Below are 72,089 nucleotides of genomic sequence, written 5' to 3' on the forward strand. Positions count from 1 at the left end.
ATTACTTTTGTTTTGTTCTTGTTTATTTTCATGCGATAGTTTTTGCGTAGGACTTCATCTATACCGTTCATTGTTTCTTCTAAATCCTTTTTACTCTCGGCTAGAATTACTATATCATCAGCAAATCGTAGCATCTTTATCTTTTCACCTTGTACTGTTACTCCGAATCTAAATTGTTCTTTAACATCATTAACTGCTAGTTCCATGTAAAGATTAAAAAGTAACGGCGATAGGGAACATCCTTGTCGGACTCCCTTTCTTATTAGGGCTTCTTTCTTATGTTCTTCAATTGTTATTGTTGCTGTTTGGTTCCTGTACATGTTAGCAATTGTTCTTCTATCTCTGTATTTGAACCCTAATTTTTTTAAAATGCTGAACATTTTATTCCAGTCTACGTTATCGAAAGCCTTTTCTAGGTCTATAAACGCCAAGTATGTTGGTTTGTTTTTCTTTAATCTTCCTTCTACTATTAATCTGAGGCCTAAAATTGCTTCCCTTGTCCCTATACTTTTCCTGAAACCAAATTGGTCTTCTCCTAATACTTCTTCCACTCTCCTCTCAATTCTTCTGTATAAAATTCTAGTTAAGATTTTTGATGCATGACTAGTTAAACTAATTGTTCTGTATTCTTCACATTTATCTGCCCCTGCTTTCTTTGGTATCATAACTATAACACTTTTTTTGAAGTCTGATGGAAATTCCCCATTTTCATAAATATTACACACCAGTTTGTATAATCTATCAATCGCTTCCTCACCTGCACTGCGCAGTAATTCTACAGGTATTCCGTCTATTCCAGGAGCTTTTCTGCCATTTAAATCTTTTAATGCTCTCTTAAATTCAGATCTCAGTATTGTTTCTCCCATTTCATCCTCCTCAACTTCCTCTTCTTCCTCTATAACACCATTTTCTAATTCATTTCCTCCGTATAACTCTTCAATATATTCCACCCATCTATCGACTTTACCTTTCGTATTATATATTGGTGTACCATCTTTGTTTAACACATTATTAGATTTTAATTTATGTACCCCAAAATTTTCCTTAACTTTCCTGTATGCTCCGTCTATTTTACCAATGTTCATTTCTCTTTCCACTTCTGAACACTTTTCTTTAATCCACTCTTCTTTCGCCAGTTTGCACTTCCTGTTTATAGCATTTCTTAATTGCCGATAGTTCCTTTTACTTTCTTCATCACTAGCATTCTTATATTTTCTACGTTCATCCATCAGCTGCAATATATCGTCTGAAACCCAAGGTTTTCTACCAGTTCTCTTTATTCTGCCTAAGTTTGCTTCTGCTGATTTAAGAATTTCCTTTTTAACATTCTCCCATTCTTCTTCTACATTTTCTACCTTATCTTTTTTACTCAGACCTCTTGCGATGTCCTCCTCAAAAATCTTCTTTACCTCCTCTTCCTCAAGCTTCTCTAAATTCCACCGATTCATCTGACATCTTTTCTTCAGGTTTTTAAACCCCAATCTACATTTCATTATCACCAAATTATGGTCGCTATCAATGTCTGCTCCAGGGTAAGTTTTGCAGTCAACGAGTTGATTTCTAAATCTTTGCTTAACCATGATATAATCTATCTGATACCTTGCAGTATCGCCTGGCTTTTTCCAAGTGTATATTCTTCTATTATGATTTTTAAATTGGGTGTTGGCAATTACTAAATTATACTTCGTGCAAAACTCTATAAGTCGGTCCCCTCTTTCATTCCTTTTCCCCAGCCCGTATTCACCCACTATATTTCCTTCCTTGCCTTCTCCAATGCTTGCATTCCAATCTCCAACTATTATTAAATTTTCATCTCCTTTTACGTGTTTAATTGCTTCATCAATCTCTTCGTATACACACTCTACCTCATCATCATCATGGGCGCTTGTAGGCATATAGACGTTAACAATCGTTGTCGGTTTAGGTTTTGATTTTATCCTTATTACAATGATTCTATCGCTATGCGTTTTGAAATACTCCACTCTCCTCCCTATCTTCTTGTTCATCACGAAACCTACTCCTGCCTGCCCATTATTTGACGCTGAGTTAATTACTCTAAAATCACCTGACCAAAAGTCGCCTTCCTCTTCCCACCGAACCTCACTAATTCCTACTATATCCACATTTGTCCTACCCATTTCCTTTTTTAAATTTTCTAGCCTACCAACCTTTTTTAAGCTTCTAACATTCCACGCTCCGACTCGTAGAATGTTATTTTTTACTTTTCTGGTGACCCCTTTCTTAGTAGTCCCCACCCGGAGATCCGAACGGGGGACTATTTTACCTCCGGAATATTTTACCAAGGAAGGCGCCTCCATTATTGGTATGTGAAAATGCAGAGAGCCACATTTTCTTGGAAAAAAAGCAGCTGTAGTTTTCCATTGCTTTCAGCTGCGCAGTACTCAGAGGACTGAGTGATGTTGATACGGCCGTTTAAGTCGTCCTGACTCACGCCCCTAACAACTACTGAAAGAGCTGCTGCCCTCTTTCAGGAATCATTCCTTAGTCTGGCTCTCAACAGATACCTCTCCGATATGGTTGCACCTTCGGTCCAGCTACTCTGTATCCCTGAGCACTCAAGCCCCCTCACCAACGGCAAGGTTTCATGATTCATAGAGGAGGTTGTTTTTAAAAAAATTAAATTATGAATAGAGATTCAAACTTTCCGTATGATAAAAACATTAATTTTTTTTTAATAATCTGTTCATTTTATTAAAATCAACTTTAATAAAATTATTTTTAAATTTCTAACTTGGTAGAAGGTTTATTCCTCTTTTAGTGATCAGTTTTTTTATAACCTACTGAGAATACGTTGAAGTTTTAGCAAAGAATTTAAAGCAAAATATGAAAAAACTATCCTTCTATGCGCAAAGTCTAATGGGAACTCCACGCTCTTTGCCTTATAAAAATGTACTGGCTAAACAGTTTTTTTTAATTTTTATTTAGGCTTTATTTACTTTTAAAATTCAAGAGATAAGAATGAAAGTAAAACAACTTCAACATAAAAAACATTTCTTGAAATTTTCACTTTTATTTTTACTGTATTCCCTCAACAGTAAAGATAGAAGTGATAGGTTTGACAGGTACCCTCGATAGCATTTAGTAATGTAATCAAGTGATCACTTTGGAATGTTTCAATACACACTGTAAAAGCACGTCAAAGTTATCTTAACTGTTACTGCACAAAGGAATAGCGACTGGCACCAGTTGTTAAAATTGGATTAAGGTAGAAAAATACTTACAATTTTGGAAGGAAGCAGAGAAGCACTGAGCAGCCTACTCTACCATCAATTCCCTCCGTAATATTACACATATAATGTTATGGGAAGGTTACCACAATATCCCCTCCATCACACGTAATAGACGCATTCATTTATTGTTTTTTAGAAAACTTTGATGGATATTTTTTTCGATTACACGGAACCCCTACTGAAATTCAATTACATATCTATTATGCGCAACTCGACACGATAAAACTTATATACATATATCTTATGTATATAATTTTTATTTTTAACGTTAATCAGACGAGGATAGCGAGCGTAGGTTGTTTGATTACAAACGCAAAAACAATTGGATTTCAGTAGGGGTCTAGTGTAACCGATAAGTACCCTTTGATGAACTCTATATACTATTAATTATAACCAAGGTCACTGATGTTAAAATGCAAAATGTGTTCCATTCACTTTTTTCTACTAACTCAAAATTATATTGATTTACACATTTTTTTAATTTGTTAAAGATAGTAACGTCATTTATAATTAATTAAAAATAATTTTATCAACAAAGTTTTTTTTTTCTATAGATTTATTATTTTTCCAACCTATTATTACTATATATTTTTGATGTGAAACTTTTTTTAAAATCGCATCGAAACATACGGGTACCAGAACAGAAATTTGTAGCGTGACGTAAAGATCTACATCGTTCTGCCTTAATAACTACCTAACTGTTAGTTTCAGAGACATAAATGCGATGTCATTTTATAACTTACATGGTCAGCTCACCGATACGACTTTGAGTTTGCGACACCGGCGAGAGTGTTGGCGGGGCAGTTCGGCCAAAACTGGCGCTCTCGCTCATTTTCCATTCATTGTAACTCACGACTTAGATGTAATAGGGTGGTGATTTGTATGTTTGTGTTTAGGGTTTGTCGAGATAGATCGTTTAAAGTAATAAGTTTATTTTGGACAATATCTATATAAAAAAATTAAATTATACATTTAAAAATGTATAAAAATTCAATGTCAGCCTCAGCCCGCGCAAAAGCCAACCGGAAATATAAATTACGTATATCGTTGGAAAGGGTAGGTTATGGGCCACGCACAGGTACCCCAATGTCCGGTGCCGGTCGAGCGAGATTGTTTCGGAAGCGCCACAAAGCTTCGCGGTCAGTGAACGACACCGACGGCGCTAGCACCTCTACTGCTGCTTTTTATGCCTTATGTTTCTTCTCTCATCTCAGACTAATGTAGAACAAAAATTGTCGTCGAATATTAGTCGAAACCAATACAGTATATCATGTACCATTTAATGTGTGTTTTACGTTAAACTTAGTACGCAGTCAATGTTCAATGTTCGTTTTTATTTCAATCCAATACACTAAAAGTATTTCGCAAATAAAGGAACCAAAATTTCTTATTGGAAACTTTCAGTTTTGCCATTTAACTCTAGAGTTAAGATGGTCGGTCTGTAGTTCGCAGGAACTTCATTCAAAGTCTGTAACGTTTCAACGGCCGTGCGCTCCGACACAGACCCACCCAGTTTTTTTAAAGCTATGAATAATCAAATGTGTTTTTGTGCAAGGTTAAAAACTAATTATTTTCCACATAATATGCACTTTATAATGATAAAATTTATTTTCAATTTTATTATAGAAAGAAAATAGTTATCCGTTATATAATTACCTATTATAATTTGTGTTGGATGGCATCGACTTCAAATATAGTTATTTGTTGTAAATACCTTTACCTTAGTTAATATATAAAAAAATGTAATTATTTGTAACTTTTTAGTACTATTATTTTTTAAGTAGGTTTTTATTTATTTATTTTAATTATTTTATTATTTGTTTAATTATTAGTGGTATAATTAAATCACGTAGTCTATTCAACTATCATGTAACTAGGCTGAAAGGTAAATTACGTTGATGAAAATTATGTTTGGTAACCTGATGTCTTGGCGGGTTCCTGTGTTAACGGATTTTCTTGGTTAGTTATTTCTATGCTTTGTGGAAGTTATTGATTGCAAATTTTATTAAAATTAAAAGAAATAAATAAAGTAAAAGAATTGATAACATAGTAAGTATACTTTTATATTTTCAAAAAGAATTTGTTCATAATCTTAATAATTGTAATTTTTTGTTGACCATTATCTGTTTACTTGTGGGAGTTTGAAAATATTGGTAGGTTAAATTTTCGAAAAGTTTCACAGATTCACCTGGAAGAAACCTTTTTTTTATTAATAATTTCATTGTTCAGTAAAGAGAGATTTATCTTAAATGTTATAGAGACGAGATGTAAATGAACAAAAAGAAATCACAATTTCATCTTTCTATAACCATTGTAGCATAGAAATAAAAAGTGACGCCAACGTCGATTTAAATTTAAGTAATGTTATGTATCCAAACAATTTTATTTTGTTAGCATTATTAAGTTATATTATTGATTGATTATTTTTATTGATTGTATAACATATTGAGGCAACACAAATTTGTAGAATTAAATTAATAATGTACTTAAAGTAGTCATTAATCTCTTATGTTTAAATTCACCCAATGTAAAATTTTTCCTCAACTGAAAAAAAACAAACAGTGTAACAGAAACAATAACCTTTTGTTATTTTCAAAAATCAGTGCTTCACTTCTGGGCTTTTCCCTGATGCTTTGAAATATACACAAGTGCCAATTTATTAGAAGGGTCTTCTTACTGATCCAGGCCTCTATTGGCTTGTCAGCCTAGTTCCTGGTTGTACAGTGTGATCCAAGGTCTAATAACCAGTAGGTTATTAGTCATTTCCCTTGACAAAAACCAAATTGATTTGGTTTATACTTAAAAGTATTAGACTGTGTTGTAAAATCTCAACTATTGGTGCTTTTGTAACAAAACTTTATGGAGTATGTGACCTTAGCAAGGCATTTGATGTAGTTTATTTTAGCCTTATTTTAATGAAGTTCTGTTGTATCAATAGTAATTCATTGAAAGTCTCCCTGTCACTTCTAACCAACAGAAGGTTGGATGTCTGTGGGGATGGAACTCTAATGTTAAAAATACTGTTCTAAAGCAGTTACTATTGCGTCTGTTTCACCATCATGTTACTGAAAATAAATTTTCATGTGTTCAACCATTACAGTTATAAGGAGATCAAGCCCATGAATTCGCAAAGCCAATACAATCGAAATACAAAGAAATTTAAATATTAAAACAGTCATATTAATTGTAATCAGAAATAACTTCCAGGAAAGGATTACGGTCTCCTTATTTTCAAATGTGTTAAACTCCCTCTTACAAAAAGTAATACTTGTCATTTTGTAACTCACAATATATGAACAGCAATACAGCAGTGTAATCACAAGAAATGAAGTTGCTACTAAACAACTTCCTCACTGGCTGTAACTAAACAACTATCGTGATATTTGATTACCTAAATAGGATGTACTTATTTAGATAAGATTGTATTTATCAGTCAACAGCTCCATCATTCTGACTGAATATAACTATCGCTTAACTAATAAAGATAAACTATAGTTTTAATAATAATAAAAACAAAATCCTGTGATGGGCATCTTCTGGAAAAGTACCCATAATGTTTGGATTGAGACTAGTGCAAAATTACCGAGTGAGACTAGACATCTAGATTTCTTTCTTAATCCCATTCTAACCTGGAAGTCTCTTGTGAAATATCTATGTATTAGTCACACCATGTCTATATATCAGATTCTATTTTTTATTGAGAGTGTTGTGTTTGATCATGCCTAATCCCTTAAAGTACTGCTTATATTTCAACCTATTCCAGTGGCATATAATTTATGGAGCACATATTTCAGACATTCTTCCCTTGTTAATACAAAAAAGTGATAGAATTATGCTAAAAAAAATTCTATATAAAGAATAATTGTAGATTTCTATTTGGATATCTTAAATATTGGCCATTGTTTGTTCTTTATGTGAAGGTGAATTCAGTTATATTTTCAGTAATGTAAAACACATATGCTTGATACAACGTACAGGGTTGGTCTTGATTTGTCAAAATTTCAGTTGGAAATCGCTAAAATTAGTTGGTTTTCTGTTAGTATGGCTTTACTTAAACTATGTGAGATTTTCAAGAACAACCTGGTTGTGCTTTTAAAAACAAATTGAGGACTACAATCATTCTCTCCAGTATTTTTCTCCCGAGATTTACTATACTCCATTTCTGAAACAAATTGGATTTCAAGAGGATGAAGTTGTGTTGACCAAGTTTGGGCCACAACATACATTGAGGTTGGATTTCATATAAGACTAAAGCAATCTCCACTGACCTTTCTTATTCATATAATGTATTTGTAGGAAGAGCCTGTTGATCAAGCTGGTGCTTGATCGACCAGCTCAGCTATACCTAGTAGCGTCACATAAATTTTCAGATTAAGTAACATGTTGAGATATACAGTTATTTGTTTTTATTTTTTAATTGTAGCAGTTGCACAATTTATGTAATAGACCCTAGGGCTCAGTTCTCTCCCCATTGCTTTTTAATTTGTTTATTCATATAACTTATCGCTGATGCTGTCAAGGAAGTTTATTTAAGCTAATGATATTTTTCTGGCCTATCAAAACACTATGTACTCTTGAAGTAATAGAAAAAATACTTTCTCATGATACAGATTCTCCAAGATCTTCCAAGTTCAATGGAAGATCTGTTTAAACTGCTACAATTCATTTTAGTTATATTATAAAACCCTATTTTTGCAACCAAATGTTTGGTTGCTGCTAGGCTAGACAGATTGCTTTTTTCAAAAAATCAGTGAGAAGACTGTAGCTAAGGTATGTGCAATAAATAACAAATTGCATTTTGGGGCTGTGAAACTAATAATGAATAATACTATTATTCTTAATACTTGTCCTAATAATGGGCATTAAAACAATAACTTTGTGAGCTTTCGTGAGGATTAAGTGATTGATTTTGATTCCCAAGATCCTTGAAGGGTTAAAAGATCGCCAAGTTGAACTTAATTCTTCTTGATAAGTATTAACGTAATACGTGTTTGTTTTATTTATTTGGATAATCATCTTTGTGTCAGATAAGGAATAATTATGTTAGAACATATGCGGTTGATAGTCTTATATCAAACAATTATATATATATATATATAAAACTGTTTAAACACTTAATGTCTTCCCCGCTTTTAAATTTCACAAACATTTTTGTAGTGCGCACTGCTTCATCAGTGAACAATTTTCTAATTTTGTAAATGAGCGTTTATTTTTTATGTATGTGATCTGCATAATTAGATTTTGTTTTCCATATTTATATGCATAAAAGTACTTGTTCTTGAAATTGCTTTTTAAATGAACTGTTAGTCATGCCTATGCAAAATTTATCTTACTTAACAGAACCGCATTTTATTTTATGTATACCTGCCTTGTTATGAATGTTATTTGTTTCAGCTTTAAAATTATTTATCACTGTATTTAATTTTTTATTTCATGGTATGGGCTTGTACTGTACTGTGTCATTTTGTATTGTTTCAATATAGTGATTTTTTCATTTGGGTTTTTTGTTTAAATGTGATTTTTTTGTTAATCATGGGTTTTTTTTTCCTTATAGCCATTATATTGTTTAAATATTTTAAAATTCTGTGAATTGTAACCCTGTAAGTTGAAATTTTTTGGTGTTGTAGATGTATGGATTTATTATTTATGGTTGTTATGGGTTTTCTATAGATTCTTTAGTTTATTTTTATTCTTTTTTATACTTAAATCTAGAAAAAGTATGATGTTTTCTGTTTCTAGTGTATATGTAACATTTTTATGCAATCCATTTAATTTTTTTGAATTATATTGTATTCATAACCGATTTGTTTATTGTGTATTACTAAAACATAAACCGTGTATTGTTTAAATAATTTTACTAATGTTTTATATTGTTAATTACTTTATCATCCATGTTTTGAATAAATACTTCAACCATTATGCTACTTAATGGTGAACCTGGACGGAGACTTTTCTTTTGTGTAGTAATTATTAAAAGAATCATAATTTTGATTTAAATTGTAAAAGAAAAATTGTTTGTTTAATAAGTAATTCATGCATTTTATTTTTTTAGTTTCTTTAACTAAAATGCCATCTTTTATTATAGATTTTTTAGTTTAGTTTTCTTTTAATGGTACGGTTAGAAATTTTGTATCAAGATGCATTTATGTAATTGACTAAAGGTCTTATAGGAAAAGTATCTTTATAAGTCTGAAAATGCTGCAGAAAATGGATTGTTATTTATATATTCTTTATTTTCTTGGTTTAATTCTTTACACCTATTTAGCATCATCCTAAGTTCATTGAATTTATTTGCAGGGTCATATTTAACTTTGTTATAATTATGACTATTTCGAAATGTATCAATTTTATTATTGCATTCAAATTTTTTTTGTGGTGACTGGAACATTTATTTGTCTGTATAATAATGGAATTAGTTTCTACATGTTTGTTTTGAATTATTGAATTTTATGTTAAGTTTATTATTATCATCATCATTATCTTTTTGTTTTCTATTATTAATATTAATTTTTAAATTTTGTTTGCTTTGTTATTATGAAATAAATTCTTTTCATTTGGAAAAATATATAAATTATCTATATTTGTTCAATTTTTATATATATATATTCGTATAATAATTATGATTTAATCCTAATTTTAAAATATAATTATCATTTTTATTTAATGATATATTGATTAAATGCAAATAAGATTTGCCAAAATCATGTTTTATACATTGATATGGTTTGCTTTACAAAAATCGTTTGTTATCTATAGATAGACTTAACAGTTCAAAATGTTAATGTCCATAATATTTCAATATTTGTAAATGAATATTTTCTCCAATCACTTTAAAACTGCCGCCAAGCCAGGTAAGTTGTGTAGACAAGTGCAGTTACCGCTTCCAGATTTTATTTTATTAGTCTATTTAAATTACTTATAATTAATTTTAGCATGTTTATTTTTATTATTTCTATAATACAGTTTACTTAGTTACAGTTAATTCAGTTTGTGAATTTTTAAAAGGAAAAAATCGGATGTGGATACCACATGACTTCTTTGTATGCTCATTAAATTACATATACACATTTTTTTTAAATGAAAAATTCATAAAAGTTTATTTCGTTGAAACTTCTGATACTTTTTCATAATTTTTTTTTTACTTTTAAGGCTGCAAAGGACCACTTTAGTCAGAATAATTCAAGTCTTTTTTGCCGATCTTTTGGTCTTTAAGTTCTTAGCTTTTACTTACTACCAATATTTAGTCGTTCTTAATGATCTTACTTTAAAGTTGGAATTCGAATCTTCAATAACAAATTTTAATTTTTCGGATTTATTAAGTAAATCTTCGTATTTAATTCTTGCATGTCTTCTTTAATTTCTTTGATCCATAATGGCGGATTTTTTAAAGACCAAAATCGATCAATAATTCTCTTAGTAATGCTATCCTGCGGTAATCTTAACAAGTGTGCACTGAAATAAATTCGCTTCTTTTTCATAGTATCGATTAAGGATTCCAAGTTTTCGTACAGACATTTATTAGGTAAAATCTGTATTGATTTTCCTGTTTATATTTTTTGTTTATGCAGGTTCTAAAAATCCTGCGTTCAACTATAAGCAAAGGTTCAGTCCTATTTTTCTGATTTAATCTAAATCAGAAAAATAGGACTGAGTCTCGCTCGCTTAAGTAATTACTGGTTTAACCACAATTTTGTAATGTCTAATTTTAGTGTTAATCGAGAGCGATTTTTTGTTGTAAGTATTTTTGTTTACTTGTAGCACTTTAAATAATTTATTAAGTCTTTCAGTCCAATTTTGTTTTTCGTTACAATTACAAGTAATGATCTCTCCAAATTATTAAAATTTTTCTACAAGTTTTACTTTGTCTCCATTAATATTCACAGAATTAATAACTAAAGGGTCTATAGCCATCATTTTAGTCTTTTCGTGAGACATTTTAAGTCCAATTTTATTCGCTAGTTCTTCTATACTTGTTATTTGTATTCTGGCTTCTGCGATACTATTTGTTAATAAAGCTAAGTCGTCGGCAAATCCTAGGCAATTTAAATTTAAATTATCTCTTTTCTATCCTATGTGAATATTTTTTGGATTAATTTTAAACCATTCGCACATCAGATATTCTAGTGTACAATTAAATAATAAAGGCGAAAGTCCGTCGCCTAGTCTCAGTCCGGATTTTATGTAAAAAGGTTCGGAAAATTCGCCACGAAACTTCACTTTAGATTTTGTATTTCTCAATGTTAAACCGATCATATTTACCAATTTAGGATTCAATCCGAGTTTTCTTAGAATTTTTAACATCGAAGGCCTATGTTTGCAATCGTATGCTTTTTTGAAATCAATAAAAGAAATAATCATCTGTTTTTGCTTTCTATTATAAATATCTATAAGTAATTTTAAAGTAATAATTTGATCTGGACAACTGCGCCAAGGCCGAAAACCACCTTGGTAATCGCCTAGCTCGCTTTTTACTTGGTCCTTAATTCTATTGTATATAATTCTAGATAAAATTTTATACATATAATCCAATAACGAAATTCCACGATAATTGTCCGGATTTGTCTTGTCTCCTTTTTTGTCAAAAGGATGTATAATAGCTGTCGTCCAATGTTCTGGAAGTTTTTCGGATTCCCAAATTTTAATCAGAGAATTACGCAAAGATTTCTTAACTGATTCTCCTGCATTTTTCCAAATTTCTGCAACTGTTTGTGCTCTTCTCCGCTTGCTTTATTATTTTTTTTTTAAGTTAAATTTTTTCATTTATATATATATATATATATATTTGTTTCTTTATACAATTATTATTTATCATAGGTTAATAATTATTAATAAATCAATATATTTAAATGAAAAAAAAAGGAGATGAAGTCAGATTCGAACCGACGTGTTTTTGCCTTGTAAGATCCAAATATTTCATTAATTAAAATTTTATTTGGCTATAACTCTGGAACCAATGAAAATAAATATCACCTATGATATATCGTTGAAACGCTCTCAATGAGGGCTTATTACTGCAGTTAAGAAAAAGTCCAAAATCCAACTTTTTTAGACACTTTTGGTTCAGTCGATTGCAGTCAAAAGGAAAGGTGCGTAACTAGATGTTACAACAATCCTAAATCCAAATTTCAACATCCTTCAGCTAATAGTTTTGAAGTTATGCAAGATACATACGTACAGACTTCACACCAAAACTAGTCAAAATAGATTCAGGGATGGTCAAAATTTGTTTTTTTATGCATCATCTAAGTAGATGTGCCACTATTGCTACTGTGTAGTATTATTTGTAAATTTTAAAACAAACTAATTTGTATCAAAATAAGTTGAAGAGGTCTATCTCTAAAAAGGATGCATACATGAAAATCATGTTTTTAAAAAACATGGTGTTAAGATTTGTAATGCTTTTAATTCATAATTACTGAATATTTGTTTTCTAGGCCCAAATGAGAACTTTGAAATTTACACATTTTTTAAATCATATATTGAAATTTACTTATTTTGATATAAAAAACTGCTGAAGAAAATTTATTTTCATAAACCTTTTTTAGAGAAATGAACTTCTACCATGTTTTTATACACAGATGTTGTTTCTACATAGATGGCTACTTATATAGCACTCAACAATATTCGTTAACACAAAAAATAAGTACAGTATATATTATTATTAAGAAATATTTATGTTTATTCAGTATAAAATCAAATCATCAAAATATATATACATATACATTAAAAAAAAATTATCCTTGGTTGATAGACTGAAAAATGAAACAAATTTTCCTATAAAAAAAAGCAAAAACAGTAATTTAGCCTCTAACAATATAATCAATATTAAAATTATCTATACAATAATTTCATAATTTTCTACCACAGCTTCAACCACAGGACATTCACGTGAACCTTGAAACACTTGTTCAAACCAACTAATAGCTTGTGGTTCTAAAACCTTAACTTCTTATAATACTTGCAACTTATAAACTTCTTATATTAGTCTCTTTTGATGCATTAATTTGAACTCTATCTTTCTCAGGTAACTGTTTGGGAATATCCATGACGATATATTTTTTCCTGAAGAATGTGAAATGCATAAATGTTCCACTATAAGTTATCACTGCGGCCAGTCCACCTGTGGGTGGAAAAGTCAACCTTGTGTATGACTGTACTTTAAAGACATAGTTCTTCGCTGAAGGTTTTTTTTTATTATGTTCTTAAATCTTTTTGACCATTTCTGTAATATTGGTGCACAATTTTTGACAACAAAGCACTTAGGGTTTTTCATGCAGCAGCAAGCAGTTTTACGTACTTGTCTAAGTTGTGAATTTTCTCTTCCTTTTTTTCTTTGAATCACAAAAACCAAAATTGCAGTCACATCGGCAAAAAGAGTGCCTTCTAACAAACATATATGGGATTACTGTCACATTGAACTTCATTGACAACCAACTACAAAAGGATGTGACCAAAAAAATTTTATTTTGTCCCCCTGCTCCATAAGAAAAGAGATGAATTTCTTTAAAAGAATCGCTGAATCTATCATTTACTGTGTTAAATAAAAATGGTAACACATGGTGTCAGAGTTTTTCTTTGTTTCAGTTTCCAAAAAGTAGTATAAGTTACTGCTATCATCATTATGGCAATGTAAATTAAATAAGTACACCCACATCAGCCGTTTATCAAATTGTGACATCTCATTAGTTTTAGGTAAAGGTAATTTTTGGGCACAGTCAAACTCTAGCACAAATATCTGACTGTTATTCTCTTTACACTCTCCTATCAGGTCTTCCTTTTTTTTTGTAGGCATAATACTTTCTTAAATGTATTTCATATTGGACTTTACAAGTATCATTTGGGTTACTTAACAATTTAACTCTTGATTAGTTTTTTCTTTATAAAATTCTTTAAACATTTGGTACAACTTTTTAGGATACATATAGAATTTTCAAGATATCTCTCTCTTACTTGATTTATTTCTTGAGTAACGAGACTCTGTATTAGGAATAAGTGTTAAGTGCTCTTTAGCTAGATCCCAAACATTATTATCTATTGAACAAGATCTATTTTGACGGGTTCTGTGTTTCTCTCCAAATGATTCATTATTTAGGATTTCTGCTGGATAATTTGTAACCTTTTCTCTGAAACTTGATAGAGACTATGTAAAACATTTTGACAGATAATTGCTTCTGAACCACTCATTTTTACACTGTACTTCCAAATATTTTCCCTTTTGCGTTTAGCACCTACATGATAAGTGAAAGAAGATTTACAGCGCATTAATCCAGCTAGTAGAACATCTTGCTGTTCTTTACAACCCTCACAGAAAAACTGATTGTACAGGATCTATTAGTTTTCAACATTTATTCTTTTACAGCATATTTCTTTACAACTGTCCAAAAGTACCTTAAATGGTGTGCCAGAATTTTTCTTATCAGAATAAGAAGTTCCTCACCTTAATATCTTTGTGTCGTCTTCGTGTTTTTTCGTAGACTAATTTTTACAGTTTTTTTTTTTTCACTAATACCTACAATATCATTTTCATCTGATTCACCACTCATTTTTGAAAGAAACAATATCAAAATAAAAGCACAGTGAACTCCAACAATAAATATAAGTATAACCTCATAACCTACTACCTATAAGTAAACAGCATGTGGCACTGCTTACTTGATTTCATCATCCTAAAGTGAAATAAAAAGAAAATGGAATGAAACTTTACAGACAAACAAAAATTACGGTGAGAATTTAAGTTGGTGTTCAGAATTTAAACTTATTTTTTTACGCATCAACTACATCTTGTAGTACTCTAGCATCTTGTAAGTGAATAAAAAAAAAAACATTAATTTTTTCAAATAAATTAATTCACAATAAAATATTTGATGAATGGGTAAATTATGATTGAAGAAAAAGATTGCAAATCATGGTGCAAGTAGTGGCAGTTATTCTAATTAGAACATGGAATTTAAACAATTTATCTGATAACAAGTTTAAATGAAGTTACTAGCTTGCAAATTCTGTCATTGATTATGGTTTATGCAGTTTGTTCTTATCTGTAGTTTATTTGTCATTTTTAATTTGTTACTGTATATGTTTTGTTTAGATATTTTATATTTATAAAAAATGTGATGTCTTTTTAAAATAATGTTCGATCAATAACACATCAACATAAAATTTGGAACTGAAAAGGGACTAGGTGTTCTACATAGTATTCTATATGCTTAATCTGAATATGTTTAAGGGTTTTTTTGTTTCTAATAAGATATTTATATTATATCATCGAATTGATTAATTATCATATTACAAAAAATAAAAAAATAGATATACTATAATATATATATTATATATAATAACATATTTATTTTAATATTATAACTTCTCCCTATAATATAATATTTTATTATATGTTAAAGTTTAATTAATAGATATGCTAATTAAAAAATTTGTTATATAACTATTACTTATTCTAGGTTATTTAAAGAAGGATATATTAAGATAAAATCTTTATTTATATGCAAACTGGTTTTTGTAAAAATAATCAAAATAAATTATTTAATTAAATGCATCAGTAATATAATTATAATTTAAAAAAAAATTAATTTAAATAAAATAATTATTTGATAATGGGTTGATTTAAATATAACATCAATCAAATTAAATAATATTTGATTTATAATAAAAAAATTTTTGTAATTTAATCAACCTTAGAAAAATAATTATATAATAATATTTCTATTTAAAAATATATAATTATTAAAAAAAAATCTCATGGTCTAAATTTTATTTATAAAAATAATTACAAATGTTTTTTTTGTTTAATTATCTATTTCTTAAGAATAAATTTATTGTTATATACTCTAACTATTTTCTTACTTATTTTAATTAGTTGAGCTTATTAGTTCCTTTTTATAGTTATTGTTTAATTTCCGGTTGTGGGTTTTTACTATATTGAACCGTTTTGTTTTTTTTTTGCATTAAATTGGCATTTAAAGTTAGGGGTAGCTTCATTTGTCACTTAGGGAGGAAGACCTTTTTAAAATAATTATTATTTAAGTTTAGGAATTTTCTAAAGTTAATTTTTTAATTGAAGTTATATTTTTTAGAATTAAAAAATGTTGTCCCTGCATTTGCGGTTATACATCAGGTTCAAGTTAATTTTTTTTAGAAATTAGTTTTATTATATTTTTTATATTTTGTATTATAAGTTGTAACAAAGTAGATGTACTGGAAAGTGTATCTAGATCCGGATTTTGGTTTTTATTTATTTACAATAAGTATTTTTAACTGTTCAATTCAGTTAGGTCTGATAGTTTTTTTTTTTAGAAAAAAATTTTGTGTCTTTTTTTTAAATTTAGTTAATTGTACTGTAAATGATAAGTAAATTTTAATTTAGAATAATAATTTTTTTAGTACCTTTTGTATCAGGGTTAAATAACTTTTTTAATTTATTTATTTTTCCTGAATAATGAAGATTTACTTTAAACTGTATTTTATTGTTGAACAATTACTTATAAGTTTTGGTTCGTTTTGAAATGAAATTCGTTTTTTTATCTAGTTATCTGGTAATTTGGTTAATCAAGAATTTCTTTTTGCTTATTTATTTATATTTTTCATTTTGAAATGTTAAATTAAGTTCATAAGTTACAACCCCTTAAATTTATTTGTTCCATCATTCGTGGAACAAACAATACAATTAAGTTAGTATGTCTACTTACATCTGATTTATATTGCAATGCATGTTGTAAACCTATATTTGATACATTGCAGTGAAATAGTGTCATTTAATGTCAAATCAGACATGTCAGTGAGTCAAGTAATAAGTAATTCAACATGATGAAATTTTCTTCAGTATGAGTTCAGTTCTTGGTATAACTTGCTGTGTTCTTTATTTGTGGTAGTGGTTTTATCATAGAGACATATTATAAATATTGTTTCATAAGTGATGCCATAAATTTAGGGAAAGATTTTTATGACAGAACAACTTTGGTATTATTTTATTGAAGATCAACCTGTTAAGTTTTGTGTGTGTTTTACAATATATTTTATTGCACTCCTTGGTGAAACAATTTTAATTAAGTATTTTTAAAAACTTAATTATTTTTATAATTAAGTGTTTCTGTAATATTTCAGTTTACTTTCATTCATTAAAACATTTTGAATTTTACAATGAATAAAAATCGGGCTTATAAAAATTCTCCAAATACTTTTTGTTAGTTTGCGGAGAATTCACGAAAAGTCAATGAAAACCAATATCGAATCTGCTGAAAACTGCTTACAAACATTATTTTAACTGTCCATTGGAAGACCAAGATAAATCCTGGGCTCCATCAAGTGCTATGTTAAACTAACCCTACGGTTAAAAGGAAAAAAGTATTTGCCTTTTGGTATACCTATGATTTAGCGAGATCCTACTAACTATTATGATGATTGCTGTTTCAATTCAAACAATAAAAACAGTATTGCATACCCAAATGTTCGTTCAGCTATGAGACCAGTACTTCGTGGTGTTGATTTATCGATTCAGATTGTTTCAACTTCGTGGAAAGAAATGTCTGATTTCCCACAAGCCTCAACCGATGAATCCTCACCTTCAATAGATATTAATTACATTTCAGAAGAATTAAATACTGAAAATCCCATCACACAAGCAGAACTTAGCGAATTAATTCGTGACTTGTATTTGTCGAAATGGCATGCAGAACTCCTAGGTTCATGTGTTAAAGAATGGAATTTATTAAACAAGGATACTAAAATTTCAGAAACAATTTATATAGAAATAGGAATTAAATTTTTCTGAAATACTTCAGAAGAGATTGTATAATTTGTTCCTGCCTTGATGTTAGGGACTAATGTCTGAACTGGACATTGAATATGTTATTCATGATTGTCGTTTATGTATATACTAATCAAAAAGAAGTTTAAGACTGTGAGTGTTGTTGCATAATTAGAATAAATTTTCTTCTATAATAGTAGCACATACTGTAAGAATAAAAGAAACATATGAAAGTATGTCAAAAATTTTAAAAGCTATTAAGTGTGATGAATACTCATGGCGAATCACTGTTGACCTGAAAGCGATAGGGCTTCTTCTCAGCCTCCAGAGTGGCTTTACAAAGTATATGTGTTTCTTGTGTTTGTGAGATAGTTGGGCTACAGATAAACACTATGCAGTTAAAGACTAGTCAAAAAGAAATCACTTTACCCTAGTAAAGGAAAATGTTGTCAATATTCCCCTTGTCGAAGCAGGTCGTATTACTTTACCACCTCTACACTTAAAATTAGGCCTGATAAAGAATTTTGTAAAAATATGGACAGCTTTAAATATTTACCTGAGATTTTTTCACAATTAAGTGAAGCCAAGTAAAAAAAGAGAATATTCATCTAGCCACAAATAAGAAAATTAATTCATGAAAATATATTTTACAGTAAATTGAATCCTAAAGAACTAGTAGCATAGAAGTCATTCAAAGATGTTGTTACTGGTTTTTTTAGAAGCAAAAAGGCTGAAAACCATGATTAGCTAATAAATGAACTCTTAATGAACTACAAAAATTTAGGCTGCAGAATGTCATTGAAAATTCATTTTTTACATTCTCATTTGGACTTTTTCCCTTTAAACTTGGGTGACAGCGACAAACAAGAAGAAAGGTTCCACCAAGATATATTGCAGATGGAACAATGTTATCAAGGCAGGTAGGATGAATCTATGTTGAGTTACTACTGCGATGATGAAGAGAGAAGGCTTCACTGAACACAAAAGAAAAATAAGAAAAAAGAAATCAAGATGACTAATTTCTAAAGAATTAAAGATAATTACATTAAGATAAACGTAAATGTCTACAGAATAAAGATATGAATTCTAATTGTAATTATTATTATCTTTGTATTTTATTATTTAAGAAGTTTCTCAATATTTTAAAGGGTCGTAACAAAAACATCTGAAGATGATGAAGAAAAACTGATTTCATTTTAAGGTCAGCATAAAAAATATATTCACCTTTTATTTCAGTTCCAAATTATTACTTTTTTTGTTGACTTGTGTAATTATTGACTTATTAAATCTTATTCTTCTAATTTTGCCTAAATTATTACTATTATCTGGTCATATTTTTTCCCATGAAATCTCAAAAGTTGCTTTGCCTTAGTGCAAAATATCTTAAAGATTCTCTTCTAAAGAAATGATTTATTCATACAGTGAATTTTTATTTAAAAGACAGTTCTGATTTTTAAACCATATTTTATTGTTGTTATTTATATTACCTTTGTTAAAGTAATTGTTATTGCAGCAATTTTTTTTTTTTAGTTATATTTTACAATTGGGTTTGATATATATAGTAAAATTCTATGTATGTGTATATTTTATGGCATGGAATGAAACAGTAAGATTGTTTGCTGTTTAGTTATGTTATTTATTCTCAGTTTTCATAAATAAAAGAAATTTATCACAGTTTTTTGTATTTTAATTTTTGATTTTAGGAACATGAGTGGAGATAATTGTTTTGTTCTATTACAAAAAACAAAAGAACTTACCTTGCTGGAAAAGCTGAAAAAAGGTTCAATACAAAGTGACACTAGCAGACCACCTGCAATTAATAACTCAATGATGTCTTCTAGAATTGGCAATGAAACTCATAATGATGGAACATCACTTTTTAAAGTTCCTCTGTCTCCTGCACAATGGAGTTTTCACAACATCAGCAACCCAGTTTTGTTAAAAAAATGTGACTATTATAGAAAGCATTTGAATTGGGCGCATGAAAAACTTAATGTGGTAAGGCTAATTTTAGAGAGAAAAAACATTTATTGTACTTCAAATAAAAGTATATTTTATTCAGTTTCATCTTATCTCATTTTTAATTAGAGATTTTATTTTTAGTGTTTAAAATATATTTAATATTCAGATATTTAATGTTGAATTCTAGTGAATTTAGGTGCATTGAAGGTGATCCCTGTGTCTGAAAAGATAATAATGTTTGATCAATAATTAAAGATTTATTAAAGCATATTTTTCTAATTTGGAATTATGGGTCCTTTTTTGTTTATAGATGAAGCTAAACTGTAATAATTCTAATTGTGCTTGATGAATTTAAAATTCATCAAGTTGGTTTTAAATATTAAAATCATGTAATGGATTATGATTCTAGACTCAAAAAGGTTTTGTTTAATTTAAACAAAACCTTTTTGTAATGGCTTTTTTATAATGGCTGTTCAGCCATTATATGCAGAAATAGTAAGTTATTATTTTACATAAAAGCTCACTGATTAACCCTTTATATTTAGCTGGTTGTGATGGGGTGGTTGTATCAAATTAATCTCCTAGAAATGAATTGCAATAATCTGTTATTAGAAGTACATTTCCTTATGTTTAGAATATGTCAAAGTAGAGAGATTTATAACTATTATGTTGTGTAACCTCAATGTTTTTCATTCTAAAATGAAAAAAATTACATTATTTAAAAAAAGCTGACAATACAGTTGTAGGATTTTCCCATCATGCAGCTTTTTTCTGATGCACAACTTACACACAACATAATTTAAAATATTTATTATTTTATTCAATACAATTTTTTTTTTTGATAATTTAATTCAATAATTCTAACTAAAGCGCGTGCACATATTTCATTCGCACAGGTGTGACAGCACTAGCAGCCACCTTAAATAAATTTGTATGCTTTAATTACTATTCATTTATGTAATTCTACCGCTTACCTGTGGTGACTACAGCATCTGTACATCAGTGTTACTCTAACACTCCTTGTGGTGAGAGGGTTACTAATGATGAAGTATACCCACTTAGCCATTGATTTATTTAGAGCAGCTTTTGGGGTGGGGGTCCGATTTTGCAAAATCTTTACTGGAAATACTTTGTTTTAATTTTTACCAATTGTGCCTAAGAAAAATAAGACCTTAATTAGGCGAAATTTCGACATGGAGATAAGTGTGGAAGTACCTCTTACCCATTAAAACTGGTTCATATAGTATTCCACCTCTCCATGCCGCTGCTCTGCCCATGGGCTGACCAGAGGGATAGGCCTTGCTGTCAATCATTCTATTGTCTCTTGGTCCCAGGATCGATCAATTTACCTATTTCGTGTGGTTAAACTAATTCCTTACCATGCGAGAAACGTGGAAGTCCGGTTCCTCCTTGGCGATGGTCTCCCAGTCTTCGCCTGTCCATCCCTCCTGCCAGCTGCCTGGCGCTCTTGCCAAAAGAGCACTGGTTATTATGCCGGTGACCACCAATACGGCAGGCTTGGAAACTGTTCGAACACGGAAGCGACTCTCAAGGTAGTGATGCATTGCACCTGCACGAGCCGCTTTCGGTTTCAGCAGGACAGAATACACCACGGACATCAATAATCGCCGTCTGCTGGCCTTCGGTTCGTCGACATTTGCCATGAGCAGGCTGAGAGCGGTTATAGCTGTCACAGCTTTGTCGGCAGCTCCGAAATTGCTCAGCGAAGCTGAGTTTTCGGTCAGCCATCATACCGAGGTATTTTGTGGCCAGCTTGGTCTCTACAATCTTGTCCCCAACCCATTGGGGGGGGGGGGGGGGGATGTTGAAATGTTTCTTTGTTAGAACCATGATCTCTGTTTTGCTGAGGGCTAGACACTCCTGTTAAAGCCCATCAGGACTAGGAAGGGGGGTGGTATAGTGACCAGAAGCCTCATAAGGTGGGTGTCTTCCCCTATGGGGTTGGGATGAGGGCGAGAGACAACCCTTGGTCGTCCAGCCAGGCACTGACTGTGCATGGCCCAGCTGAGCCTCAGTTGGGCGCATTCCATGTTGTGGTTTGTGACAAGTAGTGCAACATGGTCAGCGTACCCAACCAAGGCCGATTCTTCAGGCATCTCCAGCCTCAGGAAACCATCATGGTGTTCCAAAGGTTGGGCCAAAAATTGAACCCTGTGCTCCTGGTGTGATTGCGGTCCTACACCAGCCTGCCACCGTCTCATAGATGAGACCACGATTCCGCAGGTAAGCATTCACCATTCTGAGGAAGTATCAAGCCACATGGAACAACTATTCCAGGGCCTGAATCATATTGATCCACCGTGCAGAATTGAACATGTTTTTCACATCCAACGTAACAAGAAGGACCACAAGGTGCAAAAAATGATTGTGGTCTTCTGCTCGCCGCCCTGCCTCAACAATCTCTTGGACTGCATCTAGGGTCGACCAACCCTACCAGAAACCATACTGGCTGGGTGATAAGTTACCTGCCTGATTCATTGCTGCAACCAGTATTTTCTTTAACAGCTTCTCCAATACCTTCCTAAAGACTATGTTATTTTTTTGTTATTACTCAAAGACTAAAAGTTGAGTCAGAAACCAGATATACAAGCACGTCTAAAATATGCTCTGCATGTTTCCTACTCAGGAAGCTGAAGTTGGCTGTAGATACAGCTTCACTCATCTCAGTTTTGTCTTTGTCCATTCCTTGTTTTCTTTTGATATTTTTCATAGGGAAATAAAGGATTAAATATTCAAATTATAAAAAATGTTATAAATTGTCATTTTAAAATACTCTAATTGTCTTCTATTTACTAGTATGATATTGATGTCAAGTGTAACCTGGATAAATTGAAATTTACTAAGTCTATATGATGACAATATAACATCACATTTTAAAAACTAATATTCTTGTCTTAACAAAAAGGAGCATATGAAATTGGCATTGAATTATATAATCACTTGCCAGCTTTGCAATTTCAGAAACAAATTGTAAAAGCTTTGGACTAGGCTAAGATTAAAAGCTTTCTGTTAATTTTTTATTTTTATTTAGTGGTGAAATTTGTGAATATAATAATAATCATTACTGCACATCATTTATTTTCCTTTTCTATGTTTTTTGTGCCAGTATTTTAGTGTTACAATGAACCAAAAGTTTTATATGTGATCAGCCCTGTCCAATCCAGGCCTGCAGGCGCCATGGTGCCCTTCGTTTCATCTTCTGACACCTGCACCCATTTGCAAATTTTTTATACTAATTCACAAAATAACATTATATTTTACATCTTACAAATGATATAAAAAGTACATTTTAGCCATTATATTTTCCAGTAGTTCAACAGAAGTAATTCTGCTGGCGACCTTTTTAATACGTGTTCATTTCTTTGTCATTGTTGTTGACAAATTCATTTCCTATATTTGTAATGGTATAAGTAGGTATAAAGAGATCCTCCTAGCAGGGGGTCTAGCTTGAAAGAACAAGCTATCTAATTGTTACTCATCTGTTGGTCTGCCCTTCACTCAAGCCCTTAGCGTTCTTTGTAATAAATTTGAAACTGTCATATTTAAAACAGATTTTTTTTTTTTTGAGCAAATGTTGCATTATTCACAAAGACACTGATATTTCAAACAGTTAGTTAAACTAATGAGGGTCATTTCTAGTCAGTTGTTAATAAATTTAAACCTAACAGTTTTAAAAGACTGAATTTTTTGTTAGGCTAGGTGCAAACATATTTCTAATAATTTGAAATCCCAATTACATCAGGATTTGCAAGTATGTGAATATTTTTCACTGAAGTTTGTTAAAAGTACTTACATGTCTGATGTTGCTGAATTATGTGTACCTATTAGAATGGTTTTCTGTGTTTTTACAATAAAGGAAGAGTTTGTCAAACTGTTGCCATTTATTGGACAAACTAGGGGAGAAGACATGTTTAATAGTGCGTTCTATAAACATGTTAAAATAGTAACTTTACATTTTCAAAGCTTGTTGCTACAAAAATGGATGGGGCGCCTTCTATGCCTGGTAGGAATAATGGATTTCTATCTCTTTGTGCTAAGGATGAATCATTTCCAAAATTTATTTATTTTTTTTTGTCTTCAGTCATTTGACTGGTTTGGTGCAACTCTTCAAGATTCCCTATCTAATGCTAGTCGTTTCATTTCAGTATACCCCTCTACATCCTACATCCCTAACAGTTTGTTTTACATATGCCAAACGTTGCCTGCCTGCACAATTTTTTCCTTCTACCTGTTCCTCCAATATTAAAGAGACTACTCCAGGATGCCTTAATATGGGGCCTATAAGTCTGTCTCTTCTTATAACTATGTTTTTTCCAAATGCTTCTTTCTTCATCAATTTGCTGCAACACCTCTTCATTTTTCACTTTATCCACCTATCTGATTTTTAACTTTCTATAGCACCACATTTCAAAAGCTTGTAATCTTTTCTTCTCAGGTACTCCAATCATCCAAGTTTCACCTCCATATAAAGCGATGCTCCAAATGTATACTTTCAAAAATCTTTTCCTGACATTTAAATTAATTTTTGATGTAAACAAATTATATTTCTGACTGAAGGCTCGTTTCACTGTGCTATTTGGCATTTTATATTGCTCTTGCTTCGTCCACCTTTAGTAATTCTACTTCCCAAATAACAAAATTCTTCTACCGCCATAATCTTTTTTCTTCCTATTTTTACATTCAGTGGTCCATCTTCATTATTTCTACTACATTTCATTACTTTCGTTTTGTTCTTGTTTATTTTCATGCAGTAGTTCTTGTGTGGGACTTCATCCATACCATTCCTTGTTTCTTCTAAATCTTTTTTTACTCTCGGCTAGAATTACTATATAATCAGCAAATCATAGCATCTTTATCTTTTCACCTTGTACTGTTACTCCAGATCTAAATTGTTCTTTAACATCTTTTACATGTCATGAATTGTTTTGAAATATTTTGAATATATCCCATACTCAGTAAGATGATGTAATTATTCATGCAGATGTAAGATGGCTTAGTAGGGGTAAAACACTGGGAACGATTCTGTTGTTTGCTAGATGAAATAAGAGACTTTTCGAAATCTTGTCTCAGACCATATTATCGCGAACTTGATAATATATCATGGCTACCAGATTTACATTTCCTGGCAGATATCACCTCAAAATTAAACAAGTTAAATCTCAAATTTCAAGGGGAATATCATAATATTTCAGATATGATAAGTGTTATAAATGTGTTTGTAAAGAAAGTGAAGTTATGGATTACACATTTAAACAGAAATTCCCTTTCACACTTACAAATTTCAAATAAATTCTAGAAACAGTCAGATCTTTCCTCTTATGCCAAGAATCTTGAAACTCTTGTGTTGGAGTTTGACAGTAGATTTAGCCAGTTTTCAGTACTTGAACCAGTGATAATTTTTGTCAATAATCCAATTACTTCCGTTGACGTTAGTGAACTTGGAAATAGGTTGTGTAAAATATTCAGAAAGTATAAAATTGAAGAATTAGAAATGGAAATTTTAAATTTTCAAAAAGATCTTTCTTTAAAATCCTCATATGCAACATGTAGCAATATATGGACTCTGGTGGACAGAGAAAAATATCCTATTCTCCTTAGTGTTGTACTGAAAATGTATTCATGCTTTGGTTCAACATATCTTTGTGAAGTTGCATTTTCATCAATAAATATCATCAAAAACAAGTACAAGTTTGTCATGCCTGACAAACTCCCATCTTGATGCTTTAAGAGCAGCTTGTTCCAGCTACACACCAAATTTTCCTCAATTTGCAGCAAGCGTGCAGTATCAAATTTCACATTAATTATGTGGTGAGTAAATATAATTAATTTCTGTTTCAAATGTTTTTGGTCATTATTATAAATTACAATTATTGATTTTGTTAGTAGCAGCAGTAGTGTGGAGATAGTCAAAATGAATCCTGGCACCCCCACAGCCTTTGTAATCATTCAGATGCACCCCTAGTTGTAAAAAGGTTGGACAGTGCTGGTTTAGACTAATCATAAACTTTAAGTATTATAAATTCAAGCTACTTACATTTGAATTATTTAGGGTTAGAGTAAATATAATTATAAAAATATTCTGAGTCCAGGGTTAGCTTATATTGATGTTATTATTACAGTTTAATGATAACATCAAATTAAATTAATGATGCAATTTATTTCAGATATTGTGTTTATTGATTGAATTTTGTTTATACTTTAAGCAATCATTGATGGATTAGTAATCTTACTTATATAATGTTTTATTCATCTCGTCTTCCTCATTAAAATTTGTAACTAAATGACTAAAGTTGTATAGAAAATATGGCCAAAGAGGTTTTCCTGATCATATCATTCAGTAGGTGCTGCTCTGCATGATCTGCACACAAAAATAATTCAACTAACCTCACACTTTTACTACTGTGAATAATCTCAGCCACTGGTTTTTATACGTCTTACTAACTTAGAATGTTATTTTTCAGGATACATTAGCTGCTTTGTATAGTGATTTGACAGAAAGAGTTTTTACATACCTTTATGATAATGATCACGTAAGTATATAATTTTTTTTAACATTTAGCATTTTATATTTTTATTATGACAGAAGTGCAATCTTATTTATGGATTTTATAATGAAATTTCTGATAGAGTTTGTAGGTTCATTTATTTGAGGGTTAATAAAATTATAAAAACCATTAAATAACTTTCAAACAGTTCAAAATAAAAAAAAATAATTTAGCAACTGCTCCTACCTTCAAAAACAATATTTTCTTTTTTTTTATGAGACTACAATAACTCAAGCTCTTATTGGAGGGAGCAACTCAAAACGTTTTAAATGGAATTAGAAGGGTTGTGACACAACCCTTTGTTGTAAAATGAAATTATTTATTAGAAAACAGTAATAAGCATTTAATAAAGAAAGACAACATTACAGATTATTTATTACAAGAAACACATTAAAAGATTAAAATTGAATTATTGACTTGAATGTTCATGAAATTACAAAAGCATTTTCTAGTTTTGCAAGAGATTTTTATGAACTTATATACATCTTTACTAGACATGCTTCATGCTTTGTGTATCCTGACAATGTACTGGATGGTTGTAAAAATTTAAAACTGCAGTTACCATTTCATTTTGTGGGATTTCATGAGCCTCTTGATAAATTTTATCTTGAAGTTCATTAATATCATGCGGGACTGTTTTAATTACTTGATCTGCAATGTATTCCCCACATATGGAAAATTATCGTGGATCATTATCAGCTTTTCCATCATTAGGTCATAAAATTCAGTCAAAATAATTTCTGATAACTATGATTGACATAAAAATTTTATGGGATTTAAAATGGTTTTAATGCAATTCTTAATGAACTGATAAGCAATTATTATCATGCTCCTGTGGGTTTTCTCTTATAGATTTTTAACTTTTTGGATTTCACTTTTCAAAAAAAATTACTTCATGTCTAGTGAAATTTCATCAGTAGCACTTTCAGGACTTACATATCTCTCTTTTTTTCTGTTTCCTCTGGAACCAATGTAGGGTATTACTTTAGAGGATGAATAAGGATGATATGCATGAATGTAAATGAAGTGTTATCTTGTACAGTCTCAGGTTGACCATTCCTGAGATCTGTGGTATTCAAATACTACCATGTGATGAGTGGTATTGATAGTGTTCAAATTCGTGTAAAAGTAACTGACTTTACTAGGATATGAACCTTAAAACTCTCAACTTCAAAATCAGCTGATTTGCGATGATGAGTTAACCATTAGACCAGCCCGATGGGCTCAGGATTTCTACATCTGTTATCCTTTACTTTATTTTTTATTCTTTTATAGTTCTGCATACAGTTGATCTTTTTGAAGTTCAAGTAGATAAATTATCATTAAATAAATTAGCAAGTGGTCTTGTGAAATCATCATTCCTTTACATACATGAAGTTGTTTGCTTGTATTCAGTAAGCTCCATTTTTAAAAGTTGTTAATAAAATTAAAAAATAATTGCGCCTGATACTTTCCAAATTACAAAAATACTTAGCAGACATTCAAATATGTGGGCATGAAGGCTAAACTGTTGGAAGTAAATCAGATTATTTTTATACCTTATTTTGAAAAGTTCTTCTTAGCAACAATAGTAGTGATGCAAAATCAATAGCAGTAAATATAAAAAAAGTATTACACATAAAAATAATAGAAAGATAATAACTTGTTGGCAACTATGTTGTACGCTTAATATGGGACAAGTGGCTATTTGGTGTTTTAACAATGCACAGTAACTAATTGCTGATACTTGTAAACTGTTGGCCAGTGTGCATGTAGACTAGTTATTGAAATCTTACTTTTTATATAACAGAGACAATGATACAACTATATACAATGGTACAAGATATGATAAAACAAATGCAATTTCCCACCATTCATGATAGGTTTATCATTGTTCAAAACGTTTTTGATTATATGGTTTTTTATTTTTATTTTATTTTTAAAGTGATTGTTTTTAAATAATTAATTAAAAGATATTTGAATAAATAAATAAGTTTATTAAATAATTTCCGTTAGTTATAAACAAATGATTAAATATAAAAGAATTAACATTAATAAAAAAATTGTTTGTGCGTCAATGAGTAATAGTTCACATGGCTGGGTGCTTCCAATACTATTGGAAGAGTTCTTAAATATTCTTTTATGCTTTACAAATAAGTACATACCATGATCAGTTTATTAAAAAAAAAAGAAAAGATGCCATTGTATATAAACAATTTTGATGCTAGATGTACCATTTTAAAATGATATATTGTGAAGGTTACTAAGATAGACTTGAGGATTTTTTTAAGTCACAACATTACAGAATATTTAATTATGTTATAAAAATCCATGTCAAATGGTAATAGTAACGTAGCCACTGAATTTTGGGCAACAAGTTAACCATCATTTGGTTACAACCTATCAGGTTGCAGAATAAGAGACAGGACGCCAAGCTGGTCACATATTGTCTAACTAGCTTGGTGTTTGTGTATATACATATATATGCCAAGTATAAGCTGTATATATATAAATAAAAATAAAGTTAGGTTGTTCATAATATGGGAATTGAAGAGATGAACACATATTTTTTTAATTCATAAAACATGTCAAATTTGAATCATTCAAGATTAAAAATTACAGAAAGAAAAACAATAATGAAACATTTGATCATGATTTCTGGCTATATAAATGAAATTTAAATTATTAAAAATGCATAATTTTTATTTAAATATAGTTTCAGTGTTACTCTTTGGGTTGTAATAACAGCAAAATAATTTATTTCAATGACCAACTAATAATCTGTATCTACGATTTAATTATATTTTTAATTAATTTATTATTTAAAAGAAATTTCTTCTTGAACAAGTAGAAATCTCTATAAAAGTACTCAAAAATTAGGAGAATATTCTCCTAATAATTCCATTCCATTTATTCAAGTCTTGAGTGAATGTAATAAATATATATGTTCACTGTATTACTATGTACATATCTGCCAGGTTTCTAGTTTTCAGCTTTTCCATTTTTTATAGCTAAATCCACTTTTAATCCAAGTTTAATTTAAAATTTCTTTATGGTTTTAATTTTTGGTTATTTTTCCTAAGGTGTCCCTTTGGAATAAATGTAAATTTCAGCTTTCTAGTTATCTTAGAAACAGGAATATCAGTAAACGATTTCACTTTGATGTGCTGACAAGTATGTAGAATATTTAATATATACCATGAATCTTCATGTTCAACATGTAATAAATATTTGTTTTTATTTTATTTCAGAGAATGCCTGATAGTACAATGCTGAACGGTAAGTTTTTAAGATTAATCCTTTTTTTTTAAAGTTGCTAAATTAAATTAGCCATGCCATGTTCAGATTTGAACATCAGTTCAAATCCGATTTCATATACATATTTTCTTTTCTTTTTTTAAATTTAAATATATTGATTTATTAATAATTATTAACCTCTGATTGTAAAAATGTTTGAATTAAAATGAAACGTACTTAAAATTTTATTTCACTAATAACTTATGATTTTTTTTTTTATTATTGAATTATTGTTAAAACATTTTTTTTACAATCAGGTTAATAATTATTAATAAATTAATATATTTAAGTTAAAAAAAAGTTAAAAGAAATATATGTATATAAAGTCAGATTTGAACCGACGTGCCTTCTCCTTGTAAGATCCAGATATTTCATTAATTAAAATTTTATTTGGCTATAACTCTGGAAACAATGAAAATAAGTCCTGCTTATCATATATCATTGAAAAGCTCTCAACGAGGGCTTATTACTGCAGTTAAGAAAAAAATCCAAATCCAGATTGAAAACCCACTTTATTTAGAGGTCTGTCTGTGTAAACATTTTTGGCCCAGTCGATTGCAATCAAAAGTACAGGTGTACAACTAAATGTTACAACATGTCACGCCAAAACTATTAAAATGGATTCAGAGATAGTCAAAATGGATATTTCTGTTGAAATCTGAAAACTGAAATTTTTCACGTTTACTACTTCCTTTACTTCATGCAAGGCAGTAAGAATAGGCTTTGTATCTTTATCTGTTTAATTTTTTTTTATATTGGTGTTAAGGTTGTTTATATTATTTTTTGGTCTACTGATGTACAGTTTGATTTTTACAGTTTACCTGTGTGGTGTTAAGTTGCATGGGCTAGTAGGAGTTCTTTTTTTTCTTGTTGACCAGTTTATTATACAAAATTAGTATTCAGGAAATTTGCATCCAAATTTACATATGTATAGTAATGTATGTTCACGTTGTCAAATAAAAGACATGACATTTTCAGATTAAGGAGTATGTCAGCTTGCTATAACAATAGCTTAGATCATTTATAAGTTTCTGAAGTCACGTTACAAAGTATTAAGGAAGGACAAATTCCATAATGTCAAACTGTCGTCTACTATACCTTAAAAATTTGTTGTTTCTTGAATGATTTGATGAGGATTCATGTAATTCCAGTTAGCATAATGGTTGCAGTTGACGTGCCCATTTAATTTTTGTCTCGTTATTGCCCCAACAATATTTATTTTAGAAATCACTTCCGTATTTTCTTTATGATATATAACTAAAAGTCCTCATATAATTTCAAGTGTAGGTCTGAATCATTTTCTTGAAGAGTTCATAAAATCTTTGGTTTATGTGGTCTTAAATTTGTTTTAGAATTTTACAGTAGTTGTTATTCACTTCAAACTTTAGCTCTTTTCCTAGTTAATTGAATTTGTTTTTTCTTTAAAATTACTTGAACTGAAAGTTGTAAATATTTTTCATTTACTACTATTGTTGGCCATTCAAGAAGTAATCAGCTAGTGAACCAGTTTGCTCCAAATCTTTTATATAAATTAATAGTATCTTGTGTGATGATACAGGAATCAAGAAAATGATTTATTAAATTACATTCACTTATGTTACGTTCTCAAAATGTTTATAAGCAAGCCTTATGCTGACCTCTGTGGCTTAATGTTAGCATCTCAGCCTTTCATGAGGAAACTTGTCCCAAGTTTGAATCCTGGTCTGACTTGTTTCATATAGTGCAAAATTTTCATCCCATTTTCTCATGCACAAGCTTTGAGCTTACATCTTGGTTTAGTCATGAAAAGAAACATGAATATGTTATTTTGTAATTCATTTTTGATTTGACTTTATTAACAAAGAACAGTTACAAAACATTTTGTTCACATCCTACACACTGCTGAATAACCGATGTTGTAAACTACACAAAAGGTTGTATGTAACTACAAGGTAAACGAGAAACTAGCTTGAGCCAAATAAAACTAGTCTTGTCAATTTTATTCTCAGCGAAATAAAAGATAATAGTACATCACATTTAAATATTTAGCTGCTGTTCGACTTTCTCCATTCATTTAAAAGCAAAATAAATTTTATTCATTTATTCTCCTATAAAAAAAAGTAACAAAATTATGTTATTTTATATAAATTCAGATTCTAATCTTTCATATTTTCTAACAATCATCACAATTCTCTGTAATATGTAACTTAATTTGTAGAAACAACTGTAATTTTAATTGTTTTGAGAAATAATACTTGTCTACATTACCTCTAAGACAGTATTAGTTTACAATACTCATAAAACTAGGCACCATTTGACAGCTGCTTGACTTAAAAATGTTGGTCTTTAAGCTCAATTAGAAATGAATAGAATTTGAATTATTATACATAGAATTTTTAAGGAAAAATAATCTTAGGAGTGTGTCAAAAAGTGAACATCATTTCTTACAAACTTTTATTACAAAAAACGTGTTTGCCTAGGTGCCTTGCGCATATTTTTTGAATAGGGAAGAGGAATTAGTGTATTCTCTGCTAGTTGGCACATATCGAAAAAAAAGTTTTTTTTTAACCTGTGTAGTCTTTGAGCTTCTTATTAAAGTTTCATTCAGAAATTTTTGTTTATAAAAAATTTATAAATTTAGGTAAATATTGTTACCTAACAGTATTAATATTATAATTATGTCTTTGTATTCAAATGATGGTGGTGGTTTCAAATTATTGTTTTCAAAAGATAGAGATGCTACCATCCCACAACAGGGATTTGGCAAATTGTTTCGTGTAACTGAATTTTTTTAAGGTAGAAATACCATTTTAATTTTGTTTGATATGAAATAAAATTAGATCCTTTTTACATTATTAAGATTCTGTTATTTATGTTAAAGCCCCCCCCCCCCTAACCTTGGAAAAACTTTTCAACAGAAGGGATTATATAGTTTCAAAATGCATATTGCTGTAATTTGGGAGCTGATCTATGATATTAATGTAAGCTAAACTGTTTCTATTGGCTTGTGTTCAGAAATCTTTTGTTTTCAAGTGATAACTAGTAAACATTATGCCCTTTTTTCTACTCGCAAGTGTAAAATCATTCTAAGATTCTATGGACCTAAATTAAGCAGCAAATTTTATGGTTACTTATATCTTTTGAACTGAAAAACTGAATAAAACAGGCCTCAATAATTGTTAAATTTCCAATAAGAAAATAAAAATTTTAACAAAATTTATAGAAAATTTAATTTTGAGAAAATCTGTGTAAATAAATTTAATAGAAACCAAATAAAGTTTTAGAAATTCAACTTGTTCAAAATAATTCAAATCAAAATGTGACAGAAAAACATTAGTTTTAAAGGTAACAAAAACCTTCATAAAATTAAAAAAAAAAATTTTTTTTTTAAATATAAGTATTAAAATTTAAATATCCATCTCATGAAAGTTTTATCTAATGCTTGGGGTGCTGATCGAATATGCATGTTGCACTTCTATCAAGCTCTGATCTGTTCCTGCTTAATCTATGAATGCATGTCTTATTAGTCTATGGGCTACCATTCTAAAGATGCTCAGTGCAGCCCATCATTCATTTATCTGTCTCTCTACAGGCACGTTTTGCTCAAGCCCTGTGTTAAGTCTACTAGTGGACAATGGGGAGCCATCTCTTTGGAATAGATGGAACCAATTTATATACTCCTGTGGAGCTGGCATTAAGGTGAAACCAAATCATCCTACCTTTGATGTGGTATTCTCTAACTAGCATCTTAATGGACAGCAAGAACAGCCGAGATCATCCACTGCTCTGCTAGGCATCAGATGTCTGCACCTTTTCTTAGTTCTAAATATACAGTTACCTCCAGTTCTTACTGTTCTTGTTGTCCATGTTATTATCCCCTTGGCGCCCTACTCTGGTTAATTACTGCTTTGGTTCTTGTCAATATCATAAGAACACAAATCTGGTTATATAACAACGAAAATTTTATAATATTTTCATTAGGGTGAATCCTGATATAGTTAGAACAAAAAATTCAGCCTTTAACCTCCATGTTAAAATTGATTTTGTTTCAGGTACCAATATGGATATGACAAGTATGTCTTTAAATTCAAATTGTGTCAGAGGATCTCAGTTTCACAATGAAAAATGTTCAGAACTTGAAAATAGAAATATCCAATCAAATTTCACTTTACAACGTGATAGACTGCCTAGTAAGTGATAATGAATATTTTATGTAAAACAGTGTTTATGTCCTTATTTATTTTTAAGTATTTGTGCAATTGAGCATCTAGTAATTACAATTATCGAAATAGTGCTTCTCATCATTTTTGTGGATGTTGTTCTTAGCTGCTTTTATTATCACTATTCCACTTCCAGAAAAAATAGCAGTTGCTGTACTGGATATTAGCTTTTGTGGTTGATAATAGAACATGCATGTTTGGCCTTTTCACCATTGCCAGTTTTTCTTTGTGGAGCAGTATGCTATTAACAAGGCCTTAAATATACTTAGCTCAGCATTCTGACATGTACTTATCTGTTCAAATTCCATGAGCGCCTTGCAGATGATTAGCAACATGACATATTGCTGTCTGTACTATATAATCTGAAATAGTTATAAGCCTAGATTAAATAATTAGGAGTAAGTAAAGTTCAAATTAAATTTTTAATTGGTAAGTCTGACAGTTAACTCTAAAATGACTCAACGTTACACACCTGTGAGCTTCTGGATCCCTAGTTATATTGGGAATTTCAGACAATGAGTAGTGCACTGATCGTGTGGCAAGAGTTTTGTTTGCAGCTTCTTTTCACTAATTATGTTATTTCGGATGACTGTCTTTTTCTGAAGAGGGTGATCCACGATGAGTGGCAAAGTGAATAAAATGCTGCTGTCAACAATCTTCTTCCAGTTATGAACACTATGTCACCGTGGAGCTCCTCATGCAAGAATAACCGTCAAAAGGAGGTTATTATTTGTCGTTTGTGAATAGGGCACATTAGGCTCACTCTGATATCTCATGACTCAGATTGATGCACCCATTTGTGTTTGCTGCAACCGCCAACTAACAGTACACCACATCCAGTGGATTGTGTCTTTTATTCAGCATTGTATCAGAAGTTAGGGTCTTTTTTTTTTAATTTCTTAGGAAACATTGAGACGATGTTATCAAATGTTTTACAATTTCTTAAGGCTGGTCATTTATATTCAAATATTTGATTTTTACTACAACCGATTTGTTACACCTTTCAAGTGGTTCTTCCTTGTTGACAATCTTTTTTTTAGGCCGCAAAGTTAAAGGTTCAAGCAACCAACTTGGACCATTCCACTAAAGTTGGCTGCCTAAGATTTGGCTAAAACCCCTTCAAATTGAATCTGTTGGATTTCTGCCACTATCAACATATCTCCATTGAAACTTTCTTGTTAAGTCATGGATCTGCCCAACCCGATTCGCCACAAACGTTTTCCACTGAGCTGATGGCTATTTTATCCATGAAAGTGCTACAGTAGGGTCTGACTACAAACCACACTTTGTAAAATTATTTTGAAAAGTTGAAATTACCTTATGAATGAGTCGTGACAATAAAAGAGCTGCATATAGCTCGAGTCTTGGAAGACTAACTTTCTTAATAGGCACGACCCTTTACTTTGAACAGACTAGTTGTACCTTGATGTCTGAACCCTCACATAGGATGTAAACTAACATATGCTGATTCGGAGGCATCACAGAACCCATGAATCTGGTATTCATGTTGTGAAACATTGAAGACATGCCTAGGAATCCTTAATGACTGTAGTTTAATAAGCAAATCACAGAACTGAGTCCACTTTGTTTCGAGTGATGTTCGTTGGACTTCATCCTAAACAATCTTTTAGTGCCCACAAATGTTGCAACAATAGCTTAACTGACAGAATAACTGGACCAATTAATCCAAGTGGACCATAAATGGATGAGTTAATGGATTAACACTTGCTGTTTTGTAATTTTTTCTGGTACCTTTATTGGTTTCACCAAAAAATGGAACTCATCTGCCGATGGATTCCACAAAACCCGTAATGTTTTGACCATCTTCTGATCATTTGAATGAATTGTATAGCCTGCATGTTGAAATTCCGTTGAACATTGTTTAGTAATTTGGGCTCATTTGAACACCACTTTTTCTATTCAAAATTTCCTCTGCTTAATAATTTAATTAGCTGTAATTGTAAAAGCGACACATCAGTCACTGAGTCTCCTCCAGTGAGGATATCATCAACGTATCAGTTCCATAGAACAACCTCTGAAGCTTCTGGAAATGCATCCTTCTCTTCTAATGCCAATTGTTTGGAGACATCGAGTGGCTAAAAACAGAGCTGAGGTTGTTCCAAAAGTCACTGTTTTTAAACAGTATTTTGATTGGTTCTTCAGAACTTTTTCGCCACAAAATCCATTGCAAGTTTGCATCTAATTTATGCACATTAATTTGTATATACATCTTTACGATCTCAGCTAAAATCACAAATCTGTGTTTTCTAAATCTGATTAAAATGGAAAATAGTTCTTGAACATTGGGTCCTACCATTAGGATCACATTATGTGATAAACCACTAGACGACTTGCATGAACCGTCAAACACCACTCGCAATTTGGTTGTCGAACGTGACTCATTAATAACACCTTGATGTGGTAAATAGTAGACGTCTTCACCTGTTCATTTTCTTCTAAAACCTCCTCCATGTGTCCAAGTTGCTCATATTCATCCATGAAGTCTACATAGGCCTGTTTTTTCACTGGATTCTTGCTCAGAATTCTTTCCTGCTGTTGCAGTCGTGTAATAGCTGTGTCTAGAATTTCCTAGCATGTTTCTATTTTGTCTCAAAGGCAACCGGACAGTGAATCTGCCGGTATCGTCTCTGCTGAACATCTTCACACTGTTTAGCTTCTACTGATAGTGCTGGTTTGTTAGAACACTCTTCCACTTGTCAGAATCTTTGTAGTTGTTCATCAAGACTATCATCAACAGCCAAGTGACACACAGTCATCGATGATGATTCACAATTTTGTTTACACTTTCCTGAAACTATCCATGCCCATTTGGTATTTTGCATACGTGCAGGATCCGCTAATTTAAGTCTACCTTCACTTAACATTTCTAAGAATATTTCTTCTCCAATAAGCATGTCAACATTACTGGTTACATGAAACTCCAGATCTGCCAGCTCTATATTAGGTGGAAGTTGGAATTTTACTTTATCAATCTGTAGGAGATAGTGGCTGAGTTATTTTAGGAAGAATAACAAACTTTAAGTTCCTGCAAAAATCACTAACTCTGGATTTAAATTTGCATGCAATAATGTACGATGCATTTGCAGGGATCTCACCAATACCAGTAATAAATGACTGAATTTTATGCTTCCTCTGCCCTAAAATGTTTGCCATTCTGTCAGTTACAAAATGACTCTGTGAACCTGAATCTAATAAAACTACACAAATGCGATTCTCCACGAGAACCGAAAGCTAATACCACAGTAGTTGACAAAATTACACTAGATATTCTGTGTTGATCAGCTTTTTGATTGGATATAGTGTATAGCTTGTTGGTTTGAAACAGACTTATTTTCTTGTTTTTTTGTGCTAAGTATTGGGAGGTTCCTTGCTTTTTTGCTATAATACTCTTTTCTGTGTAGTGTAATAATGTGTTATGGGCTTTGCCACAAGACTTGCATGCACTTGATTTGCATTACTTTGCTTTGTGATGCAAACTATTTCAATTATCTAATTGAAATAGATATTTAACCGCTTTACTTCCTATACTTGATCATGAATGGACAGGCCTTTAAATTTGTCAAAAATAAATTGGATGCAAACCCTTACAAAAATGACACCCTTTTGGAGATAATACATTATTGGAAGTTGTAAATTCTTTTGTAGGTTTAGCCTTAACTTTATTTACTATTTGACTCTGTACCCTACAGGGATTGGATTCACACTTCACAACTCTTTTGTAGGAATTAAATCAACTCTCACAATGTGTTCACAAGTACATGCGGTACTACTACTACTGTAGGTTTCCCACTCACGATTTGTCACATTATTTAAATTACTGGTAATTAAATGACTAACAAATCCCACTGATCAGTTTGTTGCCCTAAGGCTTTGAGTACTCTTAAATGCTTATGGGTATTGTCAATGATACATTTAAGAACGCTCAATTCCTTTTCAATTTTCTTAACACTAAATAACGCATGAACATGCTTGTTTGAGATACCGATTGTTTTCATATCTCCTTTAATAATTGCCAGGCAATTTTATAATTTCCAGCAGAATCTTCTGACGATTGCAAAATAGAGGCAGCCTCACCTTGTAATGCAGACCTTAAATAATGGAATTTTTTCACATCAGTAAACAAGTCATTTTTGTCAATGACCAACTTAAAAGAATCTAAAAATGATGGCCACTCATCATATTTCCTGGTAAAACCAGGTAAATTAATTTGGTGAATTTTTGTTGGTACACATGTTGGCTTTACTTCTTGAACACCCTTAATCTCTAATTTTGGTTCATATTTGTCAATAAATTTTTGAGCTCAGTCCATTAACTCAAAATACAGATTCTCAAATGATTCTTGTTCATGTTGATAGTTTTCATCAATTAACTCTATTTGAGTTTGAATTAACTCAAACCCTGACAAACTCTTCTGAACTTGTAAATATCCCAATTTGAATTGGCCTAACTCATCTGGTTTCGCTTTATTATTAAAAAAACATACTGAATCTTGTCACATTGGCTTTGATAAGCCCTCGTCTCTTTTTTAACTCCTTTAATTCAGACATTTTTAAATGACTATTTACATGAATTATTGCAATTAACAAGTAATATTATTATTTTGAAATTTAATGGCACCCTGTTGACTTATAAACAATGTAAAAAAACACATTTATTGGCCAGTTTATGTTATACACAGTAAATGTACTAATTATATTTAGGCATGTTTAAATGACGATAATTAAATTGAACGATTATGAATAACATGAAAAACAAATTATAATTGGATAAGAAATGAATATAATTGTTAATTGAAGTTGACGGAATAAAATATTTGATAACAAGGACTAATGATCAAATGGAATGTAAACAAACTTACAACAGGCTACACACACTTACAGCAGCTGACTCACCACCATCTCAACGAGATGAGCAGCAATAACTCTTCTCGCCTGGCACCCTCATGCCTGGACACGTTGCATAAGACGACTCCTTTTCTTTTGTAGACAAAAAATTTTCTCATAACAATAACCGTTTTTTACTTTTTATGCACAATGTTTATGTACTTAACACAAAACTCATCAACATCCGGCACCGGTAGATAGACCATAAGTATGTTCAGCACTAATAGTGGACTGTAACACTATTTTGTTTTTTAATTTGAATTTAATAGGTTGGTTCCTACCAGATGATGGGGTACAAAATGATAAGACTCCTTGATTAAAAAATTGGGTGACATTTAATGACTAAAATAATCAATTTACTGAACACATTGAATTTGATTGTAATTATTGAAAATGGACTGTACATTTACACACACATAGCTCAAGAATTCAACATTGCCTTTGCCCACAACACTCACTTACTCCCTTCCAATCCACACCGACCTGCCCAATCTCCCCACTCCAGTACTCTCTCCTACTGCACACTAACATACACATCCAAACGCATACGCTCCAACAAAATTATTACTAGTTTTATATGTTACTTGTGTACCAACTCCTTTTCTAAATAAATTTATGATTTTATAAGTTTCAGGCCCTGTACAATTAAATAATATAAATTTTTTGCCCCTCTTAGTAATATTCTGCGAACTTAAATCTGTATATTTATACATAATTGATTATTCTTTTTTTTGTGCATTGTTTGTCTATCATGTCTGCATTAACCATTAAATATTACTACTTTCTTTATTTATTTAAGTTCAAATTCAAAATTTGTGCAGCTTATTGGTAATTTTAGTGCTCTATAGGCTGACAATTTTTGGCTTATCAGATTGTTTGATTTATTATGTGTTGTTACATCCATGTTAGAAGGTTTCTGTAAGTACTGAATTATAAGCTGTAATAATTTCTGGTTATTGTAAGGTCTAAATAATTAAGTATTTTCTTTTTCAAAAGTAAGCTCTTTATTTCTCTGCAAATTATTGGTTAGACTGTTCATATTATTAGGCTCATTATGTATATGTTTGTTATGTATTAACAAATACATCAGCATATTGAAAATATACAACAACATTGTGATCTTTTCTCAAGATATTATTTATCTTTAAGTCCAAATCTTGCAAAAATATTTCAGATAATATATACTAATTTTTGGGTCCTCCATCATTGTTCCATTTTTTTGTTGGTAGATATTATTGAATCTAAAATAGCTTTGTTTTATGGTAATGTTTAACAGACTCATAATCTGTTTAATATAAGCCAAATTAAAATTATTGAATAACATACTAATTTCATACTAATGACTTCATCTGTAGGAAAGTTCATGTACATATTCTTTTTATCAAAGGAAATCATACACAATTTAAGATATAGTGATAATTGCCTATTTAAAAAAAAAATTAAATCAGTACTACTTTTAACATTGAAGCTGCATTATAATCTCATATTTGATATCATTGTATTAGACCAAATTTAACATATTTGTAAATTATTTAAACTTAATACAAAATTATAAAATTATTTGTCAACACATTTTAATAAAAGGAAGGACTGTCAATTCAGTTAGTATATGCAATTATTTATTATTTCTTCAATCTCCCTCTATGAATCATGAGACTTTGCAGATTATGAGGGGGCTTGAGTGCTCAGTGATACAGACTAGCTGGACTGAAGGTGCAACCATATTGGAGAGGTATCTGTTGAGAGCCAGACTAAGGAATGATTCCTGAAAGAGACCAGTAGTTGTTAAGGCCGCCAATCAAGAAGACTTAAACAGCTGTATCAACATCGCTCAATCTTCTGAGGACTGCACAGCTGAAAGCGATGGAAAACTACAGAGGCTTTTTTTCCAAGAAAATGTAACTCTGCATGTTCATGTAACAAAGATGGAGGCGCCTTCCTTGGTAAAATATTCCAGAGGTAAATTAGTCTCTTGTTTGGATCTCCGGGTGGGGACTACTAACAAAGAGGTCACTAGAAAATTAAAAAATGAAATTTTATGAATTGGACCGTGGAATGATAGAAGTCTAAAAACGGTTGGTAGGATAGAAAATTTAAAAGAAGGAAATTGATAGATTAAATGTAGATGTAGAAGAAATAGCGAGGTTCGGTGGGAAGAGGAAAACTACTTTTGATCAGGAGATTGTAGAGTAATTAACTCAACTTCAAATAAAGGCAGGCAGGAGTAGGTTTCATAATAAACAAGAAGAGATGGAGGGAAGAGAGTACAGTATTTCAAAATGCAGTGATAAAATCATTGTAATAAGGGTAAAATCAAAACATAAGCTGCATTGATTGTCAACATCTATATGCCTACAAGTGCCAGTGATGATGAGGTAGAGAGTGTATACGAAGAAATTGACAGCAATTATTAAACACATAAAAGGGGGCGAAAATTTAATAATAGTTTGAGATTGGAATGCAAGCATTGGAAAAGGGAAGGAAGGAAATATAATATGAAAGGAAAGGCCACTAGGCGGGTGGAATATATTGAAGAGTTATATGGAGGAAATGAATTAAAAGATGGTGTTATAGGGGAAGAAGAGGACGTTGAAGAGGATGAAAAGGAATAAACAATACTGAGATCTGAATTTAAGAGCATTAAAAGATTTGAATAGCAGAAAGATTCCTAGAATAGACGGAATACCTGCAGAACTACTGCACAGTGCAGGTGAAAAAACAATACATAGATTATACAAAATGTTGTGTAATATTTACAAAAAAGGGGAAGTTGTGTCAGACTTCAAAAAGAGTGTTAGTCATGATACCAAAGAAAGCAGGAGGAGATAAATGTGAAGAATACAGAACAATTAGCTTAACTAGTAATGCATCAAAAATCTTAACTACAATTCTGTACAGAAGAATTGAAAGGAGAGCGGAAGTGTTAGGAGAAGACCAGTTTGGTTTCAGGAAAAGTATAGGGACAAGGGAAGCAATTTTAGGCCTCAGATTAATATTAGAAGGATGATTAAAGAAAAACAAACCAACATACTTGGCATTTATAGACCTAGAAAAGGCATTCAATAACATAGACTGGAATAAAATGTTCAGCATTTTTAGAAAATTAGAGTTCAAGTACAGAGATAGAAGAACAGTTCTATCAGGAACTAAACAGCAACAATAATAATTGAAGAACATAAGAAAGAAGCCATAATAAAAAAGGGAATCCGATAAGGATGTTTCCTACTACTGTTACTTTTTAATCTTTACATAGAACTAGCAGTTAATGATGTTAAAAAACAATTTAGATCCAGAATAACAGTGAAGAGATAAAGATGCTACAATTTGCTGATATAGTAATTCTAGCTGAGAGTAAAAAAAGATTTAGAAGAAACAATGAACGGCGTATGGATGAAGTCCCACACAAGAACTATCGCATGAAAATAAACAAGAGCAAAATAAAAGTAATGAAATGTAGTAGAAATAATGTAGATGGACCACTGAATATAAAAATAGGAAGAGAAAAGATTATGAAGGTAGAAGAATTTTGTTATTTGGGAAGTAGAATTACTAAAGATGGACAAAGCAGGAGCGATATAAAATCCGAATAGCACAGGTGAAACGAGCCTTCAGTCAGAAATATAATTTGTTTATATCAAAAATTAATTTAAATGTCAGGAAAAGATTTTTGAAAGTATATGTTTCGAGCGTAACTTTATATGGAAGTGAAACTTGGATGATCAGAGTACCTGAGAAGAAAAGATTAGCTTTTGAAATGTGTTGCTATAGGAGAATGTTAAAAATCAGATGGGTGGATAAAATGACAAATGAATAGGTGTTGTGGCAAACTGATGAAGAAAGAAGCACTGGGAAAAACATAGTTATAAGAAGAGACAGACTTATAGGCCACATAATAAGGCATCCTGGAATAGTCGCTTTAATATTGGAGGGACAGATAGAAGGGAAAATTTGTACAGGCAGGCAATGTTTGGAATATGTAAAACAAATTGTTAGGGTTGTAGGATGTAGGGGGTATACCGAAATGAAACGACTAGCACTAGATAGGGAATCTTGTAGAGCTGCATCAAACCAGTCAAATGAAGACTGATTTCAATCCATTTTACATCAGAATAATATATAATTTTATTTAGAAATAAGATAATATAATTACATAAATATATGTTTAAAAACAATATATGATAATGCCGTATTAAATAAATTATGTTTTAATTTTCTTGGTATTATAACATTCTGAAAATTCTACAGATTCATAATGAAATTGCTGTATTTATTCCTAATTGAACAGGAAGGTACAAACAGTTCAGTATTATTACAGTTTGCAATAGCACAAAAAAAATTAATATTAAAATTGTATAAAACATAAAATATTTAAATTTAAGTGTTCAACACAAATAGTAAAATAGTAAAAGTTTTCATAATTAAGTCATTCATATATTAAATTAAAGTCAAGAAGAGTTCCAAGAGACCAACAAAGCCAGAAACCAAAGAAATTAATAATATAAACTACATAAGAAAGAAATTGGCTTTTGATGCTACTTAATTGTGTAATGCATTTATATATCAAATTACTCATTTGAGTTCAGAGAAATTAAAACCCCATGCTTGACTTAGGATTCAAACCCAAGACCTTCAGGTGAAAGGCCAAGATGCTATCACTCCACCATGAAATCAGCAGAATAATAATCAGTTTTAATATTTGTCATTTTAAAAAAAAAAATTAGCAATGCATAATGGAAAAAAATTCATTCTATTAAGAACCCAAATGTAATTTTTTGTCTTTCTTTTAGCTATGTAGTGAAGAAAATTTTGATTGCTTAGGTTGTGAAAAGGAAAATAAAAATGAGGGAGCCGTACTTAATAATGGAAACATGGAATGGTATATTAAGACTAGATGTCCGTGGCAGGTGACTGCATGCTTAGAGAGAAAATGATTAGAAACTCATAACATCTATACATTAAATGATCAAGAAGTAGACTCATACACTTTTATATCTCCCTACCCAAGAAATTACCAGCAATAACTATTTAAAAAATTACATTGTAAAACAGCAGCATGGTTTACAAAAAATGATTGAAAATACCTAGGTGTCAATAAAAATTTAAAGAAAGCTTTATGCATTTTGTTGTACAAAATTACTTGAATGGATTTGTATTGATTGTTTACTGTAATTTTTTCTGTTTTCATAATTTTTTTACAAGCAAAAATGAATATTACTTTCTTAAAAATTTTAAAAACTTTTTCAGCAAGTTATAATTTGTTTTATTTTATTTGTTGTAGATCCAAAAGATGCTGCTTCTAATTTTTCACTTTTGTTAGATTCATATATTAGAAATAATTATCTGAACAAAACTAAACAAATTTCTTCAACCGTCTCAGAAACTGCAAAAACACCATCTCCAGTGCTGGGAAGAGAAAATTCATTTAGTCGAGGGATATTTGCCACTGAAGATAATTACCCTTTAAGTGAATTGAGTGAAAATATTACAGAAAAGAAAAGAAAACGTACAAATAGAACAGTGTTGAATAAAAATGAAATAGATATTCTTAATAAATCAGTTATGAGCAATACCTTGAATTTAAGTAAACGTAAACCAAAATTATCTGTCAGCTTATCATCATTAAATCATTCTTACTTAGATAAACTGAACTCATGTAGGGAGTTAAAAAATTGGACAATCCGGATGCAGAATAGTAATAAACTGGAAATACTTGGCCAAATTTTGTTGTAAGTATTAATTTTTCAAATTTTATATGGTGAAGGGTCACAAATTGCTTGCTGCACACTCTCATTATGTCTTTCTTATGGTTCTGGTGTTATAAACCTTGTGTTATGGCACAAGAGGTGCCAGTCGATATTTCTCTTATATGCTGTTTATTATACAGCATATACCAAATCCCTAGTGAACAGAGTGAAGGTGGTACCTTCTGTTGCTGAAATATCACCATTACTTCATCTGGGCTTTATATACCATATTACAGCAGTAAGTCGGCTCAGTGTAGTAGACAACTGAAAATCACTTCACTCCTCACAATTCATAGTAACATGCATGACTTTTTAATTTTTGGGTGTTATTTCTAATAATAGGTGACATTTTGTTTCATTGAAGTTGTGAGTGACCCATTTACTGGAATTCCTAGAATTATATTTATACAAGATAATGAAATAAGTCAGCTGTAGTTGCTAATCTACTTTTCTTGATATTTTTCTTTTTACAACATTACTTTTTTTAAACTTATTTTAACCATCTTAAACTTTGAATTTCAATTTTCTGTTATTTAATTGAGTATTTATTTATTTTGGAATTTATAAATTGAATGAGAAAACGTTTTTTCCTGGGCACACAACGAAGTATCATCATCAGTGCCAGATAAAATATTTACATAGTCAATGTATATATTTAGAAGTATATATTTAAAAACACAGACAAAATGTATGTATACATAGATAGTATGATGGTTTATTTGGCATTTCTCCCACCACCACCCATTTGGTTGCCCTAAAGCATAAAATCTAATAATAGTGCCACTAAAGGCTACTGAACCTTGAAACAGTTTAGCGGCTGGTGTCCTAACTAGCCTGCAGAGCTAACCTAAAAGCATGAGCATAATAAGCATGGAACCATACACCACTCGCTTACATTTCCCACTGCCCACTTGACATATATCACTAAAATCTTATCATATATAAAAATTAATCTCGCCGAAGACAGCAATTTGCTGCCATGCCTAGGCCGCTGAATGCCAGCAAGTTCCTGTCCATGATTAAAGCTCTTGGAGCATTAATCTGGCTGGTAGCCAGCCATATCTCTCAGTTAGCTTCCTAGAGCAGCGCAATAGGAGTCTTTTCCCTTAGGTACTGATGTTGGTTGAACAAAGCAACTGCATCAAAAATCCCACATGGTCCAACAATGCAGCTTTCGCTGCTTGTGAGTGGTCAATTTTCTCTTTGACCTCTAAGTTCCAGGGTGGCCTGATTTCTGGCCTCCCCAAGAGCTGGGCAGTCGAACATCATGTGTTTATTCCACTGAACCATTCCGCAGATGTACAGCTCATCAGCTGCCAGGCAGAACAGACACAATTATTGGTTTAAATTTACATGGTTGGAGAGCACTTGGGCTCCCATTGCCCTTAAAAATGAAGGAGAAGCATACCATCCCCCCCAGATTCTGTATAAATCTATACAAAGATCATCCCGTAATCATGGCATGCCATTCTTAATGCTACACTTCCATCATGAGGCTGTAAAGCCTCCTCTGCAGGCGGGAGATGGGCAACGGTTTGAAATTTAGAACCGGTACATTGAAATCACCATTCCGGTTTGGTACAGGCCAGGCTTGTAACTGCATCCCACCAAATGCCTCGGCCTCCCTGCCCCTTCGCAATTAACACATGGCTGCTCAAACATCATGGATGGTACATCATTTACAAATAACAGCTTGACAGTCCGTAATCCTTTCGAGCAATCTTCCTTGGCTTGTGCATCACAGGGACAGCGTCTGCTGCTACTTGCCAGTGTGGTTGCTAAACAGTAACTTCTTGTCAAACAAAGCACTTACTTATGAATTCGAACTTGGCTGATTACAGAGCTTTTATACTCAATATGGGGATTACAACTATCATAATTTGTGTGCATCCTTGAGAAGCATAAACTTCATGAGCACAGAAATGTTTAAATTTGTAATGTCCATCCAGCCCTCTGTGGTTGACATTGCTGCCTGCGCTCGGTCTTCTAGATGCGGTCATGAGTTACCACGAACTAACAGAAGAAAGTCATTGGCGAAAGCCTGGGCCATGACCCCTCCAGGGAATGTCAGTCCCAAAAACCCATCAAATACTAGGTTCCACAGCAAGGGACCGAGAATGGAGCCCTGATGGCTTCCCTTGATGATGGACTTTTCCACAAGTAGGTGAGCATCCTTAAACAGAGCTGTGCGATCAGACAGGCAGGCCATACTATGCTCTGCAGGGCTATGGGAATATTGTGGCGTTCTAATTCGTAGAGGACATAACATAAGGAATGAAATTCTGCCTCTATGTCAATAAAAATTGCCAAAATATATTTACAGCTGGCACCTTCCACCTCGGCAAGAGCATTTAAGATATAATCCTCAGTGCTAACCCTTTCATGAAGTACTGACCTTGATTTAAAAGTGAGTTCATATCAATGTTTTTCCAGTCGTTCCACAACCAGCCTTTCAAGCAACTTGCTGATTGCCGGCAAGAGGCTGATGGTTCAATAACTGCTGATCCCACTCATCCTTTCTTGATTTTAAGAGCACCCTCACTAAAGCCACGTTCCAACAAGTCAAAAAGCAACCCCAGCTTAGGCATCCCAAGAACAGCCTGCCAAGCACCTCTCTTCTGACAGGCAGTAGATGATAGAAAATATCCGGGTCAAGTTGATCAGTCCCCGGTGCCTTTCTCAGGGCCATTCAAGAAACCATTTGATCTATATCTACAAGTTCCACAGCCTGTACGCCAGGGAATGGTGTCCCACTTGCCCTAATGCTGACTTCTGCTTCATCCTCCGGAGCTCCTGGAAACAGTATCCAGGAACGCCTGGTAAGTTGTCACAGGTGTTAAGTGTGGTCACGACCACCAAACATACATCGAACACAGCACGTGCAATGGCTTTGGCTGGTAACATGACTTTGTGAGTTACCAGGGGTCGCGTTGCAAGGGCTCGCACATGGAGTCTTGCCAAAACTTGAGTTTTGGCAAGACTCCAAGGCTTCCTTGATGGCATGAACATAGTAATTGTGGGTGCACCGGTAGATCTGCAGACCGTCAGCACACACGGTATCCCCATTTTGGGTCAACGCTGGTATCTTCTAGCAGACCTAACTCTTGCATGCAGCACACTGGAGTCAGAGTACCATCACTTTTTCCTTGGTTTCTGCCTGCATTTAATAGACGGCTTTTTGGAAGCAGCAGTCATGACAGCTTTAGGCACTCCGATCAGCGGACTGGCCACTACCTAAGGGTCTGTCTGTTGGCCGAGGCCACCGTAGAACCGCATCGCAGCCAGTCTTGATAACCCAGCCGAATTGTTCATCCATCAATTCCACCTCCTCCCAGTGCTACATGCACCATTCCAATCCCTGAAAGGCAACCTCACACTTGCGCTGCAGCCTGTCCTGATCCAGGCCCCTTAGGTTATAGCGACCTGAATCTGGAGCTCTTGGACCACCTCCGTAAGTGATCTTATAGATTATAAGCCCTTGATCACTCACACTGGCCTCAGGCCAAACAGTCCAATTACTTGAACACATAAGCAGATCGTCCGTCACCAATGTGATGCTGATGTAACTTTTCCCCAGATCGGAAGAGAAATTTAGCAGTTGTTCTGCCTCATTAAGCAAGTAGAGGTTTCTGGCTTCAACGAACTGTGTGAGACCAGCGCCTTGGGTGTCAGTGAGTGGTGAACTCCAGGCAGAAGACTTGGTGTTAGCGTCCAGAGCAACCAGCATTCTGGTGCCCAGGAGACCGTCCAGAATCCGTCTGACTCCGCCAACAAGTCATCAATACTCCATCCAAGCTGGAAGTATCCCGATACCAGTACAACATTGAGCTTATCCTTTATGACTCACATAACAGTGAGTTACTCATCAGAAAACTGAGGCATCCAGAAGACACGCAATGAGGCCGAGCCAACCACAATCGCAGAGCGGCCATTCCCCACGAGAATGAATGACATTAACCCCGTGGAAGCTGATCATCTTATCCCTGACTGTGTACAGCTCCTGGAACAAGAGAACCTTGAGGTCCTACTCCTCAAGGATTCTCATGGTTGCATTGGTGGCCACTCAGGAATGGTGCAGGTTTAACTGCCCCAGGCGCAAGCGATGAATATGGTGACGACCGTCCTCAAAAGCTTCCCCCAATTCAGATGTCGCCATATGCTGTATTATGCACAATCTTTGCCCAAGCTATGTTGTGCAACCTGCATTGTTTGATCCAACCTGGTGTCTGGCATCAAAGCCTTTCACTAAGACACAAGGAACGCACTTTGCAGGTGCAGTGTTACTAGGTCAATTAACTGCCCTGGACCCTGCAAGGGTGCAATGACCACACATCTCTGACTGTGCTGCACAGTGAAGAGAGGTGTGACCAGACCCTGACATTTGAAGCACCAGGGTACCTCTGTATGGTCAACGACCCTGCAGGAGTCCCACCCATATACATAGCATGGATAGATGTATGTTAAAAAAGTGAATGCAATATTAAAAAAGTAATTTAAAAGAACAAAGTTAACATCCACCATATGCCATTTGATGGTGCAAAAATGACTGACATTTGTCAAGTATGATTGTTTAGATGGCATCTTGAGAAGTTTCAGATTCATAAATGTAGTTACTTGTTTTTAGTGATTGAGTAAAGCAAAAACATTTTAGAATTTTCTGAACAGTGGATAAAATTGAAGTTTGAGCTGTTATAAAGTATTTTAATTAAAAGGTTTAACGGACATATAGAAAGAGTTAGATCCACTTTAAGGAATTATTTTCCTTCTATTTTCAGTGGTAAAAACGTGGGCTGCCTAATTTAAGTGTGGTCATACATCCATTCATGATGCCCAAAAATACTATCTTGGACAAATCATTACAAAATTCACAATACCATATTAAATGATTACCAATTAAAGTTTTACTAAGTTGCTGGCATTGCAAACATCTTGATAGACAGTGTCCAATACATTTTAGATAACAGTTTTGATATGAAAAAGTTTTCTGCTTGATGAATGCGTATTTGTTAATAGTCAACCAAAAAGTCATTTGACTGAAGACTTCTCAAGAGTATGTAGATATGCAATTCAACTGAGTTTCTTTTAACATTTTATAACAGATGAAACATGTATTCACCATTACATACTAGAAACCAAAGTGGGTGGGAGCAAGTGAATGTGTGCCAATGAAAGCAAAAATGGTTCCATCTGTAGTTAGTCATATGGTTTTTTGGGATTCTCATGTGCCTGTATACACATCTCAGATGTTGCTACAAATCACATTGTACTGAGAATATTAAATACATAGAACATTACTGGTCTATTGAATTTCAAGGTGACTAATATTAAAAAATAAATCCAAAATATCTTTCTTTTTTATCAGACTAATAACTTTTTCTAGACCTTTCAGGACGTTTGTATGCTTTACTCAGATTCATAATTATGAGATCCTAGTGTATATATTACAAAAAAAAAATTAAAATATTTTAAAAATATATGTATTTGTATAAAAGAATTTAAAAAAAAAGATTTATATTTACATGATGTAGTTTATAATTTTTTATCACATGTAGTCATTAAGTATAGTTCTTTTAAATTTAAATTTTTTAAAATAATTCATTATCTAACTAAATTTTATTACGTCTTTGCTTATCAGAATTTTTACTTTATAGAATATGTTTCATCTGTTATTCTGTTAAGATGTCAATTTTATTTTTTATGTTAATTTTAGTTGTTTGTTTGATTATTTAGACCTACTGGAAGATTAGCCATAAAAGCCTCAGCAGGTGTAGTTGAGGCAAGAATTAATTCATCTATGGTTAAAACAAACAGAGGTACATTTATTCTTGTTGGACCAATGAAAAACCATGATGATGGTATGTAGAGCTGAATTAGTAATGTACGCTTTTAACACTTTATTTAAAAAGCCTTAGGATAATGTTAGCCATTTGCAGAAATGGATATTATTTTGTCTAAAAATGTGATGTCTTTCTATTAATTTAACATTCCAAACAGTAAATTGTATGGTAAACTCTTTTCTTCAGGAGTCTTTTTATTAAATATAACCCCTCAGGTTATTTGTAATGTTCTAAAAGTATTAGTCATTGGCTGGTGGCAATAATGTTTTAAAAGTGAAGAGGTATTTGAAAAGAATTTGGAGAATATTGTAGAAGTAAGGTAAATTTAAATTTACTACTAATTAGAGGATGTCTGGAAGTTTTGTATAGGTAAGAATTTCTGCTAAAAGAAGTCTCATAAAAGTATATTATGTGATCCAAGTATTATATACAAAACATACGTAAACTCTGGAGCGGTCATTCATAACCTGTAATATTGTGTTGTCTGAACTTCATTTATTTTAGTTGTCCTCTGTACCACTTTTAGTGTTAATAATTTTTTTTTCCTCGTTTAGGTGTATAACAACACTGTTTATATTATAAAAACATTGCAGGTAAAGTGTTACATGATAGTGAAATAGACAATTATATTTTAAATAGTGAAAATGAATCTGACATTGATATTGAAGACCCTGATTTTGTATCGGAGTCTGACATTAATTCTTCTGACTCAGATCCAGAAGATAATGCTTTTATGCATGGACCTTCAAATAACTCAGCCAGGGCCTTCAGCAATTAGTATTGGCACATAGACTAAGATATATTCAGATGAATAGAATTTAGATCCTAGCATTGTTTTTTCTGATAGAAATTTAGGCCCTACCAATCCTCCTCTGGTAATGCTTAGCCAATAGAATATTTCTATTTGTTTTTCCCTAAACACCTTTGGCTCTGATTAGTTCGTGAAACTAATGAGTATCCTATCCCAACCCCATAGGGGGAAGACACCCACCTTGTGACATTACTGGTCGCCACACCACCCACTCTGTTCCGAGCCCTGAGGAGCTTTACTGGAGGTTGCCTTTAGACCCTCTAACTGATTACATCTCACTGTCATCAGCTAAGCCTCAATTGGGATGCCACCAATGTAAATGCCTCAGCAGACACCAGTAAAAAACAAATCAAATTTTGCCTTCACATAGGCCTTAAATGGACATCTTCACATCCAACCTAACATGATTCTCTCAAACTAACTGAAACCGTGGAAGCGCAAACCCTGCGCCTATTCCAGATTTGACAGCACCATTTGTGACTGTGAATGCCTCAGAAAACAAACGAGTTGAAAGGTAAATCAGTGCTACACTCCAACCAATCAAAATTATGTCTTACGCAACATATAAATTCAGAGCTACACCCAAATAAGTCGACCAATTTAGGTGACCTAACAAGGGTAATGTAACCTCATTTTGGTCCGCACAGGAACCAGGGACAAACCCCACACCCCCACCTGTTCCCATCATGGAGTCTCATGTGGCATTACCAAGTCACAATCAGGATTTCCACTGGTGGAACAAAGCCACACCCCCGGTCGCACGGGCTACCATACCCCACCAGCAGGAGCCCCAAATCACAAACAACACCACTATACCTCCTACCAATCCAATGCCTATGCCGGAATCCTAGCTACCCAGGATCCTACCACAATCGAGTACCTCGATTAAACTCCCTCTGCAGACCTACACACCGCAAGGGCACGAAGAAAACCAGCCACTATAGACCACTTCATGCAGATCATCCAGTTAATACAGAGATCCAGAAAAGAATGTATTCTCTCAAGTTCCCTAACAGCTCATGAATGTTCGACCTCATATTGGGGATAGACGTAGAGGATGTGGTCCACTGTATCATCAGTCCCACAATCCGGGCATTGACTCAAATTCACGAAACTAATGAGTTTGCCAGGAATGTAGCTGCTGAAAAACAAGAGTTTTTCACAGCTTCAAAGGCATAAATTCAGCAGACTACACAAGTGGGTTGATGTAAACAGTAACAATGAAAGGTTTTATTAGTTTGTGTATAAACATAGAACTGACTGAAAAAAAACCACAAATCCTACTGGGATGGATACTTGTCCATCTCAACACATACCTTTCTTAGTAAAACAATGTTCCTGATGAAATGGGAATTGATTAGTCGTTTCATGCATATTGATTCTGACCAAGTACTGATCCAACTTATGATCCTTTTCAAAAAGTATAAACTCCAAATTTAAAAAAATTATAATCCCAGCCAAAACATATGCATTGATGATGATTCACTGATTGCAGTGAAAAATAAGGTGGTCTGTATAGTGTACTTGCCCAATAAACGTCATACATGATTTGAGGTTAAAAAATTTGATTTATGTTTTAGTAGTACTGGCTATACCCACCATATTGAATTATATCCTGGTAAAAAGTTCTATGTACCTGGATATGAGTCTGTTCCATTTACTCATGCCATAGTAAAAAAAAAACTGGTATTATCATGTACCTTTTACAAAAAAAATCATTTGTACACAGATAATTTCTATACTAAGATTGCTTTAGCAGAAGATCTTATTGAAAATAACACTTCTAACTGGTACAATCAATAAAATTTCAAAATACCTACCTCAGGAATTGACAACATACAAATTCAAGAAAAAAGAAATTAAATATTTCACAAAAGGCAAAATACTGATCTACCTAGAAGACAAGAAAGGACGTGTGGAGTTCGTGGCCACACAAAAAAGCAACGAAACTCATCTTACGATGTAATTTGGGGATCCATATAAATTGCTGGTCACAACTTTATCACTATTATAGACCAGATCCAAGGAAAAGACATAATTAAAATTATTCTTACAAATTGGACTTTTTGATGTCTAAATAATGTTTAGAGTTGGAGATTAGGAAGTACTGTGTAAATAATGAGACTAATGTTAAAATAACTTTTCTCAGTGAGTAAAAGGAACTAGGCATTTTCAGTGAGTGTACTTATATTATACTTTTATTTTTTTAATTTCTACTGCATGTAAAATAATGAAACAAAAACAATTTTTCTTAGAATAGAATGTTCTGTTATATGTATATCTCAGAGTAAGTGTAATTATTCACTTGTTTGAGAAACGTGCGCAGTCAAGAAACGTATTTTCCTCTTCGAGATTATATTCCTTATTTTTTATTTTACTAAATTATTACTTTACATTAATAATCAAAAATATTTACTTAGCAATATTTTTTTGCAATTTTCTGTTTAGTTTGGTATATAATAGGTCTGATTAGGGTAAATATAATTAAAATGCCATAAGTTTAGGAAAAAGGCTATACATTATGCAAAATTACTTGGCATTTTAGAAGTGATGTGTTCACCGCTTCGAGGGTTAATTGACAGTTAATAATTTTATTCTCTTGGCCAACCTAGGTTAAACAATTTCAAATTCCATGTTGTTAGTAGCTAGCAAAAATAGAATTAATAACATTTGTGAGCGAGTTTTATTGAATAACACAGTGATCTCACACCAGTGACAACCATCTCTTTCTACACCTCAAAAACTGGCTTGCATCTCAAGAATTTGAAGAAAGTGAAGAATTGAAAATTTCTGTGCAAAATGGCTACAATCCCAGGCAATATAATTTTATGTAGTGGGTTTGAAGAAGCAGACCATTTCACTGTAAAAAAATTTATTCTGAAAACTTAATAAATATTTTTTATTTCTCTAAAACTACATACCTTATACTACTTCTCTATGCAATCGTCATATGAATTAAGACATTTATTATAGTGATACACCAGCTTCAATGTACCCTCATCGTATTCTTTTAGCCTCAGTCCATTTAGCCACTGATTAACGTCATTTTTAAGTTCATCATCACCCACGAATTGCTTACCACTCAAAAAATTCTTTCTATTTCCCAAGCAAATGGTAATCAGAAGGAGCTAAGTCCAGACTATACAGTGGGTGATCGTAAATTTCCCATCCAAATGTTCTCAGTAAATCACATGTCGGACCCGCAACATGTGGATGTGCATTATGATGTAGCAGGACGATGCCGTTGATCAGCCGCCCACATTGCTGATTTTGAATGGCACACCGTAACTTATGTAGAGTTTCACTGTAGGCTTCTTCATTTATAGTCGTTCTATGTGGCATAAAATCAGTCAGCAGTATGCCAAAACCAATTCCAAAAGACTGTAGCCATCAGTTTGCATCCAAATGGCTGTGGCTTGACCTTTGTTGGTCTGGTTGGTAATTGAGGATGATGCCATTCACTTGACTGCTGTTTTCTCAGTGACGTTTAATATGAAATCCATGTTTCATCGCCGGTAACAATAGAATAAAGGAACTCATCCCCTTTGTTGCGTAGCGCATCAAAAATTCCAAAGCAGATTCCATTCGGATTTTTTTGTGATGTTCCGTTAAGATGTGCGGTACTCAACATGCACAAGCTTTTCTGGAGCCTAAATGGTCATGAACAATGCAACCAATAACAGCTTTTGAAACATCGGGAAAAAGAACGGCCAGGTCAGAAATTGTTGAGTGACGATCTTTTCTGATTTCATCATACACATTAATTCTGTTATTTTTAAATTTTTCACACCATTTTTGGATGTTTATTTCATTCATTACATTATCACTGTACACAGCAACCATCTGCCTATGAATTCGGCTTAATGTTTCACTGGTCTAAAAAACTTATGAACTCCAAGTATTTCAGATTTGGCGGCAACATCGATCTTCCTATTCATTTTATAACAATAACTCACATGTAATCAAAAGATACTACAGTGCGACAAATTACAGACAACAATACAGTCTGTATATTGCTAGCATGGCCATGAACTACACAGGTTCACCAACCTTAAGGAGAGAAATTTCCCAACTGTCTTTACTTTAGAGATATCCCTTGTAAATATATAAGTATTTAAAACCATTAATAAATTTTTCATTTTTTTTCAACCGTTCTTCTTTTTTTACTGATTGGCCCTTACCTTTGAAATGTGCCTCATTACTTCTCTCTTTAGCTGTTTTGCTGTACTGTACTGTACTGCATTATTCTCTAGACAGCCAATGTTCCATTGATTTTAATCGGAATTATTTCCTTTTCAATTCTTTTACCATAATGTGATCACTTGTAACATAAAACTGTATTAACATTATTGGTGCTGTTAAAATACAATTCAGTTCAAAAATTATTTCTTACTTTTACATAGATTTAAAGTAGGATTTAAATAAAAACAATTAAATTTTTGTCAGGAAAGTTGATAAAGTACTTATATAACAAGTAAAACTTATTCTTATCTTTTAGAAAAGTTATGCAGTAATGAAGAAATGGATGAGAACAATCTGTACTCTTTATTTATAATTTTCTATTCCTATAAGTCTTCTTAAAATAAATTGAAACTTTCTGCAGTTATGCAGAAAATTACAATTTTATTATATACCCCCCCTCAGTTTTATCTGACAAGATTTATATAGTCAACCAATTTTTCTATTCATTGACCAGTCCTTTCTTCTTTGAATGATCATATTCTTGTTTTTAGTTTAGAATAAATATATTATTGGAAGCACAACATCCTGAAAATTTCAGTTTTTAAAATATATTTAACTTTATTAATACGGAAATTTGTTATTATTTTTCATAAAGCGAATTGTTTTCACCGATAGTACAGTCTTCAAACCTTATTTAAAAGTGAAGAGGTTAGTTATAATTCTGTAACTATTACAATAATTCAATAACTATTTATCTAATCACTAATAGTTTAATCACTTTTTTCTTTTAGGCACACCTAATGAAGTAATGATGCAATTTACCAATGGATTTCCAAAACACTGGAGGAAAGTCATTAGAGAAAGCAGATTATTTGGATAGATTATTTGGAAAGCAGATTATTTGGATAGATTATAAAAAATACATAAATACATATATATATATATATATATATACATACACAGATTAACAAATTAAGAAAGTTACAACTGCAGAAAGCGAGTAACAAATTTATCATTGTAATTGAACAAAAATATCTGAGAAAATAACAAAAACTACAGAATTTGTCGTCATATTTTTTTGAAATATGATATTCTACGCCGTTTGCGTAAAGTTGTTCTATTTTCAATAATGTTTTTGTCATTATTTTTTATCTGCTGTGGTCGCAATGTTTCATAAAAGCAATTTCTATTTAACCACATTAGCTTTAGCTGTTCTAATTTTAATCTCTAATTTTAATGTTGTCAAGTTCCTAGAAATATACATTTCTTTGTCTGCGACCACGTCATTTCCTCTGCTCGTTCGCATTCAACAAATTTTATCTGTCTTACGTAACTCTTTTAATGGTCTGTTTGCTTATAATATTAATTTTCGATATGTTTTTTCTTACCCAAACTTCCCGTCTATGCTAATTTCTTTGTCTTACCAATACCAGCACACTAGCTCTTGTTGTCAACACACACACTCTCTTCGGTCTATTGCCTTCTTTGTTATCCCCCTCTTCTCATCACGCCATTATTTCTTCAGTCCAGAATAGACTTTTGTAGTGTGCGGACCCAGAACTCGGTCTTCACTTCACAGTTATTAATACCAACTATTGTTATTATCAAATCGACTTGTAATTAAACACTACCTCAGAATTATAGAAAACATGTGTGTGACACAAACAATCATGGATATGAATGTGTTGGTTGATAATATCTTATATACAATTTTTAGCAACTTCCAAGAATGTTTTCTATTGTACTCCATTGACTCTTGTAACTGCACAACCTTTTGATTTCATTTGGAAAATAACAATTATAATGAGACAGTTTTAGTCTTTTGACAATAATTATTTATAATTTTGTTTCTTTGTTTATTTTAAGTACTAAAATTTGTTATTCAAACTTCTTATATTTCACATAATTTCAATGTTTTAGATTCTTGCTGTTGTTAATAATTTTAATCAATGTTAAATATTGTTTTACTCAATCAAGTATTATATTATTTTTACAAATTAGAAAAAAGAAGTCATTAACATGAGAATGGCTAAGAAACTTAATATTTTCAAGAAAGCTTGCTTACTAAAATGAACTCTATTTATATGATTACTTATATTACAATTTGTTTATATTGTAATTAACTCTCTTTTTTACTGGAATATTATCGTGGCCTTTTTTCTACAACTAACTAGAAATATAAGATGATAAGAATTATTGTAGTTTATTTTTCTAAGTTCATTGCTAATTTTTCAATATTACAGCATTATGTCAGTAATGTAATAGGTTTCTAGTCATACTATATTTATTGATGTTTTGTTTTCCTAAGTATATAGTTGAAAGTAAGGTGTTTTGTGTTCTCTTGTTTTCAGGCTTTGTTACATTGTGTATTTAAAAAATATATATTCATGTACTTTCTCATTTATTATCATTGTTCATATGTTGATTCAGCTGATATTTATTAAGTATCATTAAGTTATGTTAATTTCATTTAATTTTTTAAGGTTATGATTTAAGAAAAAGTTTAGTTGTTTTCTATTTAATTAAAGTCCAATTTCTTTTGGCAAATACGAGCTGTGTGTCTTTTTTTTTTGTTAATTTTACCTAACATAGCTCGTTGTTTTTGGTCCTCCGAGGGCCGGATGTTTAATTCCGGATCTAAAGTTCATGCTATATTTCTTAAAGTAAATATTTGTCATAATATCTCTTTCAAATATTACTTTGATCTAAACTTATTCTATTAAGTTAAATTATTCTGTCAAATTTAGAATATCTTTATATTGTATTGTTTTTAAGCATGTTGTTACTGAAAGTAGTGATGTTTTGAAAGTTATAATTGATAACTACCAGTTATACAGTAATCATATAATTACTTATTATTTGTGATAATTGAATATAACAATTATCGTATGTATTAATTTTCTGATAAAATTCTTTTAGATTATTGTTGTATAAACTAAGTAGTTATTTAAGAGTGGCACTTGAAAATCATATTGTATCTAATCATATACTTTTTAAATATTCATTGTAATTCTAATGCACAATATGACTCATGCTCAGGCTACCTTATTTTAGCTAACACTGCGCTGTTAGCCAAAGCGCAGCTTCGGGTTAACAAACTTAAGAGAATGGTCAACTCTCACAGAATTTCTGTAACTAGTAAACAATTTGATGATATCAAAGCCCTCGATCAACAGTTTTATATCATCGACCAAATTCTTATTAATAACTCAGAAATAAAAAACCAGTCTGAAATTTGTGATATAAGTCCTATCACTTCCGAATGGGATTCATGGTTTTGTCCAATTAAACATGTAGAATCAGAAACTCCCGATTTCAAACAGAATATCAAACCAGTTTTTCAATCTTTATTAGAGACCCTGAAATTCAAAATTCCCATTTTCTCTGGCAATTTCCACGACTGGATAAATTTCCACAATCTGTTTAAAGGTTCTGTCCATGAAAATTCACAATTATCTTCTGAACAAAAACTGTAAATTCTAAGGACACATTTATCCGCTCTTATTAATTGAATCTCTTTCCATTTCTGCGGAAAATTATCAAGTTGCTTATGACATTTTGATTTCTAGTTATGACAATAAACGCTCTCTTCTAAATAGCTTTTACAGTCGTATAAAATGTTTTCAGTCTGATGATCGTAGAAATTATCTCTCTAATTTTAAGGCAACGTACATTTCTTCTATCAATGCATTGAATAGCCTCAACATAAACTTAGAAAATTTTCTTCTTCTGCAGCTTGGTTTAGAAAAACTCCCCGCCAATGTTCGAATGCGTTTTGAAAATCGTATCGCATCGTCAAGCATACCCACATACGAAGAATTGATTGAATTCCTCACGGTTGAAGAAAAAATTTCCGAAAGCCTTGATGCTGATGCCACCTTTTCTGAAAAATTTCCCTCGTGTTCACCTAAAAATCCTACGTACTTTAATAACCCTAACCCTCAAAAATCAAAATTCTCCCAACTAACAAAATCCTTCTTTGTTCAAATTCAAACTCCTTCCGGCAGCTGTCCGGTATGTGCGGATTCTCGTCGAATTTATGGCTGTAAACAATTTGAAATACAAGTTTTAATTATTTAATGATAAGTATGAAGATGTTCATAAATCACAAAAGGCCAGTGCCAATGATAAGAATTATTGTAGTTTATTTTTCTAAGTTAATGACGTTTGTTCATTGCTAATTTTCATTATTACAGAATATGTCAGTACTTCAACAGCTTTCCAGTTACACTATGTTTATTGATGTTATGTTTTAAGTATATAATTGTAAAAAAAGGTGTTATAATTTCTTTTGTTTTGAGGCTTTGTTACATTGTAGATTCTCAAAATATTTATTTGAAAAATGTATATTTATGTTTAATATATATAATTCATATGTTGATTCAGCTGATATTTCTTGTATAAGTTCTGTTTAGGATTAAGTTAAGTTTATTTTGTAATTTCATTTAATTTTTTAAGGTTATGATTTAAGAAAAAGTTTAGTTGTTTTCTTTTTAATTAAAGTCCAATTTCTTTTGGCAAATACGAGCTGTGTGTCTTTTTTTTTTGTTAATTTTACCCAACATATAGAATATTTCATCTACTCCATCTTCTAAACATTTAACCGGATAATTATTGTAAAATAGTCAAGAAATATATATGCATAATGCAATTTTGTATATAACAAGTATTTATTATGGCTATAAATGTTATTTATTGTAATGTTGGCCGTCTCCGTTCTCACCATGAGGATATTGAAATCCTATTAAGGGAAGAAAATCCTTTAATACTGTATCAGTAGGAGGCTCGCCTCCATCCCCAGGATGATATGTCCCTTCACGAATACATCTGTAAATGATGTGGTCATTAAACTGAGAGCAGAAGATGTGAAGGTGTGGTGTTTTTCATGAAAAGAGCCTATAAAAGATTCCTTTCGGGAAAACAACCACCAGTATTCTGCTAGTGACAAATATCCCTGCAGTTTCAGTGAAGATATTGGCGCTATTCAAGATTAATATCTACAACTTATATCTTTTTACAAATTCTGATATCAGTGAAGATGATATATCCAGTCTGTTTTCCAGATTTGTATACCCTCCCTAATAATTCGCGATTCCAATGCCAATCGTTATTCTTGGGGTATACCATTGTGTTCTTCCCAAGGCAGTACAGTTGATAGACTGAAGCAGAACTTAGATCTCTGCTTATTGAACGATGGAGCGTACACGTTTGTATCATCTTCATGCATCGATCTATCGTGTTCAACATCCCTACTTCCACATACTATCTGATGCGTGTCACTGTTCATATCAGTAATAGTGATTACCGATCACTATATTGTGTTATCTTGGTCGGTAATAGTGATTTACCTCAGATGACTCTGAGGTAAATCACTATTACCAACATGTCTATGTAAATTACCTACATGTCATGTAAATCACTACTATCAACAACAAAAACAACGGTGGTTGGGAAAACACTGGATTGGATATAAGGATTCCTTTGGCCAGTATGACAAGAGCAGTAGCGCGATTCACACTTTCCAAATTTACGCACCAAATTCTCAGTAGCACAAATTAATTCATCCCTTTAACATTTGTAAAGCCAAAGCAGCCTGCTGCTCTTCCTTGGTGGGATGAAGACTGCAGGCATACATTAAGAGATTGGCACAGGGCTTTACGTAATTTCAATTGAAGACCTACAACTGAATTGCTCTGCGCCTTCCACAATGCGAGGACCATTTGCTGTTGAGTGTTTCGGTGTGCTAAACAAAAATCTTGGCTGAATTATATAGATTCCATATTTCAGACAACACAATCGTCTATTATATGGAGAATGGTTCAGCCCATGTGTGTATCAGTACCACAGCCAATTGGACTGGAAAGCAGTGGTTCCTTGTTATCGTGACGATTGATTTAGTAAATATATTTGAAAGGTCGTTTAGGGCAGTTTTTCTCTTACATTATCTTACTGTCCTGAGTTTGTGAAATATAAGTTGCAGGTAGAAAATACTCCATTTGTGATTGGAGACACATTAAATGGATTAAACATGCCCTTTTCTTATAATGAGCTAAGGTATGCCTTGAATAATTCTCGTGACGTTTCACCCAGAAATGGTAATATCAGGCTCAGAATATGTATAACTATAATAGAATATTCTCTGACCAGGTGTTTCCAGAATCTAGTCAGAAGTACTGGTGATTCCCGTACTGAAACCTGGTAAAGATAAATCATGCCCAACAAGTTACCATCCTACCTCCTTGACTAGTACCCTGTGCACGGTAATGAAAGGAATGGTAAACTGTCATCTAGTGTGGTACCTTGAGACAAACGCTTTAATTGCCCTAGAACAATGCTGTTTCCGCCAAGGTAAATGGTCTATTAATCACATAATTACCCTGGAAGCAATTATTCAAAACTTTTTTACTTCGCCAGTGCCTGGTTGCTGTATTTTTCGATTTTCAAAAGGCATACGACACGGCGTGTATGAAAGGAATCCTTAATACACTTCATGAATGTTGTATACAAGGAGATTTCCTTGCATTTATCAGCAATTAACTCAGTAGTCGGTCCTTTCAAGTCGGAACGACAATATCCGAAACTTTCACACTAGAAAACTGATTATCACAGGGAGTGTACTAAGTGTTACTACTTCCTTACCGTAGCCATAAATAGTATAATAGTAGCGAGCATAAATTATGGTTGGTTAGGTTTTGACCAACATTTCTTTTTCTGTTTCACATCCGGGAATCACCTTCAGGTATTACTTCAGAGGATGATATGTATGAGTCTAAGTGAATTGTATTCTTGTACAGTCTAGGTTGACAATTACTGATATGTGTGGTTTAATTGAAACCCAATCACCAAAGAACATGGTATCCACCTGAAATCTAGTATTCAAATCCGTATAAAAGTAACCTTTACTAAAATTTGAAGGTTGGAACACTTGACTTTGAAATAAACTGATTTGCAAAGATGCTTTCACTATTAGACCAACTCAGTGGGTCAGGTTATGATCCAACATAATCTAAATAAATATAATGAATCATATGTATATCAAATACATACAATTTGTCAGTACACAGAGTCATCATAAGCTAAACAAACAATCTATGCTCACCAACAGAGATACTTTTTGTTTAATACACTGTAATAATACATTGTTTTTTTGACAAAGAAGTTGCATAAAAAAAAGTGTGCAATAACAAACAAGTACCAAAAAAGAAACACAAATTAATTAACTACTACAGTTAATCATATTCAATACCAGTAATAATTGCACGGATTGTTTAAAAAAAAAGTTGATTAATTCAAAAGAGATAATTTATTGTATAACAAAACATGGCAAATGCCACAGAAAAAAGGTATAACAGTGCCACATAAAACAACGCAAACAAACAGTTGTAACTGATGCTTGGAACTCATGTTACAAACTGACATGTATCGTTTCAGATTATACTAAAACATAATTTATATTATTATTATTTGTTTTATAGATATAAACACAATGATATAATTAATATTAAACATACCCTCCTGTTTATACATACTGTTGTTTTAAACTTTCTCATTATAATATAAATAAATAAACATTTGTAATAACTTTAAAAAAAAACAATTATTTTCTTCAATGTCACTTTAAACATCTATTTTTTCACTTATCATTTGACAATGTTTTTCAAATATTGGTCATGGTAAGGGCTTGGTCAATATGTCAGCAATACTGTTGCTGACAGTATATATTGGTCATTATCTCAATATGTGATATTGCGATATTAAAATGCAGGTCTATTAGTAATTGATGTATCCAAACAATTTCTTTGACAGTTTCACTTGCTGCAGTATATTCAGCATCTGATATAGGGAAACTGTAGAGTGACGCTGATAACGCCATGTAAGCACATTTGATACTAGTTTTAACAAATATCCAGATGTTGATTTTCTAGTTTCAGCTTCAACAGGAAAATCAGCATTGTTAAATGCTCTTAAGCTTGAATTGTTAACTCTTTTTGAATTTTAAACTGTAATTCACAGTACCTTCAATGTACTTGAGTATTTTTTTTTACAGTGTTCCAATGTATTTTGGTGGGATTTTCCGTATAACGACTTGCTTTGTTGATGGCAAAAGTTATGTCTGGATGTGTACCAATTGATAGGTAAAGCCAAAAACCCCAAGTGCTTCTCTATGTGGCATGTTCTTTACTTTTTCTTGATTTAAATATACCTTAGCATTCATTTCATGATGTGATTTCGCAGGTATATACTGAATTGATATTATGCATATTAAATTTATCCAGAACTTTATTACCATACATTACTTGATGGAGCGAGATAGTACCATCCTTTTCTTTTTGAATTTGTAATCACAGATATGTGCATGAATAATCTTCAGTTACTTCAGATTCTTGGCATAATCTGTGTAAAAGTCTATCAGCATCCCTTTGGTTTTTGGCCTGTCTGTTCGACAATACAGGCTGTTAGTAAGGTAGTGAACTGGGCCTCATCTTAGAGGAGTGGGAGATGGAGAACATGTCTGACAGTATTCTTTTAGATGTGAGGAATGGCTTCAGGACATTGCTATGGAACATGATAATGGCTTTGCTCAGTAACAATGGTATTAGCCCATATTTAAGAAGGCAGGTGAGAGAATATTTTTGTGAAAGGTGGGCGACTGCAGACATGGAGAGAGGTCTACTCTGCTTTCAAATATATGGTGGTGTGCCGCAGGACTAGGTCCTGGGCCTTTATTGTGGCTCATCGTTTACGATGATTTGCTGAGATTGAGGGTACTGAAACAATAGCTTTACAAACGATCTTGCAGTATGGTAGGAGGCTGAAATGAAGTGGAAGTTTCAGACCGAGAAACGAGGCGCTTGCACTGACTGGAGCGTGGATGGCTGAACATGGTTTACAACTATTGCCACATAAATGCGAATACATTGCCCTCACAGGAAAGAGAAGGTTCAGCCCCATCTCTGCTGCTTCAAGTAAGAGACATTGTGAAGTTCTTGGATGTAAAACTTAACAAAGGGGGTAGATTCAGCGAACATGTGCTGGAACGTTGTGAGAGAGCGGAAAAAGCAAGTCATTAAACACTATACTGATGTCACGTACTGCATGCAGATTATCTAAGAAGAAATTAATAGCATCTGCGATAACATGAGCTTTACTTTATGCAGCCCCAGTTTGGTGCACAGCAAAAAGAAACGTCTTAAGACTGCAATGCCGCCTACAGACTTATTGGTGCAAGAACGGGCCAGTAGGTCAACGGCCTGAGTAAGCAAGAGCCTATACAAGTTACTCGAGCAGCCTGGAATATTAGATGGAGGTCAGAGTGGACCAGGAAACTGATCCCAGACTTAGAACCTTGATGTGAACTTTTGGCTTTGCAAATTTTTACTGACCATGGGAATTTTCTTTTCGGAATTGGAAGACAGGAGACTCAGACATGTATGTTCTGCACGTTGGAGGATACAGTCGAACGTATGCTTTTACACTGTCCAGAATGGGCATCTGAGACAGTCAAGTTGGTATTGAGGGCCCCAGGCCTAAGGACATAATTGCATATATGTTGGAATCGAAGTTCAACTGGATAAGTTTGTATTCACAGTTATTGATGGGAAGGACATTAAGGGTAGAATAAGAGGTTATTAGATTAGGGTTTGGTGGACAGTCTCACCCGTGAAGGCCGGCATACTCAGGTGTGCCGATTTCAATGATCGGGTGGGGACTCTGAGGAAAAGTAGGAGAGGGAAATGAAAAGACCGAGATCCGGCCGTCTGGTGGAAGTTTGGGCACAACGTGGTCGGGCCTAGACCACTTCCCTGGCGGTTAGAGACTGGCAATGCAAAAGATCGAGACCCAATTCCTGGAGGGAGTCCCAGCAATGATGTAATCGGGCCCGGTTATCCTTTCTGGAGATTTGAGGCAGGCACAAAAGATGCAAGCGGGGTGGCCAGACTTACAGCTGGTGGGTGGAGAGCCTCCCTTTGAGTGGACACTCTCCTGCACCGAGTTTTACGTAGTTGTACATGCAGCCCAAGGGAGTAGGAGGAAAAAAATTTCAAAAGCTCACCTTCTTTATCCATAACTGTTATTGGCAGAGAGATCAACTTTTAATATTTATTTGCACTAAGGCCTGGTTAATATGTAACCTCTTCACACTTAACAATTTTTACAAACTTTTGAGTAAACAACTTTTTATTCTTTTATTTTTCATAATAACAAAAAATATTGTTATCAACACAATAATGGGTCCATAACCTATTAATAATTGCACAGATTGTTTAAAAAGAGTTGATTAATTCAAAAGGAAAATTTATTGTATAAGAAGATGTGCCAAAAGCCATAGGAAAATTCTGTTGTGGATACCACATGACTTCGTTATACGCCTATTAAATTACATATACATGTTTTTTTTTAATGAAAAGTACATAATAGTTTTATTTCATTAATAACTTTTGATATTTTTTCATAATCTTTTTTACAATCGGAGGTTAATAATTATTAATAAATCAATATATTTAAAATAAAAAAAAGAGATGAAGTCTGATTTGAACCGATATGCCTTCCCCTTATACGATCCAAATATTTCATTAATTAAAATTTTATTTGTCTATAACTCTGGAACCAATGAAAATAAGTACCACTTATGATATGTTGTTGAAAAGCTCTCAATGAGGGCTTATTAGTGCAGTTAAGATTAATATTAAAATCCAAATTGTTTTGGATTTTGGGCTTATTTGGACACTTTTGATTCTGTTGATTGCAATCAAAAGGGGAGGTGCAGAACTAGATGTTAGAACAGTCCAAAATCCAAAATTTCAACATTCTATGGCTTATCATTTTTGAGTTATGCAAGATACATTTGTACGTACAGATGTCACGCAGAAACTTGTCAAAATGGATATTTCCATGAAATTTGAAAACCGAAATTTTTAGTGATCACAATACTTCCTTTACTTCGGACTAGGAGTAAAAAGATATATAACTATGCCACATAAAAAAACAACTATAACAGATGGTTGCAACACATACTTATAGTTAACTGACATCTATAGTTTCAGATTGTACTAAAACATAATTTTTATTATTTGTTTTTCCTATATAATATTATTATAAACACTGATATAATTAATATTCAGCAGTAATAATATCAAGATTGAAACAAATGATGGTTCAAACAATAAATATCTGCAATTCAAACAGTTAAATTTTAATGTTGACATTACCATTACCCGAATATATAACTTCAATATTTTTTTAATTTAAACTTACCTTCTGTTGTTCAAATTAAGTTATCTCATTTTTACATTTTAAAATCAAATTACCAATTTATATTAGTCATGTAAAATTTTAGCAGTTTGTCACAGAATTTTTTTCGGAATGATGATCATTTATTTTACTTTTCTCTTGTTTAAGATAAACTTACAAAATACTACTGACTATCCTTTTACAGCCGTAACCAAAATTAGTTGCATTTAATTCACTTCGCCTATTTTTCAGATAACAGAATACTTAATCATGAACTCTTGAGGGTAAAATATAACCATATCTTTAAAAATGAATTTTTAAGTTTGTTGAATGCTAAAATTTGCCTGATTCAATGAGAAAACAAACTGATAGATTCCCAATATTTTTAAAACAGTACAATCTAAATGTATGCAGTATTTCATTAATGTAAACAAACGCAACCAAAAAAACATATTTCATTAATACTTTTGTTTAAATTTAGATTAAAATTTATGATTCTATAATGTACAATGTATACAATCATTCTGTGTATCTCTAAATCTTTAACTCTGTTCATTAAAGTGGAACAGATTTGCAACATAATTTATCATATAGTACATATAATGACAATTCAAAACATAGACTATAATAAAATTCAAATTAATGGAAAAGATATCAAACATTACACTTTACAACATGATGAACAGATTCCAGTCTATCAGTGAAGTAAAATAAATATACAATTTACGATATATTGTAAATTAAATATATATTTTATATATATATAGAGAGAAAGAGATTAGCTTTTCCTTATTTATTCCTTAAAGTATAACATATTTTGGTCAGTTAAATGTAAATTGTATTTGCATTTAACTGAGCAAAATATTTTTGGTACAAAAATTTTTTTATTAGTACAATACATAAGAAACTTTTTTTATTTTCCATAAACATATACAAAAACACTGTACATTGTGGCAAATTTAAGATTTTTATCACCAACCCCATCAGAGTTATTTGAAGCTAAAATCTGAATTTTAAAAAAAAATTATTTTTCAAAAATTCACAAATTTAGGGATAAGTATATCACCATTAATATTAATTATGGTAAAACTACTAACATATACCTTCATACAAAAACATAATTAAACTGTGTATGCTATCCCTGCCTCTTGAAAAAAATTAACAAAGTGAAATTTCAACTTTTTCATGTTCAACTTTATTGGTAATTTTCTCATAGAAAGAAGAGAGATAGGTAAATAAACCACTGAACCAATCTTTTACTTTGAGAAAATATGATTAGATTGTTTTTGTTTTAAACTTCCAGGATCAATACTTTTTAGTTATCATTTTTTCTGTACACCATTAGAATCACAAAAATAGGTGTGCACACAGTAACAAAAATGGCCGCCACAGGTAAACTGCTTAAATAAAAAATTTAAACAAAATACTTTTAAGGTCCTGAAACATGTAGGAAACAAGTGGGTAAGTTTCAGTTTTTTTTGAATTGGTAAAGCATCCAGCTTATGTTTTTTAAGACACTTCAAATGGATTGACCGAAATTTAACATTACTGTCCATTGAAAATTAAATATGTGAAAGATTAGGCACTGATTTAATAAAAGATTTTGCCAAAATATAAGCCCAAAAAATACAATTTCATTAAATATTGTTTTTGATTTTGGTGAAAATTGTTGTTTGATACATTCATACTGATACAAAACCAGAATACTTACTTTCTCATGTTTTAACAACACAAGTGATACATCACAGAAAATGTGTACAGAACTACTTTTATACAATATTTTTATCAAATACCCTCATTTTACACCCACATCTTTATTCCGAATTGCTCATGAATATAGACAATTTTAACAAAAACTGATTTCTGCCACCATGTTTATTTTTTTTGGAAGCTATCATTTTAACTCGCAACCTAATTTTTTGTAAAATACATAATAAAAGTGAAAGTCCCTATATTTCACATAAATTTAAACTATAAAATAGATTATAAATATTCACATATAAGAAACTTACACACTTAGATTTAAGACAATCTTCAGACATAACAAACATTTTGCTTCTTCTACTTCCTTCTGCTTGATTTCTATTTTAGTTTTAGTGCACAATGGATCTTCATCTACATGTGATTCACAAACTGGTACTTCCATTCTCTATAATGAAAACAAAAATTTAAATTCATTAAAAAATAAGACTAATAAAAAATTTAACATACCAAACAGTACTTGTGTATTTTAACGGCGTCAAATTATAATCTAACTTTATACCAATGTACCAATAAAATTATAAATATAATTAACCAAATTTAACCTACGCTCTCTAACCTTGACTAGTGAGCAAAGGTTAAGTTTGGTAAATTATATTTATACTCTTATGACAACCTCCCAACAATGACGGTGCCGTTATAATACACACAAGTACCCATCAGACAATAATCCAATAACAATTGATAATATAGGGCTTGACCACACTATTTTACTTCATGTTAATAAATTTTGTATTTAAATTTTAATTAAAAAACTACAAAAAAATGAAATCACTATTTACCTTAACTATAAATAAAAACTGAAAATGTATGGATTAACCATAATCCTGATATTTTCTGATACAGACTGTGTTCAGTTCATCTAATCTCAGGTATCTAGTTTATTTATGACAGCTTGTATTAACAGATAGATATTTTATTCAGACTGGTAAATAATTATGATTATACAGACAAAATTAAGAATATGTGCAACTCTATGAACAAAAAAGAAATAAAAAAACACAAAAATAAATAAATATATTTTAAATAAAAAGTCAAAAAGTAAAGGGAAATTTTTATTTGCCTCAACCACATGTTTTGCAACTCTGAAAGCTCAGCTTTCCACTTTAAAGTATAATGGCAATATCAAAGTGGTTAAACACATAGATGATTCACAATAATCTATGAAGTGAAGTTGATGAAATTGCAAAAAGTTAAACAAAAGGCGTGCCACAACTTTTAAACAATTATGGATGATGTAAAATTCTGAGAATTTTTTTTTAAGTTTTAAACATCCATCATCATTGTTTAAGCAACTTCTTACAATTTTCAATCATCCATGATTCTATAAAATTTTGAAGAACATGTTTGCTGAGTATTACGTCACCTAACAGATCTCAAAGAGAATTGCTTGAAGAGAGGCTTTTGAAACATTATTTAGTTGAAAGATTCATTTCTGAAATGGATAATAACCAATGAGACATGGATCCATTACTTTGAACTCAAGAGTACGGCTGAGGTTACAACTTCATATTTTACATGACATCTTTCATCTTGTACGATGAAAAAATTCAAAACTCACATGACTAGAAAATCTGATAATATTCTGGGATATGAAGGTCCAGTTTCTTTCTATTCACTTCACTATCTAAAGGTTAAGTGTAAACAGAGGATAAATAGGGATGGTTGCAACCCCTGAATGCAAAAATCGAGCCCTAAAAGCCATAACTTTCACTCACTAAACAGTCCTAATCTGGCTCCACGTGATTTTTAACTTTCTGGCACAATGAAAGAAGGGTTGCAAGTTAAGGGATTATGAAAACGATTGAAAATTGACTAAGCACAGGAATGAAAGTTTCTTTCGAAGGAATTAAACAATTTGTTAAAAATGGAACAAGTACATAGAACGAGAAGATTACAATGCAAAATAAGTAATATTATTTATGTAAGTACAAATAAAACCACTATTGCTTTATTAAATTTTATTTTACTTTTTTATTCACCTGCGTATATAAAATATTTATTTAAATTTTCTTTTCAGTCAAAATACACTTAAAGAAGTATTTTGCATTAATCATGTTTTAACAATTAGTTCACACTTAACTTCAAAGGTTGAAAATAATACTTGACGAAACAAGAAGTCTAAAACAATCCCATAATTTCGTAAAATTATTAAAATACTGTGACCAAAACAAAAGTAAATAACCTTCTCAATGTTACCCAATGTCGACAAGAACAAAAAATAATAAGTCAAAATAAATAACTCCAAAGACATTTATAATAAAATAATTTAACATCTACAATGATAACATATAATCATTACCGAAACAAAACACAACATAAAATACGGACAATAACTTGTTAGAAAATCCACTGATTTTCCAGTATCAATCGATCAATGATGCCAACATTATTGCCACCATAATTAGATCAATAAAAATTATAAATCTTTGTTACTACTGAAACTAGCACTTTTACTCTGCAGCAGCATCAGCACCTTCATTTCCATCAATGGTAATGTGTCTAGAAATTCATCCAATTACAAAATTTAATCCTTTATACTAAGATATAAGCATTGTGTAAGTAAAAGATACTGAAAATAAACAATTTAAAAATTGAGTTAAGTTATCTGCCCCATTGCTTTTTTAACTTGTACATAGAAGAAGCAATTCAGAAATTGAAAGACAGATTTGATTCGCCACTGATAATGTTGTGATAAAAACAAAAAAAATGAAATGGCATATATTTAGGAGGAAAGAAATTCTGCCTGAAAATAAATAACTTTTAAATAAAGGTTAACAAAACCTGACTGAAAGGAAGATAATGAAGTTAATTGATTCCACATAACTTCAAAAGTAGGATTGTTAGATTTAAAAAAAATGCATATTGCTTTTACAACAATTTTTTTTAAATATTATTAAAAAAAAATAAATTAATATATACATATTTAATATTAAATAAATTTGTTGTAAAGTGAATGTTTTCTTTTATAATATGACAACCCTACTAATGAACAGTTATGAGGAATTAATTAAATTCTTTATAACTTCCCATAACATGTCTTATTATATGATAAAGAAAAAAAACATAAAAGTTTTTAATATTTTTCATTTACTGCTGCATTTTTCAAAATGTTTTATGCTTGTTCATTTTCAGTTTTTTAAAAAATTGCGAAACTGCTTGCATGGGAACCCTGTTCATAAGCTATGATGGGTTAATATAAATACCATTAGTTTTGCTATTTGGATAGTAAAATTGCAAAGATTGTTTGAAATAAGGTAGAGATCAAAAGTATACTAATATAAAGCAAGGAAATTTTTTGTAGAAAGAAATCTGTTAGTATTTGATAAAGATTAATAATTAAAAAGATTTATTCTCAATAGAGTGGATTTCATTGCAAAAGATGGGTGATAAAGAAAGGAGGAAATGATTAACATCTTTTTAAATGTGGTTTTAAAAGGAAAATGTTGAAGATCATGTGAGCTGATAAGACTGCGTATCAAGAAATAAAGATTTGTGGCAGAATCTTGCAAATATATAATCTATTTTGGTATTTCCAGGCTCAGTTAATCTGCTGATAAAGAAATGTGAATTTATCATAAAATTTAAACAATTAACTGTAATCACATT

General features: G+C 31.8%; 1 protein-coding gene across 3 annotated transcripts; it reads left to right on the top strand.

Annotated features, from left to right (window-relative positions):
* Positions 1–5,198: 5,198 nt before the first annotated feature.
* On the top strand, positions 5,199–60,014 carry LOC142325492 (uncharacterized). Of its 3 annotated transcripts, none has more exons than XM_075367320.1 (8): positions 5,199–5,300; positions 19,710–20,004; positions 26,451–26,519; positions 29,765–29,792; positions 33,842–33,979; positions 44,192–44,639; positions 50,388–50,512; positions 56,279–60,014. In XM_075367320.1, exons 2-8 carry the CDS (start codon positions 19,714–19,716, stop codon positions 56,365–56,367), a joined length of 1,188 nt encoding a protein of 395 aa, XP_075223435.1. In that variant the 5' UTR covers positions 5,199–5,300; positions 19,710–19,713; the 3' UTR covers positions 56,368–60,014. The 3 variants fall into 3 exon arrangements, with proteins under 3 accessions (XP_075223435.1, XP_075223437.1, XP_075223436.1); XM_075367322.1 differs by lacking the exon at positions 5,199–5,300 and adding an exon at positions 8,778–8,851; XM_075367321.1 differs by lacking the exon at positions 5,199–5,300 and adding an exon at positions 10,028–10,102.
* The last annotated feature ends 12,075 nt before the right edge of the window (positions 60,015–72,089 follow it).

The sequence above is a fragment of the Lycorma delicatula genome, chromosome 5 (assembly GCF_047948215.1).
Source record: "Lycorma delicatula isolate Av1 chromosome 5, ASM4794821v1, whole genome shotgun sequence".
Taxonomy (NCBI): domain Eukaryota; kingdom Metazoa; phylum Arthropoda; class Insecta; order Hemiptera; family Fulgoridae; genus Lycorma; species Lycorma delicatula.

Excerpts from the sequence above, each read along its gene's own strand:
- LOC142325492 (XM_075367320.1), top strand. The coding sequence starts at position 19,714 with ATGAGTGGAGATAATTGTTTTGTTCTATTACAAAAAACAAAAGAACTT. Across the intron at positions 29,793-33,841 it reads TGATAGTACAATGCTGAACG|GTACCAATATGGATATGACA; the intron begins GTAAGTTTTTAA and ends ATTTTGTTTCAG. Across the intron at positions 33,980-44,191 it reads ACAACGTGATAGACTGCCTA|ATCCAAAAGATGCTGCTTCT; the intron begins GTAAGTGATAAT and ends TATTTGTTGTAG.